Source organism: Coffea arabica, chromosome 5c (assembly GCF_036785885.1).
Source record: "Coffea arabica cultivar ET-39 chromosome 5c, Coffea Arabica ET-39 HiFi, whole genome shotgun sequence".
Taxonomy (NCBI): Eukaryota; Viridiplantae; Streptophyta; class Magnoliopsida; order Gentianales; family Rubiaceae; genus Coffea; species Coffea arabica.
Genome location: NC_092319.1, coordinates 7,661,874 through 7,720,578, shown reverse-complemented (window position 1 = coordinate 7,720,578; position 58,705 = coordinate 7,661,874). Strand labels below are relative to the sequence as shown.

The 58,705-nt window shown below is 35.6% G+C and overlaps 3 protein-coding genes and 2 long non-coding RNA genes across 5 annotated transcripts; 1 reads left to right on the top strand and 4 right to left on the bottom strand.

Moving 5' to 3' along the window:
- Positions 1–13,419: 13,419 nt before the first annotated feature.
- LOC113690066 (uncharacterized) lies at positions 13,420–16,315 on the bottom strand. Its single transcript, XR_011814734.1, has 2 exons — positions 16,044–16,315; positions 13,420–13,612 (listed from the first exon to the last, which is right to left on the bottom strand). It is a non-coding gene; the product is annotated as an uncharacterized lncRNA (long non-coding RNA).
- Positions 16,316–22,037: 5,722 nt separating this feature from the next.
- On the bottom strand, positions 22,038–24,168 carry LOC113690065 (uncharacterized). Its single transcript, XR_003448312.2, has 2 exons — positions 23,817–24,168; positions 22,038–22,209 (listed from the first exon to the last, which is right to left on the bottom strand). It is a non-coding gene; the product is annotated as an uncharacterized lncRNA (long non-coding RNA).
- A 2,502-nt stretch (positions 24,169–26,670) lies between these two features.
- LOC113689929 (anthocyanidin 3-O-glucosyltransferase 2-like) lies at positions 26,671–28,881 on the bottom strand. Its single transcript, XM_027207751.2, has 2 exons — positions 27,270–28,881; positions 26,671–27,028 (listed from the first exon to the last, which is right to left on the bottom strand). The coding sequence occupies exons 1-2, from the start codon at positions 28,692–28,694 to the stop codon at positions 27,011–27,013; spliced, it is 1,443 nt and encodes a 480-aa protein (XP_027063552.2). The 5' UTR covers positions 28,695–28,881; the 3' UTR covers positions 26,671–27,010.
- A 9,995-nt stretch (positions 28,882–38,876) lies between these two features.
- LOC113689133 (UDP-glucose flavonoid 3-O-glucosyltransferase 6-like) lies at positions 38,877–40,305 on the bottom strand. Its single transcript, XM_072049874.1, has 2 exons — positions 39,314–40,305; positions 38,877–39,198 (listed from the first exon to the last, which is right to left on the bottom strand). Exons 1-2 carry the CDS (start codon positions 40,303–40,305, stop codon positions 38,877–38,879), a joined length of 1,314 nt encoding a protein of 437 aa, XP_071905975.1.
- A 774-nt stretch (positions 40,306–41,079) lies between these two features.
- On the top strand, positions 41,080–41,520 carry LOC140007185 (anthocyanidin 3-O-glucosyltransferase 6-like). Its single transcript, XM_072049873.1, has one exon. The coding sequence runs from the start codon at positions 41,080–41,082 to the stop codon at positions 41,518–41,520; it is 441 nt and encodes a 146-aa protein (XP_071905974.1).
- The last annotated feature ends 17,185 nt before the right edge of the window (positions 41,521–58,705 follow it).

Sequence of the window (58,705 nt, the reverse complement as noted above, 5' to 3'; positions counted from 1 at the left end):
CCCTTTGGTTCGCCTTAGGGTAAGGTGGGCTGTCACATAGTTCCTTTTGGTTCCTTTATCATGAGTGGTGAAAGAAGTGATAGTCTCATTCCATCCACTTCTTTTCTAACTTTGGGTGGTGGTCCAATTTCTTTTAGTGTACCATTAGATACATCTCTTTTCTTCGCTTGAAAGGTTCTCAGTTGGGATTTTGTGTTCTCTACCCTTTGCGTTTTCTCGAGAGCATCACTAAATGTTTCAATCTGTGCTGCGGTAAGGGCATTTTGGATTTCTAAATTTAATCTTTGGATAAACTGTCTTATTCTCTTTCGTTCCGTAACCACCAATTCTAGAGCATATGTAGATAATTTCATGAATCTGTTTCGTACTCAGTCACACTCAAAGTTTCTTGTCGAAACTTTATAAAATCATCTTCTCTCTTTTCTTGAACAAGTGAAGGGAGAAATTTCTCATTAAACATTCGTACAAAGGTTATCCAAGTCCTTGGAGTTTGATCTCTTTCCCACTTGTTTCTTATAACATTCCACTAGGGGCGGGCCGCTCCTTCAAGTTGAAATACAGCAAAGGTGACTTGTCTTTTCTCCGTGTAATCCAAAACATCGAATATATTCCTTATATTCTCTATCCAATTCTCAGCCACTTCTGGGTCAGGCCTTCCAGAAAATTTGGGCGGAAAGAATTTCTAAAACCGCTCGAAAGCTCGATCCTCCCCTATCTCTTGGTTTCTACGTTGGTTTCTTTGTCCAACCCCTTGGCCCTGTTGAGCTAGTAAGAGCTCTAGTACATCCGTCATGCAAGTTAAAACTTATCCCATTTGGTCATCTCCTCTCCCAGCCCTTGGTTCGGCATTTTGATCAATATCAGACCCATTATCTACTTTTTGATTTCGAAATTGTCTAGGTTGACGTCCCTTCCATTGTCCTCTAATTTTCATGTTCACAGCTAATCTATACGCATATGCATAAACATCACACTAAACCATAATTGAACCCCACACATACCAGTAACAACTTTAAAGAAAAAAAATGAAATCACTTACACAATTAACATTTTTACCATACTAATCAAACATAAACTCGAGCTTATTAAATCATAACACAAGTTACAGTCAAATAAAGTTCATACCAAATCAAAGTCAGTAAACAAAAGTAAACAAGTGGTTATCAAAAGTACATTCATCTCCAAGGTACAAACTCTTAAGTTCTACTCCCATCGTCCCACTGCAAAAGGTCACAAGTAGCTTCACTAGATTAACTAGAACTAGATGATTTCAGTTCCCTAACACGTTCAACTTCAATCCCAACACCAGGATCTTCTAGACTACGATCTTCTCCACCTGCCGCTCTTAATTATTGAGCCATCTTAGCCAAACGATTATTGGTTTCCTGTAACTATTCACGTGAACTATCGGTACATTCGTATTCCCCCACAAATGGAGATTTCAAGTCTTTAGGATTGCCCTCAACTCTTAGATACTCGGGTACAAGAATCCAAAACAAAGTAATTCACAACTCAAGCCGACCGGTCCTAAGAGTAAATCACCACATTCGAGATTCCTACCCAACATACATATCTAATTTTCTCCAAGTATCAAGATAAAGGTCTTATACCTATCACATCTATGATCCATAGCTTCACTCTAGAAGAGCACTTAATCTTTTTCTCATTCACATCATAGGGACCATAACACCACTTGGTCCAAACTCACCCTGCGCAGATACCATGCGAAGTGGTTCTGATTTTCATCCCTACAAGCAGTCACTTAACTTTCAAACCAATCCCACAGTCCGACATTCTAAACTTTTAAACCTAAGATACACTACAAAAATTTGAAACCTAACCTCTAATACCAACTGTGACGCCCCCATTTCTCCCAAGAGCGAATCCAAGGATATCGGCGGGACAGCTCTCACCAAGACTCAGTATAATCCATAATTCAAAACTAGGAATATTTCAAATAACTTCAATATATATATTTAAAGTACTCCAAAACGCTTCATACTTACAATTAGTCAACTCTCAACCTTAATACAACCCAAAAGAATATTTACTACAGCCATCTGCTGTAATACAACTTAAAGTTTTTCCCAAAAGAAAATAATCTAGCACTATTCACAAGCACTTTTGGTCTCGAATCCTATTAAGGAAAACAAAAGCGTGGAATGAGCTACACAGCCCAGTGAGGCTCCAAGACACTCTAGCAGTTCTAATAAATCAAGTAATTTGAGCATACCCAATGTATGATTCAAGGTTGTACATTGGCACATTAACATGAGACAGTTATTATTGTACGAATAATTTGAGCATATCACAGGTATGGCTCTGGGTCGCACGTAGGCACATTTGCATGAAACAGTTATTATTATGTAAAATAAACACACATTGAAGGATATGGTTTTCCAGTGGAACCATTTCGGTCAACTGCACCTTGTGACTTCAGAATTCCCTCGATTTGTCTGACCATCACCTTATCCCTCTAGTGGTACTATTCGAGTATACCGAAATGGTATCCCAGGGTTCCAACCTACCCGATCGAATCCAGTCCTGGCTCGAGTAGGTTAGTAATCAAGGACAGGGCCCAATTCAGTTTAAAGCTTACAACATGCACAAGTAATTAAGTAAATCGGTAAACGATAAAAATTTATCAATTTTGTAGGCCGAGTGAGATAAAATACACACTCGCCGTAAAACTGTGGAAAAGTTCATGTGAACACATAATTTACGATAATCACATAATCAAGTAGTCAAGTAATCAAGTAAACAGGTAATCAAGTAAATTGGTAAATAGTGAACGGTAAACGGTAAATGGTAGACAGTAAATAATCTCGGTTAACGGTAAGATTTATCATCTTAGTAGGTCGAGTGAGATAAAGTATACACTCGCCTTAAAATAGTGGAAAAGTTCATAGGACACTTAACAGTTAAACACATAATGACCATGGAATAAACATGTCGTAAAACTATTCAAGTAACGTACTCCTATATGGAACACTCACCAATTCGAAACAAGTGATTAAGTGCTCAAACAAGTGTTTAGGCGTCCACTTCGAGTTCCTCTTGAAGGTCCCCTTGAACGCCTGAGCAAATAACAATCAACTATTACACACTATCGCTTAAAATCCCTACTTATCAAGAAAGATTGCACCCGTGTACAATCTAAGAAAATATCACGAAAATGAGACTCAATTACTTGTAAATCGAGGTTCCAAGGTGGGGTTTAAAACTCAAGTAAAAATCTGATTTTTATCTTTAAAATCATTGGATGGAAACAAGTAGGTATGAAACCATGTAAATAAATTTCCAAACAAACGATCGAAATCGGACGTGAAGATGCCACATCACAATCCGGCCAAGAACTGGCCGGATTCGAGGTAATAAAGAAACCCAATTTTTTTTCAAATCTCATTCGAGGCATTGAAGAAACCCAATTTTTTTTCAAATCTCACCATCAATCCGGCCAAGAACTGGCTGGATATACGGCTGGATTCTATGAAATTATTCCGGCGTGGATTCTTTTCAAAATAGCCAAAATTTATCAAGTTTAGGGTATTTTTTGAAAAATCATAACTCACTCCCTAAAAATCTAAAATTGGAAAATTTGGTACCGTTGGAAACTACTTCCAAAATACTAAAAGTTCCAAGAAAACATATTTCCATGATTCCAATTGGAAGATATTCAAATTTTGGGTTCAAGATGTTGTCTTGGAATACCAAGACAGATTTGGTTGATTTTTGGCAAAATTTGAAAATTCAGTAAAATTCACACAATGTGAACTAATCTCTGAAATTTGGAACTCAATTAGAGTTACAATCAGTGTTTAAAACACAACAAGCGGAACAAGATTCAGAGTTTTGAGCACCAAGATATAGCGGGTCAAAGTTGCTGAAATGTGAGACTGTTAGGCTAATTTTCATGTTTAAATTACGAAATTTGGGACATTGGTTGGACATCGAAATGGACTCAGAATGGCACCAAATTTGGTAGTATTATAATACCATATAAGGGCTATTCCTATGTCAATTTTCATAGAAAAATCCATTCGGAAAGTGGGTTAACAAAGTCACTAAATTTCCAATTTTCCAAGGCAAAACTGCCTTGTACTTCCATTTCCTTTTTTAAAACATTTGGCCAACGAATCTTTTCAAACATGGTCCATTTATGAATACAAATGTCTAAGAAATATCCAAGATACATTTGGTAGGTGATTAACACCAAGAATTTCAAGATCACAAGTCCCAATTCAAAAAGAGTCATTCAACTAGCCAAAAAGAGGGTTTTTTATCATTGAGTCAGTTTCAAAATTCAGCCACAACTCACTCAATTCAACTTGGAATTGAGCGTGGTTAGTGGCATTGAAGACTACATTCATAAGGCTACAATTTCTCAAAAAAATTGTTTTAAAATTCTATCCACAACTAACTCATAATTGAGCATCAAGTCACAGCTCAAAACAGGGTTTCCAGTATAGACGAGAAACAGAACAGACAACTTTACAAGGTTGGTACGGCTCACTCAGGTGGAATCAAGGCATGCATTTTATACATTGAAAAACTGGAAGTGTCTAGTTTCTAATGCCCTGATGACACTCGATTTTGACATCGGAGTAAAAAGTTATGACCGAAACAAAAACACTGCCAGAGTAATACGAGACTCATTTCCAGTTTTGACAAATTTTCGAAAACTCAACATTTAATCATCCAAATCAGGTCATTTTTTGTGGAAACCTTCCACACAACCCACACAACATGTATACATCATAAACAAGTCAATTGAACCACAAAAAATGCACTAAGGGTCACGGCAATAACAATGGCAGATTTGTCACTTTTGCTCAACTCTCTCCTTTTGAGTTTTCCTTCACAACCCAATGTATTTCCACTAGATTAAGCACTAATCCAACATAAATAGCATCATATATGATCAAATCAGTCCACCAAACCATTGTGGGATTTCATAGAGTCCACACACCAAATTTCCAACATAAATAAAGCTACCCACATAAATATATGAGCTTATAAGTCCAATATAACTTCCATAAGTCTAGATTTGAGAGGTTGATCATCACTTACTTTCTTAGATGATCAAGGCAGAAATTTCGGTCCTTTTAGCTCAAGAAAAACTGTGAGAGCAAGTCCCTTTTCCTAGCTTGAGGTGATCTCCAAGTGGTTAACAAAGTGTATGTGAAATTTGAGGTGATTTGGTGAATATTTGAAGCAAGGATTGATGAAGGAAAATGAAGAACTTTGGTTGTTTTTCTCCTTGGATGGCCGGCTGTCTTAAAGCAAGAGAGAGAGAGGTTTTGGCTGCAAATGAAGCTTCCAAGAGAAGCTAAAATGTGTGGCTCTAAATTGGTTCAAAATTCAACTCTCTCTCCCGCGCGTACGCGCGCGTTTCATACTCAATTCCTCTCGAGTTTTTTTCACTTGTGCACTAAACCTCTAATGCACTTGTATTCTTACTATTATTATTCACTTTTAATGGTCTAAAAATAAGGGTCTAAAGTCCCTCGATTAATCACGCGCGCAAAAATGCGTACTCCCGATTTGTGCGCGATAAAGTGAAATTTTCAAGAAATTCTTATGACGATAGTATCACTAACTAATAATTGAACACTTAAACATAAAAATACCTATTTCAAGACTAATGTACAAGTCTCCAATTTTCCAAGGTTATTGTATTCTCAAATCGATTATTGTCTCCAAACGGGCATCCACTATTCACTCTAAACGAGTTTTCAAAAATAAATTTTCGAATCAAGGCACTTTTAAAATACTTGTAGGTCATAGTCCAATGTAATTGAGTATAAAGAGATTGGAATAAAATATTCAGAGAAAACGGGTGAGTAAATAATTAATTAAACCAGTAAAATAAAAATAAAATAAGAAAAATTCGAGTCCTCACAGAAATGCACTTGCTTAAAATTTAAGACAATGCCTTAAAAGAGATTTTCTCATCGAAAATCGGGATTCAAAAATGAGGATTTAAAGTTACAAGGGAAACTTGTATCATCCATAAATCAAGTTTATAACGGACTATCAATCTCAAAAGGAAGTTGGAAGTTCTTAAAAGTTCATTCCTTAAGAAATCAGAAATTTTCTGCTTTACGCGACCATACTTGGAAAATCAAATCTTGAGTTTGGTATATCCAAAATTTGAAAACTTTATACCGTTGGAAACTAGATTCATAGTACTAAAACTTTCCAGAAGACACTTTTCCCTGGTTCCAACTACAAATCATTCAAATCTCAGCTCAAATTTGCTACTTCATGAAATCAGGGCAGAACCAGTCTTGATTTTTCAGCAATGTTTGGAAATTCGGCGAAATTCACAAGAATTGAATTAGCCTCTGAAATTTATAACATAGAAAGAGTTTCAAGTCAAGTTTCAAACGCAACAAGAAGAACTAAATTTGGATTTTTGAACAGCAAGATACAACAGTTTGAAGATGGCTGGATTTCACAACCTGTTCAACAATTTTCCAGTTACCAGTTTTGACATAGTTTTGAAATCAGACCATATCTAACTCTACACAAGTCCAAATTGAGAATGGTTTATGGCGTTAGAAACTAGATTCAAAATTTAATAATTCATCAGAAGACATCATTTTCAGACTCTTTTCACAAGTAAGACGAAATTGAGCCACAAAATACAGTTTCACAGTTTCTCTCGGATAAACAGGTAAAACAGTTCAGTCCAATTTGCTGGTTTGCTACGGCTCGTTCAAAACGAATTAGTAGGGTAATTTTATACCATTGGAAAAGTTTTGGTGTCTAGTTTCAAATGCCATAAATGGAACTTGATTTCGACTTTTGTACAAAGATTTATGCTCAGACAAAGTACCCTTAGTCGGCTGCCCTGGCCGCTGTTTTCCAGATTGCTACCTTTCCGCAAAACCCAAGTTTTATGTAACCAATTGAAATGATTTTTTAAAACCAATTTCCACACACATAATACAACATATAACAAGCAATTTAGCAGCCATATAAGCAACAAAATTCGAAATCCAAGCAAAGCAACAAGGCAGAAATTTTCGGCCAGCTCTTCCCATGAGTTTCTTCCAACTTTCTCTCCTCTTACCAAGCCAATATCAAGTCACTCATCACACAAACAACAACAATCAAGCAAGAACCTCAAGTCAGCTACCTAAAAGGCCACCTCAAGACCACTAGCCTAGATGTAAAGCAAGAAATAAAAGTTTTCCTCAAGTCCACTAGCCTAGATTCTTGATTAGGGTTTCAAATCCATGAAATACAACCTCTACTCTTGGAAAAATTTGAAAGATTAAAGAATGATGAAATGGTTACCGCTTCAAGCTCCTAAACCCTAGTTGTAAGCAAGACTTTCCACCAATACTTCACCAAGAAACACCACAAGCTTGCACCTTCCTTCAAGCTATAGCAAAATTCCAAGAGATTTGTGGGTTGGATGAAAAGTATCAAGCAAGATTGGAGCAAAAGGAGAAGCTTTTCTCTTCCCCCATTTCTTCTCCTTGTTCGGCCGAGAGAGAGTGTGTGTGAGACAGTGAAGTGTTTAATTTGTTTGTGGTGGAAAAATAAAGGAAAGGCTAACCATAAGTTTGTATAAAAAGTCAACTTTCAATAGTGGCTCAATAGTGCCTTGCACTACCAATTTCTCTCTTGTTTGCTACACTTATACACTAATCTTTCAGGGTAATTCCTCTAGCACTACAATTACTCATACTTACTAGTCTAGTATTAAATCCTCAAATCTCCAATTAGTCGCGCCGGTGTGACCTTCGAGAAACTTTCGACGCACACGAGATAAAAGCTTAATTAAGAAAAATTCATGCAAAAATAGTAAAATTAAATAACACTAGGGCAAAATAATTATAAAATAGACTAAATTAAGAATAAAAACATGAGTCCTCACACTTGCATATGTCTTTAAGTACATATCTCTTGAGAACCAATGGTCACAATAGGACTCCAGCTTCTGTCTCTTGTAAATAATCCCCAATGCAGCATGTTTACAAGGAAGTCCTAAAATTTGAAAAGCTCCACAATTACAACTTTTAGCTGGCAAATTGACTATGTAAGACCTGTTCATATCCCCCACTTCAAATATGTCATCACCTGCCATAATAAGTTGACATTGTCTTGATGCTTGTCCTATTTTTTGCAGTTTATCCATCATCTTTGGGGTGACAGTAGTGGTTAGTGTGCACCCTTTTTGATATCTCTTGTGCGTTTTCTTCATGAACTTCTTCCTCAACCCCTCAACCAACGTTGAGATAGGTTTCCCTCTTAACTCACCTACCCAAGCATTAAAGGACTCAATATAGTTATTTGTGACATGATCACACTTAATTCCAGTATTAAAGGTATATCTACACCAACTTGTTTTGGGAATTTTCTCCAAATATCTCCAAGCTTCTATGTTTAGCTTCTTTATGTTGGTCATGGCTTCATTATGCCCTGCAATGTCAAAGCTTTTTGCTGCTCTACAGAACAGGTTACTGAGCAAAATACTAGGAAATTGAGCTTTAAAATTGCTACAGATATGCCTACAGCAATGCCTTCCATGAGCAATAGGCACTATCTCTTCTTCATAAGCAAGATTCAAGCCCTGAAATGAAAACCAAAAAAAATTATATTGTTACACTGATGACTAACAGAATCAGAACTGAACAAAGCTATTGCAGAATTTGTGAGAACCCTGAAAATAGATATATAAGCCAGTGCATATTTCATTTACATTTCTTTTATTCCTTAATAATTTCTAGCATTACTTTTACTTGTTCGCAATTAAGTACGTAAAAATAGGTTTATGTGAAAAATAATATAATTTTCCTAAGTTATAAAATTTCTTGATTTTGCTAGATTAAATTAATATCTTTAGAGTTAGATTAAAATTTTTGCCTTAACATAAAAGGTTAGAATATTTAAATTCCATTATGCTAAATTAATGACACTTGAGTCGATAACCTTACTATCTTAAAACAAATTATTTAAATTCCAATGATTAATTCCATTTAGTTGCTAATGTTGAATGTTAATAGGAAATTCCGCGTTAAGATGAAAACCAATGAATTTTAGATAAACATGATACTAATATACTAAACCTACTTAAGGCGTGAAAATTTCGATAAATATAGTCTTATCCTTCTTTGTTTTCACAATAAGTGCGTAAAAATAATTTTTTATGTGCAAACTGACACCCTTGTATTAAATTATTATTTTACTTGATTTTATATTACTAAATCGATAAATTTCGAATTAGACTAACTCAATTTTCTTGAGTATAAATAATTGAAAATTTTGATAACTAATTTAATCGCTAAATAATGTAGGAATTACTAGGAACCTTAATATTAAAGTTTAATCGATTAAAATGGTTTAGGTATACTAGTGTATAATTAGGCGTTCAAATCACGCTTGGGGATAATTTTTGGAATTAAGTTAGAATTGAGAAATAAATTTGAGGTTAGGGAGCAAAGTGAAAAGACTAAAATGCCCTTGCAACCACAACATTTCCATGCAAACCAAACAAACCCTCTGACAGCATTTTAAATCACCGCAACCATCGACCAATTACATTTTCACCAATTCTATACGCAACCATCGACCAATTACATTTTCACCAATTCTATACGCAACCATCTCGTACACTCAAACTCTTCTCCAAAACCGCAAACCATTTCCTCTTCCTTCTTAATACCGAGATACCGCCACTCTTCACCATTCCATTTCCTCTGCACAACTTCCCCGCAGCCACAACACTTCCTCTCCACAACCACATCTCATCTCTTCCTCTGCCTTAGACCGAGAGTAAATGAGAGAGACAACCTTGTGAGCTGCCATCTTGTAATCATCGACCAAGAAGAGCTGTCCGCAAGCTGCAATTTCTTTCTTTCTGTTCTGTCCGTAAGCTGAGGGAAGAGACCAGGAGACCATCGCACCTTTTCCTCTCCTAGCTGTGGCCATTTCCAACTCCAACCAACCGAAATCAACCCCACCACAACACCACTCCAGCCGCAACTCAGGAACCAGGACCAACCGACCTGCGCTTGAAGCCGAGAGGGAGGAAAGAAAGATTCTAGATTTTCGTGTGTGAGCTTAGCTTGTATCTGAGGTAATTTCTGGACTAATTAAGTTAATTACTAGTAGATGAAGCCATATCAGAGCTTGCATGTGTGGCTTGTGCAGTCGGTTGATGAATCAAGTCATTAGAAAAAAATTCTGTTTTGGCTAAATGTTTCTGCCGAGGAGCTGATTTGGAAATGTAGCTTTATTTCTGATTCCCTGCGACAATCTGAGCTCAGTTAAGTGTCTATCTAATCAAAAACAAGAAGATTAAACCATCTAAGAACATGCATGTTGATATTAGGCATCCGGATGAGTGGTTTAGGAAAAAAAAATTCTGTTATGCGCATGTTATGGAAACTGCCGAGAGCTTAAGTTGATTAATGCAGCTTGATTTGGTTTAATTTTGTTGTTTGAGCTTATAACCATAATTAGCTAGTCAATAACAAGTTAATTAGGCACTGCATGTAGTTAATTAATTAGTTTAAACCAGAAAAATAAAATCAAAATGCAACCTGCCACATGCATGTTCATCCGAGCCAAGCTGGAATAAATTTTAGAAATTTTGATGTTGATGGCTGTTATTTGAACTCGATTTCTAAACTGGGAATGTAAATCAGTGGTTAAGCATCTGCATATTGAATTTGAGCTCCTAACACCTCGACTTAACCAAGGAAAATCTGTTTTTAGAACCATTGTTATTGCTGGAAATTTTGAGAACAGCCGTGAGGTTTAAACCTGGAAATTTTGGGGTTTGTAACCATGGTTTAAACTCAACTCTTGAACTGGAAATGTTCATTGTTTAGCTAAGTAATTGCATGAGGAAGTTGAGAGTTTAATAGCATGTTTTAACCAAGAAAATAAAATGAAAACTGAAAGTTTCTTCATGCATGTTCATCCGTAGCTAGCTGGACAGATTTCTGGACTTTTGGGACGTTTAAGAGCCTCGAATGGCTATTTTAAATCACTGTTATCTCTGAAGTTAATGTGGTTTTAGTGAGGGTCTGCTTTGGAAAAATTATTTTGTAATAAATCAGGTTATTCTTCGAAAGGATTTGGGTTAGAATGCTTGCGTGAGTTCTGGCGAGAGTTGGGCAGACGGCCCGCCAACCCTTTGGTTCGCCTTAGGGGGAAGTGGGGTCGCCACAGAATTAATATACCTTTTGCCTGTCACTCATGAAGGTTAAAGGACCATTCTCTCCAAATAGCCCAAAGAACTCCTCAAAGTGATGGAAAAACCAACTCCATGTTTCTTTATTTTCACACTCAGTCACAGCAAATGCAATAGGAAAGATGCTATCGTTAGCATCTAAAGTAACTGCTGTGAGAAGTACGCCACCAAAGGGACCTTTCAAAATACATCCATCAAAATCAACAAAAGGTCTACAGCCTTCAAGAAATCCACTTCTTTGAGCTTTGAAACTAATAAATATTCTCAGAAATCTAGCCTTAACAAGGAGAGTAGGCCTATCATAATGTATTTTGCAGATGTTGTGCAGGTTGTATTTCCTGAGAAGTTCTGCATACTTTGGCAATTTGGTGTAGGATTCACTGTGATTGCCTTCAATCTCATTTCTTGCTTTTGAAAGTGCTCTATAAATTTGCCATTTGCTTGGATGCATACCATATTTAATCATCTCTGCTTCTACTCCTTTGGAAGACATGTTAGGGTGAATTCTCATGACTGGTACTAGTTTTTTTGCAATCTAGTCAGCTGTAGCTTCTATGTTCTTCCTATCCATCACATATGTGTGTTCACCTTGGTAAGACTTAATCATAAAGATGATGGAATCTGCTACTGGTGATGCATGAATTCTCCATTTGCATCCTTCAACACCACAAATAGCTGTTACTCTACCCTTTTCATTCTTCACTCTCACAATAGGAAATCCTTTCTGAATGCATCAACATTAGTGAATAGCTGACCTTTCTTAAACTTTATGTTTCCTATTAGGTTATACGTCCACATTTTTTATTTCAAAGCTTGCTGAATGGGGTCACATTCTTCCTCATTTTCAGAATCAGAAACAATATCACCCTCCTCATTATCATCAAAATCAAAAAAGGACATGTCAGTATTCTCACTACCTGCCAGAGACATACTATCAACATCTATGTCATCCTCATTGTCATTATCCATGTTGTGTAGCTAGCTTGAATCAGAGCTAAAGTCATTATATTCATCCTCAGAATCATCAATCTCAACAGCAAATACACTGTCATTTCCTTTTTTTCCGAAGTTTAGATAGGTGTTATGACCATTTTCAACCTCAACATTAGTTTGATCATTGGGAATAACATCCATATCCAGCACATGCACATTAATCACCATTACAGACTTATGCATTTTGAACATTTCACTAACACTATTATCATCATCTGTAATATCAAACATGCGACTTGTCTTAAGAATTAGGCACCTCATGTGTATTAACTTATTCAGATGCCCAGGGACTTGACTGAATACTTTCTTGGCAACATCAAACAGCAAGTTAATATAATAGTAACCAATTGGATCGACATTTGAAATTCTCACTTGTTTCCCCTCATAGTGGACAGATATGTCATAAACAGGAAGAAGAGCCATCCTAAGTTTCAAACGTGACAGTTATTGAGCAAGGATGAATCACAACACCTTGCAATTGTACTAAAATCTTCTATATTTGTATTATAGACCAGTTATGAACTCAAACAATGACTAATACACCATGTTTATACAAGAGCTGTGAAGATCAAAAACAGATCATGATACATCATCCATTGATAAACATGTCTTAAACAACTGGAATAGCATAGCAACAAGTCCTAAACAACTGAAATAGTACAGCAGCAAGTCTTAAACAACTAGAATAACATCACATTCATATGCCATTGATCATTACTGACATATTCAAATCATGATGCAAGAGCTAACATACATTCACTATAGTCAGGTTTTGCCTTATTATCATATAAGAGCTAACATGCAAATTCTGTGCCTTCAAGTGACAATATCAGAAATAATTTACCTATACAACTGTAATTCTTGCAAGTTAACTGGAGTAGATGCTCAGATTTTGGTTCCTTTCTATTGCATATTGTGCTTCCTCTCTCACACATATTAAACCTCTCATGAACTAAGCAAAAGCTCCAGCGTCTTCCCTTTTGTTTCCTTCCCTCAATGATCACAATTTTATCAGTCATTTACCTCCCTTATGGAGCAAGTACATAGCTTGTCACCTCAAGAGCCATCAAAGCTGTGACGCCCCCACTTCTCCTTAAGGCGAACCAAAGGGTATCCGCGGAACGCCTGCCTAACTCTCGCCAGGACTCAAGCAATTCCATTCAACTTATAGCCGGACCACACAATACAAACCGAAACTTAGATACAATAAATGAGGAAACGTTCAAACTTAATAATAGTCAACCATTCTCCAAACCACACGTCAGTACACAAAATACAATTCGTCCAAAGGTTACATTTCCATACCAAAAGTACAATCCAAAGCCGAAGGCATAAACAAAAGTATTAGCAACCCTAAAACAAAAGTACATCAAGAGGCTGCTCCATTTTACCTCCGAATTCAACCTGTTAAGGAAAACAAATCTACAGGGTGAGCAAAACGCTCGTGAGGCCAAGAACACACATGCAGACACATAGTTCAAATAACAAGCCCAAATAACAATTCAGGTAATAACTTGCAAGTAATTAATAAGGCCAACAAAATGTAACCAGAAACAATTCAAGAATATGGAAGCTCTCAGGAGCTAAGTTCCACATTTGCCGATGTCATTTGTATATCTCCCCGTGATGACTCTCCGTCAACCGGGTTGATATTTTCATATCCGTAGTTCACCACTTACTTCTCATCCGTCCACCATACACCACTTCGGACCCGCACTACATTTATAAGGCGATACTATACGAGTATGCCAAGCGAGATCTCTCAATAGATCAAGCTTATCATTTGAGTCTCATGGCTCACCGAGGTTCCCGACCAAACCCATGCCGGCTCGAGTTCCAAGGTCGGTCTATGAGTTTGGGCGTCCCCCATTTGTCATGTAAATGTCGAGGAGATTCACTCCATCGACGTATGCAATCATAGCATACCATTTCATGTATTCAAGCATTTGATAGGTTTAAGCAGACATTTCAAGTCATGTAAACCAAGCAAATCATGTTAAGCATGAGTCATTCGTTTCGAATGAGAACGAGTGCGATCAAGTACACACTCGACTCCATTTTGTCAAAATCAGTTAAGCTAAGCATGAAATCAGGTGAATCAAGCATGAATCAAGACTTTAGGGTTCAAGTAGACATACACTTGACACTCACCAAGTTATGCAAGCAAGTAAATTGGAGGAAGAGTTCAAACTTCCACAATAGTGTCCTCTTGGAGGTCCTCGTGCATGCCTGAGCAAATAATAGTGAGTTATCACCCATATCCCAAATATCGAGGAATAATTCGTTCACTAGTATTACTCTAGGAAATTCCGTGAAAATGAACCTCAATTACTCGTAAATCGAGATTCGAGAGAGGTTTGATAACATTCAACAATATTTAAGTCTTTATCTACGAAATCGGGGATAAAACGTTTAGACAATATCAAAAGAATAAAGAGTTCTTGAAAAACTCTATTTCCTTGAAAGTTGGAAAAATTTCAGTTTTGTTATGAATCTTTGAAAAATCGTAACTCATTCGGCATAATTCAAGAATTGGAAAACTTTATACCGTTGAAAACCTCTTACAAATTACTGCAAGTTCCTGGAAGACACTTTTCCATGAATCGAAGTGGAAAGTGCTCAAAAATGAGCCTAAAGTTGCTGTTCCAAATCACCCAGGATTGAGCCGGGGTTGGTTTTTCGCTAACTTTGAAAATTCGGCAGAATTCACTCGTTGCAAACCAGCCCTTGACATTTATAGCTCAATTAGAGGTGCAAGTAAGGTTTAGGTCAGAACAAACGGATCGAGAATCGGAGTTTCGAGCACCAAGATATGGTAGCTCAAAGTTGGGAAAAATTCAAGACTGTTACAAAATTTCCAGATTTGGTTCCAACTTTGGACCTTTAGTTAAGTGCCGAAACGGACTTGGATTGACACCAAATTTTGCAGTATAAAACTTCCATATGAAGGTTATCTCTCTATCAAATTCACGGAAAAATACCCTCGGGAGGGGGGTCATTCAATCAACCAAAGTTTGGAAAAATCCTTAAGGCAATCTGTCCAAATCTAAGATTTTCAAAACGAGCAGTCGCCGTATTTTGATCATAACTCTCTCAATTTAACTCGGAATTGGGAATGGTTGATAGTGTTAGAAAATAAATTCATAGGGCTACAACTTCACAGAAGAAATCGTTACAAGTTTCGGCATGCAACTGGTTCAAAATCAAGCCTCAAGTTGCAGCATCATCAAATCATTTCGGCAGAACGGAGAAACGGGACAGTCAACTTCAGATGAATGGTGTGGCTCACACACATGAAACCAGAATGTGCATTATACACCGTTGGAAACATGGGAACGTCTAGTTTCAAATTCCACTGACGGCACTTGATTTCGACGTCGGAGTACGGAGTTATGGACAAAATACAACCACTGGTCTGGATTACGGCGAAACCGTTTTCCAGATTACCAGTTTTTGAAATAAATTCGTTTGAGCAACCAAAACTCAATATTTTTCAACAAAATTTTGTACACAACTTCTACAACCTGTAAACAACATAATCAAGCCTTTAAATCCTCAATTACCTGCAGTAAAGTGATCGAACAGAGCAGGGGTAAAATGGGAACTTTTTGTTTCAAGAGTTAAACAACGTTTCTGTCAAGAATGCACCTTTAATCTACTTCCTTAAGCTCTAATTCAGCAAATAAACCATCATCAAACATCATCACAGCCATCAATCCAAAGTGGGAGTTCATAGAGCCCACATTTCCAACAATCCAAGCTACTAAAGTAAAGATTCCAACTCAAATGCGTAAATCAACTTCCATAAGACAAGTTGAAGGTGTTAGATTGTTACCTACTTTGATGGCTGCTCAGATCAGAAAATTTCGGTCCCTATGAAGCCTGAAGACAGCCGTGAAACTCCTCCCTTTTCCAGCCTAAGATGTTGTCCAAGTAAAAAGCTAAACGAATGTGAAGTTTGGTGAGAATCTATGGAAGTTTTGGTAGGAATTTGGTTGAGTTTTGGAAGAAAAGAAATGGTGAAGCTTGGTTGTTCCTTTGCTGCAGTCTAGCCGGCCATTGTAGCAGAGAAAAGGAAATGAATTTCGGCTCTGTAGCCTTTGCGTACAAAAGACGCTTGACGTCAAATCCTTTGATACGTCAAATCAATTTTAACTAATACCCTACGCGCGCGTTTTGTATCCGATTTCTCTTACGTTTGTTGCACTAGTGCATTAAACCTCTAGGGCCCTCATATTCATATAAATATTATTCATTCTTAATTGTCCCAAAATAATGGTCCAAAGTCCCTCAATTAAGCGCGCACGTGAAAACACGTATTTCTAATTTAAGCGCAATAAAAATTAAAACCTTTGAGAAATTCTTATAACGATCGTATCACTAGTTATTACTTGTGTGTTTAAACCTAAAATTGTCTATTTTAGGACCATTGTATATGTCTTAAATTTTTAGCTTATTGTACTCCCAAATGGCTAAAGTTTTTAGACACGTTTCCATTTTTCGCTAAATAGGCTTATAAGAAAATATTTGTTTATTCATCTATATTTTTATTTTTTTTTATTTATCTTTAAAATGAGACACTTTAGAAATATAACGAAACTATAAAACCATGTACTTAGGCCTGAAAAGGCTAGAAAATATTATTCGGAATAAATGGGCAATTAAATATACAATGAGCTCGAAATAGGAATTTAAAATAATAAATTTTGCGAGTCCTCACAGGAGTTTAGTATTAATTCCTCAATTAACCTTTCTTAATCTACTATTGATCATTTTTAATTCTCCAATATTAATACACTCCTGATTCAAGTATAGCCTCGAAAACGTGTACTTGTTATTTCGAACTAAACGAATTTTTGAAAAGTGAATTTTTCAACAAAATGTTTTAAAATATAAAAGAGGCGTTGTTCCATATCAATGAATTTGTAAATGGTCGAAATGAATAATTCGGAGAAAATGAGTAAATAAATGCTTAAGTAAACTTGTAATATCCGATAAATAAGAAAATTTTTGGGTCTTCACATCCTTCCCTCCTTAAAAGGAATTTCGTTCTCGAAATTCATACCTAGGACATTATCATTCTCTTAATAGTTAAGTCTACTAGACTAATCACTAACTTATATTTTTCAACTTATACTTCACAATTTCTATTCATTCAACTAATAATCAAAACTTGATTTTAAAAGTTTTTTTTTCCAAGGCATTTTAACTTCCGATTCATAGGGCAACTTAATCGGCCTCATGTCTACCTTACATAGGTAATGTCCTCACTTCTTTAATGCTATTATTACAGCCACTAACTCCAAATCATGAGTTGGTTACTTTCTCTCGTAATATCTTAACTTTCCAGAGGCATGCACAATCACCTCGTCAGGTATCAGTAGTATACATTGTAAACCATCATTTGAAACATTTATATAAATCACAAAACTGCCTCCTCAGCTTGGTAGGGCTAACACAAGTGCATCGATTAAACATTTTTCACTTTCAAAATTCTTCCTCACATTTAAAATCCCAAATAACTTGCCAAGTCTTACACTCTTAGAAAATTCCTTGATCAAACCAAAGGAAAGGTTCGACTACCATCAAGAACTCCAAATTTCGGTAGAATTTCTAGTTGTTTCCTCTTAACAACTTCCACTGTAGTTGAGTCGACAACAATTCCTTCCTTAGATATTGTATAACCTAGAAAGGCTATTTCTTCCAATCGTACTCACAGTTATTGAACTTAACAAAAGTTTGCGTTCTCTCGAGATTCGTAAAACTACCATCAAGTGTCTTTCATGACATTCTCAAACACTAGAGTATATCGATATATCATCAATAAATGCCTCCACCGATTTGTCCAAATACGGTTTAACTCCGATACCTTGGGTCCATAAATGCTTCTAGTGCATCTGTCAACTCGAAGGGTGTATCGAAAATTTTAGAGTATCCATGTCTTAATTTGAAAGCGGTATTAACCATATTAGTTCCTAGGGTTCCCAAATGGTAGTATCTCTACTTTAAATCCAACTTAAATAGGATCATGGCTCCTTACAAATTATCAAATTCTTATCTATGTAAGACAAAAGGATAGTTGTTCTTAATGGTCACATCGCTCCAGACTTCATAATCTATAAATACATAGCTTCTAGCTTTCATTCCAAATACGATATCTAGTCTTTAATCGTTAGGCACATTGAATCCATTAATTATTTCCTTTCACTAACTCAAATCCATCGATTTTTTTTTTATCTTAAATTGGCATTTCAAACATTGAATCCCATTTCAACGCTAAGTCCTCACTTCGGTCCCGATCTCTAGTCACTATCAAGACCTCAGGTGGTCTATATTCTCCAGCAAAATCTCGATCACATCCAATACTATTCGCGTCTTATTAAAATTCTAAGGGCGTGGGGCAGGATTTAAACATACGTGTAAGTCCTAAAAATAATTAAAAGTGAAGTAAATTTTCATGAGTCATAAAGATCATAATAATTACATCCAGTTGGAAGAGGTTTATCAAATCCTCTCAAAAGGAAAAGGAGAAACGACAAGATTGTAGCAAAACATGTCAAGTTGCCAGGATACAAAACAACAAAAGACTTTTCTCTTTTCAAAGGATCACAACCTCCAAAGTGCTAGCCTAGTCTAGGGTAAAACTACAACCTCTATTCCTCGAGTGAAGTCAAACCATCTCAATCTGTGAAACCTTCACTACTAGGACCCCGTTCATAACCTTTAGTACTAATTACTCCCATTTGGCACGTGATCGCTTTGCGGTGGATCTAGTTGGCTATTGAGTACTTCCTTTTTTTTTTTTTTAAAGCTCTAGGGCAATCCGAAATCTTATGCTTGGTACTACCGCACCCCAGACACTTTCCTTGCTTTATCCAGCACTCGGCTTCAACGTGGTTAACCTTGCCGCAGTATCCACAATTGTATGAGAAGTGGCGGCTTGGCCAGTTCGAGGATTTTCTTTGCATTTCTTCTCTAATTCTACATTCTGGCGTAGTAATTCAATTTTCTCTGTATATTCTTGTTTCCACCATCCTTCCCAGTACTCAGCCAGTTTTCTTTGAAATTCTACCTCATTTCGAAGAATATCCATTTCCTTACGCATTTCTTCCAAGATTGTCATCTTACCAGTTGGCTTAAGTCAAATGCTAGCCTGCCAGGTAGATCAGAGGATCAAAATAAGTAACTATTCATAATGGAAGCTTGAATCATAGTACTCGTTCATTCTTTTGCTTATAGGTTACCCCAGAATACAAATCTTAATTATTCTCTGCTTAATACAGCGAGTTCTTAAGTCTCCGAGAGATTATTATCATTACTTGCAAACATAATCAGATGCAGGGACCCTATTCCTTAATATAAAATTTTCAAGTCTTAGCTCACTCTCCAATACTTACTTATAAGTTACTCGAGAAGAAACTCTAATATCTTGTTTTCACTAGTACCTTATTTGATTCCCTTAAATCGGTCCTACTATTTCGAGATTAGATTCTCTGTGAAACTTAGATGGAGCGTACTTCAAGAATCATTTCATTTTCACATCACGCTGGATCCCCAGGTGGGTTGATTGGTTTAGAGCTTTAGTGCTCCACTAATCGTGCTAGAGTATCAATCGTCTGGTTAATAGCAATAACTACACGATTATTTCCCTTCATTTCTAGGGTTTTGGTTCAGTCCAGCAGTCGTCCTATAATCACCTCCTTGAGCTTGGAGTTGCTTAACCCCTCGCCCTAAATGCTTTTTCACTCCTTTGGCCACCCATAATTTTAACATGTTTAAAGGCATGACATAAGTGAGTGCACATAAACGGAGTACACATACCTTTATCACGCCAAATAAATACAAGAATAAAAGGAAAAATACCGAAATAATCGTAAATGTGTACGACTCAATCATGGATTTAAAATCGTAAAGCAGTAAAGTCAAGCATGTCATGAGTAACGTTTTAATTGCCTCAAAATATAGGAAACATGGTAAAACAAGATACAAAATGCAATGGCCTTTAAGCGAGTGCCACCCCGTCTATCTCTGGCGAAACTATTAAAATAGTTTAAATCACTAACTTAGTGATTGGCGGAGTCAAAAATCTTACTACCTCTGTAGAATCATTTTCATTTCCAGCACTAGGAGTTTTAGATCTCATGTCCCTTAGCGAATATCTTATCATTCTCCACTTGCTCAACCAAGGTAACACATCCAACCACCGACTCATCCATCCTGTCTTTAATTTCGACACTACCCTAACAAGTCGGTTCTTAGCTTTTGAAGCTTCTCACTAGGAGTCTTTGTCTCCCTTGCTCCTTAAGTATTTCAATTTCAATTCCAGGAATTCTAGTAGTCTAGGCATCCGCAATTGTCCTCAGTTCTCAATCATCCCTTCGAATCACTTTAGTTTCTTCGGATAGACACTTCCAATGATCGATCACTATTAACACCCCACTATTTGGGCTCGAACAAGTCCTTTGAAATTCATATGAAGTCCTAGTCCAGCAAATCGAACCATTTCTCCAATGCTCTCTTAGGTCACTCTCTCGATAGTGGACCACCGGAAGGCGCCCCCGAGACAATTTAATATCACCATTACTTTCTATAGTTTACACTTAAGAGTAAAAGTTCAGGTAGGTCCAGATACACTAAATAAACAAGATTTGATCCCTTCATACTATCCCACATGTATCCCCCACCATATCAAAACTCCTTATCATCCACTAATTCGAACCTAGGTTCTAATTTCCATTTTCACAAGCAGTCACTTAACTTCCAATCCAATTCCACAGTCCGGCATCCCAAACGTTTAAACCTAGGATACACTACAGAAACCTAAAGCCTAGGCTCTGATACCAACTGTGACGCCCCCACTTCTCCCTAAGGCGAACCAAAGGGTATCCGCGGAACGCCTGCCTAACTCTCGCCAGGACTCAAGCAATTCCATTCAACTTATAGCCGGACCACACAATACAAACCGAAACTTAGATACAATAAATGAGGAAACGTTCAAACTTAATAATAGTCAACCATTCTCCAAACCACACGTCAGTACACAAAATACAATTCGTCCAAAGGTTACATTTCCATACCAAAAGTACAATCCAAAGCCGAATGCATAAACAAAAGTATTAGCAACCCTAAAACAAAAGTACATCAAGAGGCTGCTCCATTTTACCTCCGAATTCAACCTGTTAAGGAAAACAAATCTACAGGGTGAGCAAAACGCTCGTGAGGCCAAGAACACACATGCAGACACATAGTTCAGATAACAAGCCCAAATAACAATTCAGGTAATAACTTGCAAGTAATTAATAAGGCCAACAAAATGTAACCAGAAACAATTCAAGGATATGGAAGCTCTCAGGAGCTAAGTTCCACATTTGCCGATGTCATTTGTATATCTCCCCGTGATGACTCTCCGTCAACCGGGTTGATATTTTCATATCCGTAGTTCACCACTTACTTCTCATCCGTCCACCATACACCACTTCGGACCCGCACTACATTTATAAGGCGATACTATACGAGTATGCCAAGCGAGATCTCTCAATAGATCAAGATTATCATTTGAGTCTCATGGCTCACCGAGGTTCCCGACCAAGCCCATGCCGGCTCGAGTTCCAAGGTCGGCCTATGAGTTTGGGCGTCCCCCATTTGTCATGTAAATGTCGAGGAGATTCACTCCATCGACGTATGCAATCATAGCATACCATTTCATGTATTCAAGCATTTGATAGGTTTAAGCAGACATTTCAAGTCATGTAAACCAAGCAAATCATGTTAAGCATGAGTCATTCGTTTCGAATGAGAACGAGTGCGATCAAGTACACACTCGACTCCATTTTGTCAAAATCAGTTAAGCTAAGCATGAAATCAGGTGAATCAAGCATGAATCAAGACTTTAGGGTTCAAGTAGGCATACACTTGACACTCACCAAGTTATGCAAGCAAGTAAATTGGAGGAAGAGTTCAAACTTCCACAGTAGGGTCCTCTTGGAGGTCCTCGTGCGTGCCTGAGCAAATAATAGTGAATTATCACCCATATCCCAAATATCGAGGAATAATTCGTTCACTAGTATTACTCTAGGAAATTCCGTGAAAATGAACCTCAATTACTCGTAAATCGAGGTTCGAGAGAGGTTTGATAACATTCAACAATATTTAAGTCTTTATCTAGGAAATCGGGGATAAAACGTTTAGATAACATCAAAAGAATAAAGAGTTCTTGAAAAACTCTATTTCCTTGAAAGTTGGAAAAATTTCAGTTTTGTTATGAATTTTTGAAAAATCGTAACTCACTCGTCATAAGTCAAGAATTGGAAAACTTTATACCGTTGAAAACCTCTTAGAAATTACTGCAAGTTCCTGGAAGACACTTTTCCATGAATCGAAGTGGAAAGTGCTCAAAAATGAGCCTAAAGTTGCTGTTCCAAATCACCCAGGATTGAGCCGGGGTTGGTTTTTCGCTAACTTTGAAAATTCGGCAGAATTCACTCGTTGCAAACCAGCCCTTGACATTTATAGCTCAATTAGAGGTGCAAGTAAGGTTTAGGTCAGAACAAACGGATCGAGAATCGGAGTTTCGAGCACCAATATATGGTAGCTCAAAGTTGGGAAAAATTCAAGACTGTTACAAAATTTCCAGATTTGGTTCCAACTTTGGACCTTTAGTTAAGTACCGAAACGGACTTGGATTGACACCAAATTTTGCAGTATAATACTTCCATATGAAGGTTATCTCTCTATCAAATTTCACGGAAAAATACCCTCGGGAGGGGGGTCATTCAATCAACCAAAGTTTGGAAAAATCCTTAAGGCAATCTGTCCAAATCTAAGATTTTCAAAACGAGCAGTCGCCGTATTTTGATCATAACTCTCTGAATTTAACTCGGAATTGGGAATGGTTGATAGTGTTAGCAAATAAATTCATAGGGCTACAACTTCACAGAAGAAATCGTTACAAGTTTCGGCATGCAACTGGTTCAAAATCAGGCCTCAAGTTGCAGCATCATCAAATCATTTCGGCAGAACGGAGAAACAGGACAGTCGACTTCAGATGAATGGTGTGGCTCACACACATGAAACCAGAATGTACATTATACACCGTTGGAAACATGGGAACGTCTAGTTTCAAATGCCACTGACGGCACTTGATTTCGACGTCGGAGTACGGAGTTATGGACAAAATACAACCACTGGTCTGGATTACGGCGAAACCGTTTTCCAGATTACCAGTTTTTGAAATAAATTCGTTTGAGCAACGAAAACTCAATATTTTTCAACAAAATTTTGTACACAACTTCTACAACCTGTAAACAACATAATCAAGCCTTTAAATCCTCAATTATCTGCAGTAAAGTGACCGAACAGAGCAGGGGTAAAATGGGAACTTTTTGTTTCAAGAGTTAAACAACGTTTCTGTCAAGAATGCACCTTTAATCTACTTCCTTAAGCTCTAATTCAGCAAATAAACTATCATCAAACATCATCACCGCCATCAATCCAAAGTGGGAGTTCATAGAGCCCACATTTCCAACAATCCATGCTACTAAAGTAAAGATTCCAACTCAAATGCGTAAATCAACTTCCATAAGACAAGTTGAAGGTGTTAGATTGTTACCTACTTTGATGGCTGCTCAGATCAGAAAATTTCGGTCCCTATGAAGCCTGAAGACAGCCGTGAAACTCCTCCCTTTTCCAGCCTAAGATGTTGTCCAAGTAAAAAGCTAAACGAATGTGAAGTTTGGTGAGAATCTATGGAAGTTTTGGTAGGAATTTGGTTGAGTTTTGGAAGAAAAGAAATGGTGAAGCTTGGTTGTTCCTTTGCTGCAGTCTAGCCGGCCATTGTAGCAGAGAAAAGGAAATGAATTTCGGCTCTGTAGCCTTTGCGTACAAAAGACGCTTGACGTCAAATCCTTTGATACGTCAAATCAATTTTAACTAGTACCCTACGCGCGCGTTTTGTATCCGATTTCTCTTACGTTTGTTGCACTAGTGCACTAAACCTCTAGGGCCCTCACATTCATATAAATATTATTCATTCTTAATTGTCCCAAAATAATGGTCCAAAGTCCCTCAATTAAGCGCGCACGTGAAAACACGTATTTCTAATTTAGGCGCAATAAAAATTAAAACCTTTGAGAAATTCTTATAACGATCGTACCACTAGTTATTACTTGTGTGTTTAAACCTAAAATTATCTATTTTAGGACCATTGTATATGTCTTAAATTTTTAGCTTATTGTACTCCCAAATGGCTAAAGTTTTTAGACACGTTTCCATTTTTCGCTAAATAGGCTTATAAGAAAATATTTGTTTATTCATCTATATTTTTATTTTTTTTTATTTATCTTTAAAATGAGACACTTTAGAAATATAACGAAACTATAAAACCATGTACTTAGGTCTGAAAAGGATAGAAAATATTATTCGGAATAAATGGGCAATTAAATATACAATGAGCTCGAAATAGGAATTTAAAATAATAAATTTTGCGAGTCCTCACAGGAGTCTAGTATTAATTCCTCAATTAACCTTTCTTAATCTACTATTGATCATTTTTAATTCTCCAATATTAATACACTCCTGATTCAAGTATAGCCTCGAAAACGTATACTTGTTATTTCGAACTAAACGAATTTTTGAAAAGTGAATTTTTCAACAAAATGTTTTAAAATATAAAAGAGGCGTTGTTCCATATCAATGGATTTGTAAATGGTCGAAATGAATAATTCGGAGAAAATGAGTAAATAAATGCTTAAGTAAACTTGTAATATCCGATAAATAAGAAAATTTTTGGGTCCTCACAAAAGCACAAATTGGCGTCAATTCATGGTGCCATCTTCCTCCTCCATTGCCGCCTTGTGGTTGCCTCTACAAATAATTCTTAAACATGCTCCCAAGTCTGATCAGACAAGGACGGACTGTCAAGTACTTTAGTTAGTTAGCTAATTAGTTTAATTAGTTTAACATGCAAATAGTTTAATTAGTTTAATTATTTTAACAAAGGATTTGTTGGTTTTGATGAAAATAATAAAACCTTTCATCTGATAACATGAAAATAATTGGGATAGCCAAGTAAATTCACACACTTTTACCTCAACAATAGGCCCCAATTTTTTTTAGGGGAGGTCAGTGCTATTTCAAAAATTATATGGGAGGTAAGTGTTAGTGTCAGAAACCTCAGGGGAGGTTTCTGCAATTATCCCTTTATCTTGATTGTTTGGCCATTCCAAGTTTATGAAGTAGTCAACTTTCCCCGCTTTAATGGTCCCGGTAAATATGATCAATGATGAGTGTTGAGGAATAGTTGGATCATTTACCCAAACTAATTACAATTGTGCAAAACGTACTTATTACTCCCTTTGTCACAATAAGTTTGACACTTTTCGGGAACTGTGTTTTTTTTATCAACAGTCACCTAATTTTGCTTGATTTCCTTTTGTATCCCTTTTGTATCCCAAACTAATTACAATTGTGCAAAACGTACTTATTACTCCCTTTGTCACAATAAGTTTGACACTTTTCGGGAACTGTGTTTTTTTATCAACAGTCACCTAATTTTGCTTGATTTCCTTTTGTATCCCTATTTGTAGCCAGTTTACGATGAAAGAATGAATGCAATTGTGGGCCCTTAATTACTTTGGTAATCTATTAATAACCATTTGAAGTATACATAGGTTCACACTCTAGAGTTATCATAGTTTCATGCAAAGTAGCTCCGCTATTTTAGCAATCTTGGAAAAGATGAGATATATTATTTGGGACCCACAATAATTCTTGAAACCTCTCATGACCATGTGAATAAAGGGCAATGCTTGGAACGACACTAAATTTATTTATCTATTTTTAGTAAGATGACATAATTTTGGGACGAACCAAAAAGAAAAGTACGACACTTTTAATGGGACGAAGGAAGTATCAAATAATTTAATTGTTACTTCTCTAATGCAAGCCACTTTATTCCAAACTTTTTGTGTTTTCCGTGGAGACATGGACTTTTCCTTGGCTCAATTTATTTTTCATCCTTCTACAATTGTTAGATTAATTTCTGTTTGCTGGAAGAGACCCCCGGTGAATTTTTGCAAATTAAACACAGATGCGAGTGCAGTACATGGTAGGGTGGCGGGTGGTGGTTTGGTGTGTGATCACAGAGGTAACTTGGTTTTTGCGTTCTATGAAGAGTTTGGGGGAAGCTGAGGTGTTGGAGGCAGAGATTCAGGCATTATTATTTGGTCTTCAATTGTGTAGTGAAAGAAATGTTTCCTATTATATGGTCGTAAATCAATTTAATTCCAATGAAGTTTTGAACATGTTGCCTACAAAGTTTAAAGTTGCATACGAGAATTTGCCTTATTTTAGTCAATTTTGAGGATTTTCCGTGTTCATTGAGTTCAAATTTCACAAAATGCAAAAAAAAAAAAAAAAAAAAAAGACGCAAGGAAAAAGAAAACTTACCAGGTAAGAGCCGGTAAGAGCCTGCAATGATACACTACATTAGAAGAAAAACAGTACCACCTTCTCAGCATTATAAGAGTAAACTAGGCTTTAATTGCAGTCCAAAAAATGTAAGGCAGCATGCATTTTGTACCAATTATTGCAAGTAGAACAGCGCGCACCACACTAAATGCTATAAAAGACATACTCTGCTCTCAATGCCGCAGTAAAGTTGTCACAATTTAGTTCCATCATTTTTGGTTTAGCACTACAATACTCCATAAACTTGCCAACTCCGAAGTTTAACAAGTTTAGCTATTCACTGTTAGTATTAACTCAATTGTAAGTGTACATTGTCCTTGCTAGTCCATTTCAAAGTCACGGATTGTATTTGACCTACAAAGTACCACGTAGAAGATTAGAATAGCAAAAGAAAGTGTGAAAGGGAAAACATAAGAAAGCCTAACAAGCAAAAACAGAAAAAAGGACTGATTTTCAGAGTAATATTGGTTATAGCAGAGTTAATGGATATTAGTAATGGTTGACCTTCAGCTCTGGATTTAAGAAAAAGAAGCAATTATGCAATACATTATAACAATTCAGATCTGACAAACAATTATGGAATACTATTTATTACATCTTCGAGAAAGCACTTCAAGGAAGCATAGGATGATCCTCCTCCATTTAGAGTCAATCTGCTCTTTTCTTTGATTTCCTTTACCTTCTCTCTGATTTCATTCTCAGGATCCATCAGATGTTTAATCCCTCTTTCAATCACATTTGCAGTCAAAGTCTCACTACTCACACCCAGTAGCAGATCTTTTCTGAAATCTATTTTGATCTCCACTGCCGTTGCCAAGTCCTTCACCATTAAGAACGCATTCGTCTGCTGCTCTGCATAAAGCGGCCAAGTTGCCACTGGCACACCGCACCAAACGCTTTCCAATATTGAGTTCCAACCACAGTGAGAAACAAAGCCCCCCACAGCAGGATGGGATAGAACTGCCGCCTGTGGTGCCCATCCAATAACTTTTCCAACCGCAGCAGTTCGCGGCAAGAACCCTTCTGGCAAGACTTCATCCAGGTTCTCATACTCACCGGGAAACTCAAATGTTTCTTTAGGTGGAGGCCTTCTCAATGACCAGAGGAATCGATATCCACTGCACTCGAGTGCATGGGCAATTTCCTTCACTTGGTCACCATCAAAACTACCTCCACTACCAAAGCAAAGGAACACAACAGAACATTCTGGCTGAAGATCGAGCCATTTCATAATCATCTCAGTTTCTTGATTTTGACTATTGCTTCCCTTCAGATTCAATACAGGCCCTACTGCATATACTGGTGGGACGGTTTTATCATTGCTCAAGGCGTGAATCGCATGGGATTCTAGCTCAAAGAAAGTGTTAACTATGATTCCCTTGGTCTCCTTGAATCTTCTGACCTGATTGAGGATTATGTCGCCAATTCCTTCCTTGTCAAAGAGTCCCGGAGGCAAAACTTTAGCTGGAACAGGATTGATGTAAGTAGGCACAGCTAAATGAACGTCCGAATTCTCATAACGTCTCAAATCTTGTTTGAGATCATCTCTCAGACTTTGCAAATGGAATACAAGGCCAAGCATCGCAGCACCAGATGTGTAGAATATATAGCAAGGAACTCCAAATTCATTGGCTACATCAATGAAGGAGGTGCAAAACATATCTATGACAATTCCACTGAGATCAGACGAAACAGAATTGGATATTTCAGCAAGAACCTCCTTCACACAACTTTTATGGCTGTCGATAAATTGAAACAGAAATGAATGAGAAAATGTCAATTGTGAAGAAGGCTCTTCTTTGATGAGCTCAAGGAACCTTATGCGCGAACTCAAAGACGCTGACAATGAATTTCTGTAGCTAATGATGTTTGTATCAAAGGGCAGCTTCATAATTAGAACAGAAATAGACAATTGTTCCTCACGTTCAATGAGAAGCTTTGCTAGTTCGACACTTGATACTAAATGACCCATCCCTGGTGAAGGAATGAACACGAGCTCTGCTTTCTTCATTTCATTCATCTTCTCCGTTAACCTCACTCTGTGGACTAGATTGAAGATGAAGTTCCAAAAAATTTATTCGCCTTTCTAGTTTCTCCCTAGCTTGTGAGTTGTGATACAAGAATATGGATGTGTATTCTATCCAGTTTACTTCAAAAGCAGATGTGATGTTAATACAAATTGCAGTAACTATGTAGACACTAAAACAAGAAATACAGATAATAAAATCGTAGATGAAGATAAGGTTTGTAAATGTAGACAACCTAAACTACCAATGCCCGTGATGCGGTATTTTTGACGTGCGAGTCCCTCCATAATTTCAAAATTTTCCTTTATCTTCAATCCCCACCATTATTTTTAAAGGATTTACTACAATTCCTTTTGATATCATAACGTTAGAGTCATTTGAATTGCTATTTTCTGGAATTTTTCCATAAAAAAATATACTGTAACAATTCGATATATGTGAAGTAAAAAGACAAATTAAAAAATGTGTTTATGAAAAACATAAAATTTTTTTGGAGAAAATTGCAATCCAAACAAGACCTAGATTAGATTTTTCCGTTGAAAGTGTGTTTGGATTGAAGATTATTTCACTTTATTTACATTTTATTTACACACACTAATTTGCTTACATCATCAACACATTTTCCAATTACTTTTTTATCTCACATACATTATATAAAAAAAGGTGCTACAGTACTTTTTCGCAAATTTATCTCAAATAATTAACAATCCAAAATTATCTCAAATAAGAGATCATTATTGAGGATACAAATCTCAAAACAAGTTTCCATAATAGATCATAAAATTTTCCTTTTAAATGATAGAATCACGTCCAACAATTGCCGCAAACCTCTGGTGATCCAATGCATCAATCATTGTTAGTCTGAGAGTTATTGGTGATTATATAAACGCCAACTATATATATATATATATATACATTATTACAATTTTTGGTTATAATAAGTGCTGTTTACCTAAATATCTGTTTATATTTTTTTTAACTATTTCCAAATTTTAAGGCATACTTTTAGAAATCTCCTGTAAAGTTTTTGACGACTTTGAAAAATGTCATTGGCCTCTTTTATTTTCAATTAAGTTACAACAATTTCAACTATTTAAAATATAAGTTAATATCATCATTAAGGATACAATCTAAGCAACAGTTTCAGAGAAGAGACCGTAAAATTTTCCTGTTTTCAGTATAGTAGAATCACATTTAACAATTGCTGAAAACCTCCGGTGATCCAATGCATCAGTCATTTTTAATATCAGTTATAGGTGATTGTATACACACCAACTATGAATATAAACATTATAACAACCTTTGGTTATAAGAAATACTATTTACCTAAGTGTCTCTTTATATTTTCTAAAGTATTGCCAAATTTTGAGGGATAACTTTAGAAACTTTCCCTGAGATTTTTGACAAAATCATTTAGCACCCTTGAATTTTGAGAGATGTCATTGACCTCCTTTATTTTCAACATTTTCAATATATTTCACGACATATGAGTAAAAATATATTAATTCAAGGCAAAAAAACAAAGACAAAAAATGCATGAAGGCATAAGTTTGATGTGATAAAATATACCAACAATGACTATCAGCAATATGTTTTTTTGAGGCCCAAAAAAATTAAAAATTTATTTGAAATGCTTTTAAGGTTTGGTGCCCTGAGGGCACTAGATGAGGAATGAGCCCGGTACTATTTTTTAGAAGAAGGTAAAATTCTCGTGTGAAAGTGTTGCAATTCAAGAGGTGGGTACTAATTTAAAAACTTTAATATTGGATCCAATTTCATTTTTTATGTGCTTATCAAATAACTTTCTTAAATGTATTGGCATTTTGGGTTAACCGAAGGAGTTTTATAATTGTTTAGAATCTTAAAATTCTTGTTATCCAAATCAATGGCTTGAGTATTAAAAGAAAAAAGAAAAGTTCTGAAAATTATACCAAAAAACTTATTTGAGATTTTTCTTAAGGTACAAACAGCTACTTTCTTAATCTTTAAAGCTTTTCAGGTCATATTTATGAAATTTGTAATTTTTGTAGAAGTTTGAATTTTTTTGTCCAAATTATAACACAAAAACTATTAAAGAATCACTCAACCCAGTTAAAAACTTATAATTTCGCTTAACAAATTACATTGGTCAGGTTTTGAAATATTGAGGGATTAAATTTGTATGTTTTGATAATTAAAGAACCACAAGAAAAGGGCAATTTTCTGAAACAAGTTATCTTCTCTCTTAAAATAAATATTCTAATGATATATTTTAAAATGGGTTGAGAATGTTACAAAAAAGTTTAAAATAGGGGAATTCAATGATATTTTTTAAATTTTAAGGGTGCTAAGTAATCTTGTTAGAAACCATAAGGATGGTTTATGAAATTATCCCAAATTTTATTCCTGATCCTTTTGCGTTGCTGGCAGCCACCGTAATGTCCATTGTAATGTCTAATTCTCTACAACTTGTGGATGTCTCAACTCAGGCCAAGTCTACATCTTATCCAAATTCCAAAGAATACCCACTCCAAGTCTGCATCATATCCATAGAAATGCGGGGTTCCAAGATTTTTGGTATATTGGGGCACAATAATATAAGGAAAGGGAACATATTGACTCAAGATGGAGAGGGGTAGGAAAAGTTATCGATGTAAGTATTTCTAAATGATGTAAGAGTACTTTAACAAGTTGTAATTCATTAATAAATAACTTGTACATCTTTATAATAGAAATGTTAGGGGAAAACACCTCGATAGAGTCCACTAAAGAGCCCAATATATAAGTCAGGAACTCAACTCTGACCCAAAAGTTTAAGCTATTAGGTCTTAGTCCCTTACTTACATATTAACCACTCTTCTCTATCTCTCGGATCAATGTGAGGCACAATCCTTTAGTCATGAACCTAACAAATCTCCCCCTTCATGAGTAACCCCCACATTAAATCCAAATTTACAAGCCCTTTTTTTGAACCCATTTTAATACTTAATGCAAGTCCACCTTTATCACCAAGGTCACATCTTCTCTCAAATATGGACCCACTTTTCTTCAACATCTAAACTGCATTTTGGACTCCTGCCAACCCTTTGGCTTCTTGGTCTAACATCAACCGGACCCCCTGCCAAACTCATGGCACACCTAATCCAACACCAACCAAACTTCTTGGCACTTCGATCCACCATCAAGAAGAGAATTTTCACCTGATCCAACTCCGAGAAGAATCCACTTGCCCATGAGTAGCCCAGTCTCACAACCTGAAACTCTTATAGCAATTTGTTAGGAGAAAACACCTCAAGAGAGTCCACCAAAGATCCCAATATTTAAGTCAGAAACCCAACTCTGACCCAAAAGTTTAAATTATTAGATCTTGGGCCCTTACTTATATATTAACCGCTCTTTCTCCATCTCTCGGATCAATGAAGGATACAATCCTTTACTCATGAACCTATCAGAGTTTCAGGTTGCGAGATTTGGCAATGAGCAAAATTCGTGGTCGGATCCTAATTAACTATTAAGATCAAGAGGATTGGTAACTGTTACTAATTGAACAATTTAATAAGTGGTATCTTTGTTTCAATGACTTGATAGAAAACATTGATGGTGAAAGATGAGAAGTCGAAAAGCGTGGAGATACTTGACGGTGAATCTAGACAAGTAATTCAAGGGTCAAAGAAAAGGTGGAGTCCAATGTTGATTTTGGACGTGAATCGGTGGAGACTTTCTCACACCTCCAATGGTCGATACTTCATTCCGGTGAATTTTAGATTTCGATTATGTTTTTTGGGTGATGTGGCACTTGTCCCAAAAAAATAAAAAGATCAAATTTTCATGCGCCAGAAAACTCTGATAGTTACGAGTTTTTTGTTTTAGGTAGAGTCTTGGAAACCATACATGGCGAGACAATTCTGAAGATGGGAAGAAGTATGGTGATTTTACCACTTGGTTGCCTCAATGATCAGGGTTAGAGTTCATAGAAGGGGATCTCAAATTGCAAGTGGTGGTGAGAAAAAATCATGCAAAGGGAGATGCTGAATTGAGGCACTTTCTCACGAGTCAACTAGAGGTTGGACTCGAAGTAATTACACATGTTCATTTACCGATTAAATCAATTTGGTGTCAGGACTATATTGATTCAGATGTGTAGTTCGGTACCATATTATTTGGTAGTTGAAGACAAATGATTGCTAAAAGAAATTTTCGCCAAGGTGGAGATTTGTTAGGAAATTGGATTAATTTCTTTTAGATAGAATTCTTGTTTTGTGTGAAAATAATTAGTTTCTTAATTGGTTTTAGTTACTCAAAATAGTAGTCAAGGAATATTCTATTTAGTTTAGAATTAGAAGTTACTTCCTTTTCTATACAACTCTAGGAATTAGAATTGGTTTTCTATTATTATTTGGGTTTTGACCAAATAATGTTCTCTATAAATGGATGGGTTGGTATACTACAAAAAGACACGCAAAGGCATACAGGAGGCAATATGTAGCCTTATATATGGGGTGGTGAGAGAGGGTTCTTGGGAGATGATAAATGCTATACAAGAGTTGGGTTTGGATTCAAGTTGTATTCTTGTATAGGATTTTCCTCTCATAATAAAGAACGAGTTTCTCTCCATGGATGTAGACTCAATGGTGGAGCCGAACCACGTTAAATATTGTGTGTTGTCTATCTCTCATGCTTGTAGTTTGTTCATCATTAAATTGTTGTGCACTTGATGTCTCAATAGTTGCTTGTTCCGTGTTTGGATCCTAACAAGAAATTTTTAAAATATAACAAAGAAATTACATTTTACTACTATTCATATCAGTCCGCACGTGATAGTTATATTAGACTTACGTGGCATTTTTTGATTCTTACAACTCAAATTATTTTGCCTTGTTAACAAATTTGGATCGATGAATTATTAGGGTTCACAATCGTCCCTACACTCTGTCCAACCTAAGATATCCCGCTTGAAGTCATAGTACTTGATTCACAATCAAATCAATATAGTTGTGTCACTGTCCAGTAATTAAGTCATGCAATTATTTCAACTTTGAGGAGGATTGGCTTAGCTCAACCTTCTGCAATTTGATGGACAAACTGACATTAATTTACACTTTGCCCCTCTAAATTGGGTCTTAGAAACAATATGCCTTTCAAATATTTTGAGTATATACAGTTAAGCTCCTACAATGACCAATCAAAGAACACAGATAATGTTTTAGCCAAAAATTCAATGATAATGACATTAACGGCCAAGTATAATAGTTGTATGGTCAAAGAATCAGAAATATTCTAGGAATCTTTAAAATATGCAACGCTCCACTCTCTGTTTCTAAATTATCAAGTTAAGGTGGATCCAACAATATTCATTCATCAGAAAAAGTTGAGAGAAAACATTTGAGTGTTCTCATTTCTCACACAAGAAAACCAAAGCTAAAGCTATGTTTTTCTTTATTTATGTTTTTTTCAATATTTGTGTTTGGATAGGAGGTTGTTTGAAATGTTATCTAGAATAATTATTGTAGCATTTTTTAAATGATCTAATGTATGTGAAATAAAAGATAGTTTAAAAAATAAAAAAATTAAATTTTATGATGCAAACAAATAATTTTTTTGTAAATAATGCCTATTCAAATGCGCTTGTTTTGATACTCAAAACAACCTTTATAATGAGAAAAATGTCCATGCATGTAAAAAATTGATGTATAGATTTAAGGGTTTCTTGTATTGTGTTCTGAATAAATTCCAAGTCTTCGGTTGTTAGGGAGAAACATCTTAGAGAGAGGCCATCAAAGAGCCTAAAATCTAAGTCAAGAATTCAATTCTGAGCTAAAAGTTTAACCTTTTAGATTTTGGACCCTTATTTATATGTTAAATACTCTTTCTCTATCTCTCAACTAATGTGGGATACAATTCCTTACACATAACCTAACAATATTTCCTTTCATAAGCAATCTCTCACATTGAATCCAAGTTTACAAACTCTTCTCTGAGTTCACTTTAATACTTAACACAAAATCATTTTAACACATAAGGTCACCTCATTTTTCAATCATGGACCAACTCTTTTCAATATCTAAACTGGATTTTGGACCCCTGCCAACCCTTGACTCTTTGGTCTAACGCCAACTGGACCCTCTGCCAAATCCATAGCGCACTTGATCCAATACCAGTCAAACTCCATGATACTTTGGTCCACCATCCAGAAGAGAATTTTAATCAGTTCAATTCTGAGAAAAATTCACTTGTCCATGAGTAATTTATATTCATAACCAGAAAATTTGATATCATTTGTTAGGCAGAAACACTTTTAAGAGAGATCCCTTGGGATTGAGACACGGAACAAACGACCATTAAAAAATAAAAAACACAACAATTTAATTAGAAACAAGCCACAAACATGAATGATAAATGACACACAAGATTTAACATGATTTGTTAAGAAATTGGTTTAATTTCTTTTAGACAGATTTTTTATTTTGTGTGGAAGTAACTAATTACCTAATTGGTTTTAGTTACTTGAAATAGTAGTTAAGAAATTTCCTATTTTGATTAAGATTAGAAGTCATTTTCTATTCTGTACAAGTTTAGGAATTAGTACTAGTTTCCTATTGTTATTTGGATTTTTTGCCAAATAATGTTATCTATAAATAGGTGGGTTGACATATTATACAAGAGACACACAAGGGCACACAAGAGGTAACATATAGCCTTATACATGGGTGATGATATAGGGTTCTTGGGAGATGAAAGATGGTATACAAGGGTTGGGATTGAGTTCAAATTGTATTCTTGTATAGGATTTTCCTCTCATAATAAAGAATAGATTTCTCTTCATGGACGTTGGTTCAATGATGAAGGCGAATCATGTTAAATATTATATGTCATTTATCTTTTATACTTGTGGCTTATTTATCATTAAATTGTTATGTATTTGATACCTCAATAGTTGTGTGTTTCGCACTTAGATCCTAACAAGTGGTATCAGAGTTTGATTGCGAGATTGGGTTACTCACAAGTACTTGGATCCTAACAAACTGAATGGTTGGATCAAGAGTTTGGTGGTTCAAGGTTGGATCCTGGTTAACTATTGAGATCAAATGGATTAAGAGTTGTCACTAATTAAATAATTTAATGAGTGATATCCTTGTTTCAATAGTTTGACAAAAAGCATTGATGGTGAAAAATGGAAGACCGAAAAGCATGGAGACACTTGACGGTGAATCTAGGCAGGTGATTCAAGTGTTAAGAAAAATGTGGAGTCCAATGTTGATTTTGGATGTGAATCGGTGAAGACTTTCTCACACCTCCAACGGTTGATATTTCATGCCGGTGGCTTTTAGATCTCGGTTATGTTCTTTAGGTGGTGTGGCATGTGCTCTAGAAAAACAAAGAGATTTAATTTCCAAGCGCCAGAAGATTTTGACAGTTACAAGTTTTTTGTTTTGGGTGGAGTTTTAAAAATCACACATGGCGAGACAGTCTTGAGAATGGAAAGAAATATGGTGATTTTATACTTGATTGCCTTAATGATTAGGGATAGAACTCACAGAAGGGGATCTCGAATTGCAAGTGGTGGTGAGAAGAAATCTTATAAAGGGATATGGTAAATTGAAGCACCTTCTCATGAGTCAACTGGAAGTTGGATTTGGGGTAACTACACATGTTCATTTGTGTCAGGACTGTATTGATCCGGGTGTATAATTCAGTAACATATTATTTGATAGTTGAAAGCAAATTGTTGTTAAAAGAAATTTTCGTGAAGGTGGAGATTTGATAGGAAATTGGTTCAATTTCTTTTAGACATGTTTCTTATTTTGTATGAAAGTAAATAGTTTTCTAATTGATTTTAGTTACTTAAAGTAGTAGTCAAAGAATTTCTTATTTTCTTTAAAATTAGAAGTTATTTACTATTCTGTATAAGTCTAGGAATTAGCACTAGTTTTCTGTTGTTATTTGGATTTTTATCCAAATAATATTATCTGTAAATAGGTGGGCTGACATACTATACAAGAAACACATAAGAGCACACAAGAGGCGACATATAGCCTTATACATGGGTGGTGAGAATGGGTTATTGGGAGATGAGAGATGGTATACGAAAATTGGGTTTGAATTCAATGTGTATTCTTGTATAGGATTTTCCTCTTATAATAAAGAGCGGATTTCTCTCTGTAGATGTAGCTTCAATGGTGGAGTCGAACTATCTTAAATATTGTGTGTTGTTTATCTTTCATACTTGTGACTTATTTTTCATTAAATTATTGTGTGTTCCGCGCTTGAATCCTAACATGATTCGATGCCATCATTGAATTTATGTTCACGGAGAGAAATCTATTTTTCATTATGAAAGAAAAACCCTACATAAGAATATAACTTGAATTCAATACCAACCATTATATACCATCTCTTATCTTCTAAAAATCCTCTCTCATTCTTTGTATAAGGCTACATATCGCTACTTCTAAGATTTATTTTACAAAAAATAGAAAAAGCAAGTGAAGGTGACAATAGTACAAGATAAAACAAAGATTAAAAAAATTAGAGAAGGAAAGATTGAGAAAAAAAAAAAGAAAAGAAAAATAAGAATAAAGAAACTAAGTACTAGTGGTCAAACCACTACTTTTAGAGTAGTTGGTCACGGGGAAGAGTTTTAAAACTCTCCTTAGATGTAGGATCAAATCCCCCCTTTGGGTCCCCACTTCCCTCACCCCCTTCTTTTGACCCCTTTGGATCCTCCAATTCCCCCACTCCCCCTTCCCAACAAATTTCACCAGTTGGGTCCCCCTTTCCCCTCTCCCTAGCAGTCTCCTCCCCTCTTCCTCCTTCCCCTCCCTTTGATTTCTTTGGATCCCCCTTTCCTTAACATAGAGTAAGAGCAAATATAGAATAAAATATATAACATGCCAAAAAAAAAAAGAATACTAGTGATCAAAACCATAGATTGGGTCTCTCCTTATTTCCCTTACCCCAGGTCAAAACCAAAGATTCAACAAAAATTTATTTAAACAACCACACAAATTTGGAGAACAAGCTCATATATGAATCAATCTAGTAATTATCCAAGAACAAGTTATGTCTCCATACCATTGCCGCCGCCAACTCTGTTGTCAATCGCCACTGCCTCCATTGCATTTTTCATATTTCATCGCTATCCCTTTTTCTCTGTTTCAAACACACACTGACAATGACGAACAGGCCTTGTCACAATTTGTTTTTGGGATTTAATAGCCCAGGAAATTACCCTTCTATTAATTAGAATATGATTTTCTATCCAGAATCTGATCTACCCATATTTGTTAATGGGTGATTTTCGTTGAGTCCATTTATGATTGAATATGAGCTATTGCATCAGTGTGTGTTTCTAATATTTCTAGGAGTTTTCTGAAGACTTTGGAAGAATTTTCGATTTAAGCACGTTTTTACCCACATTTTGTGTTTTTTTTTTCATATCAAGTTTATTGAAATATTCAAACTTTAAAGCTCAAACCTTGACAAAAAAAAAATTTTTTAACTGACATTGGCAATTGGAGCGGAATGCTTCAACTCTGGCGTCTTGTTAGGACAAATCACGGTTTTAGTATCTGACCGTATACTGTATACGGGGAAGGATGAAGAAAGATAAGTTGTAAAGTACAAATTATGGTTTTAGTAATTGATTGCATAAGGGGAACGAAGAAGAAAGATAACTGGTAACAGATTTTTGATGGGAATTCTCGGAGTTTTGTCATATATTTGCCGTGACATCACTTCGTTAGTTGACTGACACGGATGTTTTTGTTATGGAGCTTTGAGTTTGAGGGACCTTTTCATAGTTTTGTTAAAAATGAGGGGCTGATTTGTTATTTGATCAAACCATAGGAGAGATAAATGTAATTAATCCTAAAATTTCAGGAAAAAGGGGATAGAAGGGTACAAGGAAAAAGAAAATCGTATCAGGCAAGAGCCAGCAAGGAACACAGAGCACATCACAAGAAACGAAGAACCATGTGCAATTATAGATGATCAGAATAGCCAAAAAGGAAGAAGAAAAGGAAAAACAGATGGATAAAGGAACGAGACTCCATTAATTGATTAATTCTCACTGACTCCCAAAACAGAATTGATAATAGCAGAGTTCATGAATGTAGTAGTAGTTGATCTTCAGCTATGAATTTATGAAAAATAAGCGATCCTGTAATCCATTATCACTATTCAATTCTGGCATACAGTCATGGAATGTTATCTGCAACATCTTCAAGAAAAAGCCTCAAGGAAGAAAAGGACGATCCTCCTTCATTGGGAGCCAACCTGCTCTTCTCTTTCATTTGCTTCACCTTCTCTCTGATCTCATTCTCAGGATCCATTAGATGTTTAATCCCTCTTTCAATCACATCTGCACTCAAAATCTCACTACTCACACCCATTACGAAATCCCTTTTGAAATCTATTTTGATCTCCACTGCCATTGCCAAGTCTTTCACCATTAGGAATGCATTCTCCTGCTGCTCTCCATAAAGCGGCCAAGTTGCCACTGGCACACCGCACCAAACGCTTTCCAATATTGAGTTCCAACCACAGTGAGAAACAAAGCCCCCCACAGTAGGATGGGATAGAACTGCCGCCTGTGGTGCCCATCCAATAACTTTTCCAACGGCTGCAGTTCTACCCTTCTGGCAAGACTTCATCCAGGTTCTCATACTCACTTGGAAACTCAAAATTTTCTTTAGGTGAAGGCCTTCTCAATGACCAGAGGAATCGATATCCACTGCGCTCGAGTGCATAGGCAATTTCCTCCACTTGGTCACCATCAAAACTACCTGCACTACCAAAGCAAAGGAACACAACAGAACATTTTGGCTGAAGATCTAGCCATTTCATAATCATCTCAGTTTCTTGATTTTGACTATTGCTTCCCTTCAGATTCAATACAGGCCCTACTGCATATACTGGTGGGATGGTTTTATCATTGCTCAAGGCGTGAATCGCATGGGATTCTAACTCAAGGAAAGTGTTAATTATGATTCCCTTGGTCTTCCTGTATCTTTGTGCCTGATCCAGGACCATGTCGACACCTCCATCCTTCTCAAACAATGCAGATGACAAAAGTTTAGCTGGAACAGGATTGATGTAAGTAGGCAAAGCTAATTCAACGTCTGAATTCTCGTAATAGCTCACTTCTTCATTGAGATCATCCCTCAGACTTTGCAACTGGAATAAAACGCCAAGCGTTGCAGCACCACCTGGGTAAAATATATAGGAAGGAACCCCAAATTCATTGGCTACATCAATCAAAGAGGTGCAAAACATGTCTATGACGATCCCACCAAGATGCGACGAAACAGAATTGGATATTTCAGCAAGAACGTCCCTCACACAACTTTTATGGTTGTCGATAAATCGAAAGAAAATCGAAAGAAAAGACGACAATTGAGAAGAAGGCTCTTCTTTCATGAGCTCAAGGTACCTTATGTGCAAATTCGGAGTTTCTAACAACGAATTTGTGTAGCTACTGACTTTTGGATCAAAGGGCAGCTTCATAATCAGGACGGTGATCGATAATCGTTCATCACATTCAATGAGAAGCTTTGCTAGTTCAACACATGACACTAAGTGGCCAATCGCTGGCATAGTAACGAAAACCAGCTCTGCTTTTTTCATTTCTTTCGTTTTCTCTGCTAACTTTAGCCAGTTGATTGAAGATGGAAATCCAACCTTTATCTTTCTAGTTTCTACTCAGCTTGCAAACGCATGCCACATGTATCTTATCCGTTTACATGAAGAGCAGATGTGATGCCTTTCTCTAGTGAATCGAGTAGAAATAAAAAACTACCATGTTTTCAGGATTTTTACTCGATAAATGTAAATGTACTATCAATAAATTGCTTTGTCATGTTGAATCGTGAAATTTTATTATCATTAATCAAGGGGTAAAAAACAAAAAAGCCCGTGGTTTCATATCATACGCGTCGGTATCCCGTGGTTTGAATTATTCTGAAAAGTCGACAGAAAGCATCAAATGTAAGGCTTTTGTATTAAATGCACTGAAAAGGCGCATGTTTCTTGCAAAAAATAAGTTTTTATCACAAACTTTCACCAGATATACCTATTGTACCCTTCACACTTTCCTGCAATTTTGGCTGAAGACCCACAACATAGAACTTTCGAGATTGATGAGAATGGACGGACCTTATGGTTCAAATCCCACTTTGTTTTCTATGATAAAATCATGATGGTGCGAGCCATGACTTCACTTGCTTATTACCAGGTCAAAATACAGTTTTTCCTCGGACTATTATGAACTGATGGAACTATAAAACCCAGAGCCTTGGAGTTCATCAAAATCAAGGTAGTAATTGAAAGCCTATATACAGTTTTGATCTCCATCTTTAATTAAATAATTTACTGAAGTCGGTAACAGAAAAGAGGGGAGAAATGAAGAAAGCAGACCATTCCTTCAGCAGGGATGGGCCACTTAGCATCAACTATAGTGACCAAGTGAAGGAAATTGCCTATGCACTCGAGCACACCGAATACCAGTTTCTCTGGTCATTGAGAACGCCTCCACCTAAAGGAAAGTTCGAGTATCCAGGTGAGTATGAGAACCTGGAAGAAGTCTTGCCAGAAGGATTCTTGCAACGAGCTGCTGGGGTCGGAAAAGTTATTGGATGGGCACCACAGGCGGCAGTTCTATCTCATCCTGCTGTTGGAGGCTTTGTCTCTCACTATGGCTGGAACTCAACATTGGAAAGCGTTTGGTATGGCGTTCCAATGGCAACTTGGCCACTTTATGCTAAGCAGCAGGTGAATGCCTTCCTGATGCTGAAAGAGTTAGGGATGCTAAATTACTTCGGCTATTTTTGCTTATATTACTAGGGTATTTTTATCTTTTCACTCAGCTCCGTCTATTTTAACGATTTCTGTCGACTTTTCAGAATAATTCAAATCATGGGGTACCGACGCACATGATATGAAATCACAGGGGACTTTTCTGTATGATAACTATACCACAGGGGGCTTTTCTGTTTTTAACCCTTAATCAAGCTAATCATTAAACTCAATATAAAGTAGTTTCTTTGTTTTGACATTTAATTATCTTTATTTAGGGTGAAATGCACTTAACTCTCCTCAATTTAATCTGCAGTTGCACTTTGTGCATTTAAACTCATTATATAGGCATTTTGTCCCCCCTACTTGATGTTTTAGAACAAAACTACTCTTACTATAGGGTTAATCACATTTTATCCCTTTAAAGAATACCCCATTTCTCAGTTTACCCCATAACCTTTAATTTTGTTCACTTAACCCCCTTTAGGACAAAATTGCCCTTGCATTATTTTGACTTTTCATTTGCCTTGTTTTCCTTTCTTTTATTTCTTTTTCTCTTTCTTCTTTATTTAATTCTTCATCTTTCCTATAAAAATCTTCACTTAATGATTAAAATTAAAAAAGAGGAATTGCAGAGATCTATCTTCTCCTCAAATGATTTAAAAAAATATTCAAATCACTTTCCTAAAATACAATTTTTTTAGCATTTCAATTCTTTTAGTTTTGGGTTTTCCTCTTTCCTTTTTAGTTTCTAATTTTATTCCCAAGAAAATACCTTAAGATGAAATTGTGACCTGATTAATAATTATCAATTGAAATTTGTGACACGTGGCATCATACAAAAAATCAAAATTAGTTTTTGATGCCTTTTAAACTGCCTAAAAAAATTGTATTTTAGGAATGGGATTTGAATATTTTTTAAATCATTTAAGGAGAAGATAGATCTCTGCAATTCCTCTTTTTTAATTTCTATCATTAAGATGAAGATTTTTGTGGGAAAGAGGGAGAATTAAATAAAAAAGAAAGAGAAAAAGAAATAAAAAAAAGGAAAACAAGGTAAATGAAAAGTCAAAATAATGCAAGGGCAATTTTATCCTAAAGGGGGTTAAGTGAGCAAAATTAAAGGTTAGGGGGTAAAGTGAGAAATGGGGTATTCTTACTATATGATGAGTTAAGGGGATAAAGTGCGATGCGAAGTAACATTGTGAGAGTTTTATATGTGTTTATAACTTTCAAAGTTACTGTGTCCTTTCATGGGGTGGATTTGGAATGGGAGAAGTACCATGCACTGATCCGTTCTCCAAAAAGTCCCATCCGCTTTCCCGTCTCCACTATCTCTACCCCCTGCACCTTACTACCTCTGGGGCTGCCCCCAATCTACACCTCTAGCATTTTTATTTTTTTTGCTTGATTTTAATTTTTTATATATGTGATGCACTAACAATGAACTTGCAAATAATTGTTGTACATTTATCCAACGTGAAATAAAAGTTTAAAATTATTTTGATCTTGTGAATTTATTTCTGTACATATGATTTTATATAAAAAAAAATCAATTATCATACTTTTTTTATGTATCTATAAACAACATCAAAATAGAAAAAATAAACTAACTTAACAAAATGATTGGTTAATCACAATAAATTAACAAGAAATATTACATTAATTTATTACAAGAAAATATCATGTTATTAATTTTAATATTACACACATATAGTTTTATTGTATTGTTTATTTTTACGTTGTACATAAATAAATATATAATATTAAATTATTAGCGGCAAACGGGATAGGGGTATTTTTCCCGCCCTCCCACCCCATTTAAAGTGGCTGGAAAAAGATCTCCCTCGACCCTGTTGATCATGAATATCCGCCCTGTTGTCATCGTGAATCCTATTTTTAAATTTTTAAAATCACAATTAACAATTGCTGAGAACCTCTAGTGATGCACTGCATCAGTAGTTGTTAGTGTCAATTATTGGAGACTAGTTATAGGTTAAAGAGGGATAATGTAATTATTATCTTCATTACATCTGAGGCTGAAGTAGTTAACCAGCACATGTGACAGTAGGAAACATTCGAAGATGTTCTGGTACTATAGTTTTCTCTTTGATGTTTAAATATATTTGAACTTTACATTGAAAATTTTTATTAATTTTTTAGACTTGAAATATCTATTATTATTCATATTTGTTTTATATGCATATGTTTGTCAGATGTGATTTCTGTTATTAGTGCAGATTTTAATATTTAATGAAATTTTGAATTGTTTTATAAAAAACTTATAAATCTAATCGTTAGAACAATTTTTGCTATCCTGTTTACAAAAATGTCCTTTCTTAAAAGCATTGCAAAAATTTTATTGTGATTTTTTACTTTTAAAACAGTAAAATCACCGCAATGAGTTGTTTCCACTTTCCAGCCATTGCAATTGTGGACTTCGGGAAAATTCAACCCACTCATATCCGGAGAAAACCCACTCCAAAATGCGGGGATCCAAGATTTTGGAATATTAATTTCACATTCCTCACTTGAGGCTTTTAACAATTTTTATTGTCCTCCCCTAAAGTTTTGAAAATATTATTAACCTCCCTGAAACTAATTTTCTTGTAACAATTCAGCTCAATTCAGAAAAAGGCACAACAAAAAAATTGATTCCAGCAGAGAGAAGATTTTGTACTTTCACAAGTACCCCTTAATATTGCTCACCATAAACAAGATAAAATATGCTAAATTACATTTTTATTTTTTGATTATATGCATGATCCAACTTATTCTTTTCACTTTCTAGTCCATTATTAGATATGAGATCAACAAGAAATTTCCATCATCTGCAACTACTCCCTCCGTTCCAAAATATTTGTCGCATTTCAGGTCTCATACTTATTTTCAACAGCGCCAAGATTTCAAATGTTTTGGTCTAATTTCCAGCAATACCTTTATTCAGTTTCTATGCATTATAACTTGTCAAATGGCAGAAAGATAATGGAGTGGTGACAAGACGTGCGGGACCCATGCCTCAAGAATGTTTCATGCTATTTTTTGGAAAATTATCTTGCACGACCATTGTTTGCACTTGCTATGGGACTCATGCGTATCAAGTGCAATTCCTGTAGAATTTTGGAGTCCATCAAAAGATTAAAAGAATCTGGTATATTTAAGGGCATGAGATAGAAATGAGGGAAAGTTTTCATTGCCAATTGTGGTAATTGACATTAATTTTGGGACAAACCAAAAAGTAAAGTATGAAACTTTCAATGGGATGGAGGGAGTAACAAATAACAGCTTTCGAAGTTTAACAAAAGAGATCTCTTTTCTCTTACCTTAATATGCTGTTATTACCACAATTTTGAGAGGAATTAGACCCTGCCTTCAAGCCTATTCCACCCTTAGTTTTGGTGAAATTTGATAAATGTGCATTTTACATATTTTAAGTGTGTTTTATTATTTATATTTTGGTGTGTTTTAGTCATTTTAATAGTTAAATAACTAGGTTTCTAGTGGGAGTGTTCAACACATTTATAGGGAAGTGAATATACTTGCAGATGCTTTGGCAGGTCTCCCAAATACGACGCAATATCTCTTTGATTCCATGTGTTAGCTGCCAAAACATACTCAAATACTGGCTTCACTAGATATTTTGATTTATACAGGGATTAGATGCATCCATGTAAGGGAGTAGTACTCGTTATTTAATGCTTTTTTTATGTATGAGACGCTATTTCTTTAACAGATTTTTTAACTAAAATTAGGGGTGGTGTCCCTCCCCCATGTACGGGGTTTTGCCGGTAAAAAAAAACTAGATTTCTAGTGAAAGTTGCATTTTGTGGTCCAATTGTGAAAAATTGCATTTCTATGGATTAAAGTGGTAAAAATCATATTTTGTAGGTCTAATGGCTCAATCATCAAATGGGGTGAATTGAGAATATATTTGGATGATTATTGATTATTAGAAGTGATTTAAAGTGAACATGAATTGTAAAATGTTCATAGGATGAGATGCAACCAAGTACAAAAGAAGAAAAGTTTGATAAGTTTGACACCTTTGGTTTTTGACTATATCTTAAGTTACAAGTATTGGATTGAGATGATTTTTAAACCATTTGAATCTAAAGATATTGACCTACAGTTCTTATGAAGATATCAAAATTCAATTCATACATTTTCTTGGCCAAAAGATTGAAATACCATCATGCATTTTTTGCTTTCAAAAGCTGAACAAGGGATTGACTAGTTAGTGATTTTTTGGTCATTTCTCCACCTACAGACATCTAAGTGGGATGATTCCTAATGCATTTGAAAGTTAAGTCAAAGAACTACAATTTTTATGTTTTGCGAAAAGGCTAATTTGGCTTTTATCGTTGAAAAAATTGCAGTTGAATTTGGTCAAAAAATAGAGCAATATTGTAGATTGAGCAAAACAATGCAAACCCGCCGCAACTTGCAAAAGCAAGTTGTAGAATTTCACACAAGTTTTTTCTATCAATTTTTCTGCAAGAGAAAACTATTGGATCTAGAAAGATTTGTCTTGTAAAAGTTAAGGACAACTTTATGACTGCATTATGAGCACATTTTCTCCTCCAAATACATCTATAAATACCCCTTGTATCTCATTAATTAAAAAAGGAGAGAAAGGTAGAGAGAACTAAATAGTTGTAGCTTAGAATGTCACACCTCGAGCCCGCACCTTGTCTGGAATGTGACAGTTGTCGTACCCCAAAGAGTATAATTCTCCAAGATACAAGGCATCAATAATCATTACATTTTATTTGCGGAAGCAATAGAAAATCTAGTGCGGAACTTATTTCTATTAATACATAAATAAAAATAAAATGCTTAAGTAATCATTCTATTGAGCCATATATGATCATTATTAACATAACGGATCCAAATATAACATTTATTATTCTACTAGCAATCCTAGTCACCATCAGCCTCAACAAACTCGTATACGTACTCATCCTCTACAAAAAATGTTAAAATATTGGGATGTGCATCAACTTGCTCAGTGGATAAAACATACCGCCCTTGTTGGACTGAGTATGTTACATATATATATATATATATATATATATATATATATATATATACAGTTATACATTTCCAAAAGTTATACACGTAAACACACAATTTCATGAAGAGTAAACACTCTTTGCACATTAGTATCATCTATAAACATTGATTAAACAGTTAACGACTCTTAATAGTTACACGTCTTCATCGGCATTGAGTACTCAGTCTAGTGATTGACCCCACTAGAACGGGCAATCAAAGGGACCTTTGGAGTATCCTTTAACCAACATTGCACTTTACTTTACTTTACTTTGACATTGGCAAGACTATAACCCCTATCGATTATGTCGTGACCATTAGAGCTATTACATTAACATTCACACTTAATCAAGTAAAATCAAATAATTTTATATAAGTATGGACATCTCATATACATATAGATTTCATGACAAGAAGCATTTAGGTTTAATGCATATAGCCATACAAGGTCCATTTTCATATAGAGAAAGTAACACTTTGCTAAACATTGCCAAAAAGATTTTAGAAAATACAAAGGGTTAAATCCCACTCACCTCAATTAGCTTGGAAGAATGTCTTGCTAGAGTTCTTGATCCTTGCCTTCAATCCCTAGAGAGATAACATGTACGTCTATTACTTTACACATATTGATTGTTCATCACTTATTTCTTTAATACATCCCCTAGAGATGTTCAACCCTAGGACACTTAACATTGCTAAACGAGTAAAGTTTCTATATCTAATATTTCTCTTTTAAGTAAGCTTCCTATTTTAGAAAGTTTCTTTCTTGGAAAGTTACTATTTTTGGTAAGTCTATACAACTTTGGAAGGAATCCTAGTTTAGGTCAATATTCTTGGAAAAATCAATCATTAAGGAAATTTTAGTTAATTTAGCTAAGACTTTATTTTAGAGAGGTCATGAATTAACTAAGGAAAGTTCATAACTTTGGAAGTCATTTATTTTAGGAAAAAAGCTTTTAAAATGTCAATGACAATTTCAATTGTTGTTGTATTCTAGTAGTAACTTTAGTACATCAAAGTTTTAAACTTTAACCTTAATGTTAAATGAGGCAGTTGCAAAGAAATACATAAATTACAACACTAAACTGTTGAGTACTTGTCACTATTAATGTCGTTAATAAAAACTCATAGTCAGTTGGTGTTATCATCTTAGTAGTCTTCTCTTTTTAGATAGAAGTTTGTGTTTTCAAGCATTAAGGTTTACTTTTCCATAAGATACTATCACTGTCATTTAGCTATGGATAATTAATAACAGTTATTAGATAATCTTGGAGCTGTTATGATAACAAAAGTAATGTTAGGGCATTAAGGGCTAAAAATTCAATCTTACACTTGAATATTCTAAATGTGACGGTACTAAAATCAGTGTTTTGAAAATTGGACCGGACCGGCCGGTTCGATCGGTTGAATCGCAAACCGACCATGCCTCCGGTCCGATTCAATTAAAAACCCAAAGAATTAATTGAACCAGTTGAACCGGTAAAAATCAGGAGGTTCAACCGATTTTATTAAGTATTTATTTTTTAAAATAAATATTTTAGTTTTATTCAAAATGTTTAATACTAAAATGAATAAAAAATTATTAAACCTTTGAACTAAGATCGAACCGGTTGAACCGATCGAACCGTGAAACGGAAGGTTTTCCGGTTCACTCCCCCGTCCGGGTTTAAAAGCATTGACTAAAATAATTTACAAGTTGTTGGTCAGGTGCCACTGATTGCGCCAGATTTGCATAACTTTTAATAGTCTAAAACACTGAGACTAAGAACTAGATTTGAATCATACTTGTCATATCAAATGTAAACAATTTGCATTGCTATGTGAACAATAGTCTAAACAAAAAGAAACCTTCATAAGGCATTGAAGCTACTACGCTTATACTAGTAAACATAATCCATAATGATTCCAAATCCATGTAATGACATGTGCATGATAATAAGAAAACTAATATGCATAGGATCTAACTACTTATACGTGAGTTGCATTCTTAATAGATCCTCAGGCCAACAAGATCTTTTAAAGAGTAAGTACTATTGTTAGATTAAACAAGGCACATTCAAATGGATTGATTATAACACGATCCTTTAGGAGTTACTCAATAGATTCTAATAGAACTTAACCAACAATTTTCAGAGTTTTGAGATCTAGTTAATTCTACTAAAATTCATAAACTAAGGTAGGTACAATAAATCTTAAAATCCAGATTGACTTTTCAAAACAATGAAAAATAAAAAACTTAGAGTCTTACTTGCGTTGCAATCACGAGTTGTTATTTGACTTAGAAGTTCCTACTCCTCCCTCTTTTCCTCTTCCAAAAGCTTGCTCACCCTCTCCCTCAAACTCACCTTTGTATTTGTCAATTTGCTAGAGAAAGGAAAAGATGATTTAATTTTTTGTACAGGGTATGTATAAGCCTCAGATTAGTAGTGTTATGTCAAAACTCAATTAAAAAGTCAACGTCCTAATTATTAGTTGATAATATTTTCTAAATGGATTGATTGAGATTTGATTTATAATTAGACATAAATGTTATTAATTGTATTTTAAATCTTACCATAGGAAATATCCTAATTAGTAATGGAAATAGGCTTGATTAATGGTTGACTGGCAATTACATATTAATGATACTAAATGTAATTGGAAACCTTACCATGAAAATTAAAGAAAAGAACTAACTACATTTATTGATCTTATTACTAGTGTTTAGTAGTATGACTAGGTCTCTTTGCCTAAGTAATATGGAAAAGGTGTGATTTTAGGATATTACATTAGACTCCCCTTAAAATAAGTTTCGTCCTTGAAACTGACATACCTTGTGTAAACAATTGCGGATACTTTGCTCTCATTTTTTCTTCCAACTCCCATGTTGCTTCTTTTTCTATATGGTTTGTTCGTTGGAATTTGACATACGAAATCATCCTTCGTCTAAGCACCTGATCCTTTTGATTAACAATCTTCACTAAATGCTCTCTGTAGGATGTGTCTTCCCTCACCTCCAGTGGTTGTGCCTTCAGTACGTAACTTGGATCAAAGACATACTTCCTCAATTGGGACATATGAAAGACATTATGGACTTTAGATAGAGCAAGTAGCAGTGCCAAACGATATGCCAAATTTCCTACTCTTTCAATATCTCAAAAAGGCCTATGTATCTAGGTCTTAACTTTCCACTCTTTCCAAACCTCATAATACCTTTCAAAGGGGAAATTTTCAAATATACCTTATCCCCTTGATTAAACTCTAGCGGTCTCCTTTTAGTGTCTATGTGACGCCCCTACTTCTCCCTAGGGCGAATCCCAGGGTATCAGTGGGACACCTGCCCAATTCTCATCAGAACTCACTCACTCGTTTAAGTTTAATAAAGGATTACAATTAACCATCGATTTAATTAAGAAGTACTTCGAATATACAAGCTCAAAACTCCCAAGTATACCATTTACAATTACAATCCACAATTCCCAAGTATAACAAAATTTACATTTTAATGGTCCCCAATAATATACAAAAGTATACTAGTTTCAACCAAAAGTAGCTAGTCTAGAATCTCCAACTTCCGCCTCCAAAGCCTGTTAAGGAAAACAAACTTAAAGGGATGAGCTAACGTTTAGTGAGGCCAAAAAACAAGTAAGCAAGCAAGCACGTATGACCAATTAATTGAATAGCATGTTTGAAAGTATCTTTAACATGAACTTTCATTTAAATACACAAGTAGGAAATAAACACACAACGAAGGATACAAGAGCTCGCAGGAGCTATTTTCACGTCTCGACCGCTTCAAGCTATCTGGAGTTGACTCTCCGTCAACTCAAGTAGTAACATGACCGTAGTACTCCACTTACTTCCTCCATCCAACATAACAGCCTCTCGAATCCGGAACCAAACATGCATGAGGTGGCAATACTAATCGAGTATGCTAAGCAAGATCTCAAAAAATCAAACTATAAAATTTCCCATGGTTCATCAAGCTTCTCAACCAAGCCCTTACTGGCTCGAGTTACGAGGTTAGCCAATGGGTTGGGGTGTCTTCAGAAGTATAAGTGGTCGATGAGATTTCGCTCCAATTGACTTTGAATTGTTTAGGGCTCTGAGTCGGTATGAGAGGCACCTCCACCTGATTAGGGTGTGGTACATGTTGCCGCTCAGAGAATCGATCATAGCACTGAGTCGGTATGAGAGGCACTTCCTACCCGAATAGGATGTGGTACATGCTTCCGCTCAGTGCTCACGAGTTAAACATGTTCATGTACAAATGCAAGTTATATATATTCATTTAACAAGTATCATGTAATCAGGAGAGAGAGAGAGGACGAGGGCGGTAAAGTACACTCTCGCCTCGACAAGTTCATGTATCATATAGCACTTGTACAAATAGCAATTCAATCATAGTAGCATTGAACATGCACTTGACACTCACCAAAAGTCAAGGCAAAACAAGAGCAAAGCGAGAAGTCAGATGAGCTCTTCGGCGTCCTCGTGACCACCTAAGACAAGTACAATCATGATTACCTAGATACTCGACCAAGGTTATAAAGAAAACATTTTCTTGCTAGCCACTCTCAAGGTCACAAGTCGAATCAAGTTAAAGGAGATTTTCTCGCTAAATCATTGAAATAATATTCAAAGAGAACTTAAAGGCCGTTTTTGAGTTAAGTCGTGGTAGGTAATCTCAATTTCAAAAGAAAGTACTATATTTACTTTCAACACGAAAATCGAGAAAAAGGGGTAGATGGTTTCCATCTCTCAAAACTTTTAATCTCATGTCCAAAAGTTAGAATATAAAAAACGTTCACATTTTCCAAACTAATGGAGCCAAAACTCATCAAAACTCCACTCATTTTCATAGTAAATGTCAAAGTTAAAGGCTCTAAGTTTCGAGTATAAAACTAGTGAAATTTTCCAAGAATTACTGTAGTCAAAACACTCCCTTTTAAAGTTCCAATCTCAGGAAATCAAGGGCATAAGACTAGGATTTGAAATCCATTTCTCAAGTATAAGGTGAGGTGCAATTATCCAAGAAAGTTAAGCAACCAAGAAAACACATTAAGGGAAGTTTGATCTTTGGAAACTAAGATTCAAAATGAAGGTCTAATATTCAAAGAGTTCTTGTATCAAACCATGAAATCAAACTTAAAACGGACCGATAATCTCAAAGGAAGGTTGAAAGTGCTTAAAAGAGTCCTTTGTTTGAAACCAGAAAATTTTCAGTTTGGTACGACAGTATTTGGAAAAATCATATCTTGAGTTCCATAAGTCTAAAAATTGGAAAATTTATACCATTGGAAACTAGATTCAAAGTAATAAGATTTTCCAGAAGACACTTTTCCTGGATTCAAATCAGAAAGCATTCAAATCTCAGCTCAAAACTTACTATTTTATTAAAACAGGGCAGAAACAGTCTTGATTTTTCAGTAAAGTTTGAAAATGCGAAATGCGGCAAAATTCACAGGAATTGAATTAGCCTCTAAAATTTATAACACAGAAAGATATTCTAGTCAAGTTTCAAACACAATAAGCGAAAGTCAATTCGGATTTTCCAACACCAAGATACAATAGCTTTAAGAAAACTGGTTTTCGAAACCTGTTCCGCGGATTCTCGGTCATAAAGCTTTGGCACAGTTTCAAAATCAGGCTATAACTAACGCCACACAAGTCAAAATTGGAAATGGTTTATGGCATTAAAAACTAGATTCAAAATTCCATAAATCATCAGAAGAGACCGTGTTCAAACTCTTTTCACAAGAGGGACGAAATTGAGTCACAAGATGTAGTTGTATAATTTTCTCAGGTAAACAGGTGAAGCAAATCAGTCCACATTGTCGGTTCGCTATGGCTCAAAACAAATTACAGGGAAATTTTATACCGTTAGAAAGCTCTTGGTGTCTAGTTTCAAATGGCACAAACGGCACTTGATTTTGACTTTTGTACAAAGATTTATGAACAGTCAAAGAGCTCCTAGTCGGTTGGCCTGGGCAACTTTTCCAATCAGTTTTCTTTTTTTTCTCAAAACTCAAGTTTTACCCAACAAATTGAAACAATTTTTGAGAGATCATTTTTACCCACATAATAAAACATATAAAAAGAATTTTTTCATCCATTTGAGCAACAAAATTCGAAATTAAAGCAAGGAAACAAGATAGCCAAATCCGGTCAGCCCCTTCCCCTTCATTTTCAAGTTTCTCTCACCTTTTGGCATTTTAATCACAACTGAAGCTACACTTATCGGATTGAGATGCATCTTATGGCGTTTCGAAGCTAAGACAGAGACCTACATTTATTATGAAGACCTACAAAGCCAAATCATGCATTTTCATAGTCAAAAATTGAAATCTCAGAGAAAAAAAAGCTATCGGTTAAACAGGGCATTTGGGCAGTTAGGGGTATTTTAGTCATTTTACAAGATACAGTGCTCCGATTTAGTTGAAATTTTCTGGGTAGAAAGCTAACTCAAATTTCAACAACTTTCATGTTTTGAGTAAAAACAGATTTGGCCTTTATCATGGACGAATATGCAGTTAAGGTGGTGAGTGCAAATCTGGAATAAAGCTGGCAACAAAGAAATAATTGGAAAACAAGAGACGTCTTCAACAAAACCTAACTTCCATGGCTCAAATCCAACTTTCAAGCCAACAACCAAGCTATAATCCACAAGAATACAATAAAACAAGCAAGAATCCTCAAATCCTCTACCTATAAGTTCACCTCAAGGCCACTACCTAGGATATAAAGCAAGAAACAAGGGTTTCCTCAAGTCCTCTAGTTTAGGTTTTGGTTAGGGTTTCCAAATCCAAGCAACAACCACTAACCATTACTAATGTTTGAAAAATTAAAGATCAAAGGGAGTAAAATTTGTTACCACTTGAAGGTTTCTTGAATCCTAGTTGAAGGTAAGATTTTTCACCAACACTCCACCAAAAACCACCACAAGATAGCACCTTTCCTCTAGCTAAAGTAATATCCAAAGGTCTTGAGGGTTGGGTGTGGATCTTTGAGCCAGATTAAGGCCAAAGGTTGTAGCTTTTCCTTCCTCCTTTTGAGCTCCCAATTTCGGCCAAGGTAGAGAGAGTGTGTGAGGGATCTAAAGTTTTTGATTTGTGGTGAAAAGGCAAGAAGAAAGGTAGTTTTTTCTTAGGTGAGAAAGTCAACTTTGACTAGTGGAGTAATAGAGTCATGCACTACCAATTTCCTTATTGTTTGCTACACTTAAATATTAATCCTCCAAGGTAGTTCCTCTAACACTACAATTACTCATTCTTACTAGTCTAAAATTAATTCTCCAAATCTCCGATTAGTCGTGCCGGCGCGACTTTTGAAAAATTTTTGAGGCGTAAACTATAAAAGTATAATTTTAAAAAAATTCATACTAAAATAATAAAATTAAATAACACCAATACAAATAATTTTAAAATAAGTAAAAATAAAAAATAAAAATACGAGTCCTCACAGTCTACCCAACTTTTATTACGATCCTGAGCGTCTTTAATTTCTCCTTGATAATTCTAACCTTTTCTAAAGTCTTCTCAACCAAATCTGGTCCAGAAATTAATTTCTCTCCGACTTTATCCCAATATAATGGGAATCTACACTTCCTTCCATATAATGGTTCAAATGGGATCATTCCAATTCAACTATGGTAGCTATTATTGTAGGAGAATCCATTAGCTTAACCATTCCATCCCAACTTCCTTTAAATTTGAGTGCACATGCTCGCAGTGTGTCCTCCAAAGTCTGAATTGTTCATTCATATTGGCCATCCATTTGTGGATGGAAAGTAGTACTCAATCTAAAATCTGTTCCTATCATTCTTTGGTATGTAGACCAACTTGATGTAAACCTAGGGTCTCTATCAGACACAATACCTACCGGCACTCCATGTAAACAAATTATGTCTGAAATGTACATCTTCACCAATTTTTCCATGCAAATTCCATTTGCAATAGGTAGGAAATATGCACTTTTGGTCAAACAGTCCACAATGACCCAAATGGTATCATGGCCTTCTTTAGTCCTTGGTAGGGCTATCACAAAATCCATTGTGATATGCTCCCATTTCCATTGTGGGATCTCCAATGGCTGCCATAATCCAGCAGCTCTTTGATGCTCAGTTTTAACCTGTTGGCATACTAAGCATCTCACAACATATTCAATAATTTTCCTTTTCATCCCATTCCACCAATACATCTATTTTAGGTCTCGATACATTTCAGTTCCTCCTGGATGTATAGAAAATTTTGTACTGTGGACCTCCTTTAAAATTTCCTTCTTTATTTGTTCATTCTTAGGTACACATAACCTTCCCTTCATCTATAGGCTACCATGAGTTTTTGCTTAAAATTTTTCGGATGTTTCAACCTTAAGCTTCTCCTTTACCTTCGCAAGTTCAGGATCTACCCTTTATGTGTCTTTAATTCTATCAACCAAAGTTGGTGCTAACACCAATGCACCTAAAACTCCATCAATAGAATCTACCACATCTAAGTTCAAATATGCCATTTGCTTCCTCAAATTAGGGGTGCTAGTGGTAATTGTTTTTCTACTAAGGGCATCGTCTACTCAATTTGCCTTTCCAAGATGGTAGCTAATGGTCAAATCATAATCCTTTATCAATTCTAACCATCTCCGTTGTCTCATATTCAACTCCTTCTTAGTAAATAAATATTTCAAACTCTTGTGATCAGTGAACATCTTGCAATGTTCTCCATACAAATAATGCCTCCATAGTTTTAGTGCAAAAACAACTACAGTTAATTCTAAATCATGAGTCGGGTAATTTTATTCATACAGTTTCAATTGCTAAGATGCATAAGCAATCACTCGACCATTCTACATCAACACATAGCCTAACCCATGCTTGGATGCATCACCCTAAATCATAAAACCATCCGAGTCAGATCACAATGTCAATACAGGAGCCGAGACCAATTTTTGTTTCAACTTTTGAAAACTTGCCTCATATTTAGGTGGACCATAAAAACTTAGTTTGCTTTTGCTTATGAGTTAACTTGCTTAAAGGCATGGCTGTTGATGAAAATTCTTCAACAAATTTTAGATAATATCCCGCCAATCCTAAAAAACTCCATACTTTTGTCACATTAGTTAGCCTTGGCCAATCCACAATAGTTTCTATCTTCTCAGGATCTACTGCCACACCTTGATCCAAAATTACATGTCCTAAAAAGGTTACACTCCTTAGCCAAAATTTGCATTTGCTAAATTTTGTGTATAACTTTTCCTTCCTTAATATCCTCAATACTTCTCTAAGATGCTGAGCATGTCCTTCCTCAGTTGAGAAATATATTAAGATGTCATCTATGAACACTATCACAAACTTATCTATTGGGATTTAAATACCCAATTCATTAAATCCATGAATGCAACAGGTACATTGGTTAATCGAAATGGCATACCTTGTCTTAAATGCACTCTTACGAATATCCCCTTTGATTTTCAATTGATGATATTCAGACCTCAAATGAATTTTAAAAAATAACTTAGTACCTTTCATTTGATCAAATAAATCATCAATTCTTGGGAGTGGGTGCTTATTCTTGACTGTGATTTTGTTTAATTCTCGATAATCTATACACAGTCTCACAGTCCCATCCTTCTTTTTAACAAAAGGCACAGGTGCTCCCCAAGGTGACATACTTAGCTGAATAAATTTCTTATCAAGTGATTATTGAGTTTGGTCTTTTAACTCTTTTAATTCTACTAGGGCCATTCGATTGGGTGGCTTAGAAATGGGTACCTTTTTTAGGTACCAAACTAATCTCAAACTCTATTTCCCTATCGGGGGTATCCTAGGAAATTCATCAGGGAAAACGTCTGAAAACTCTTTAACTACTAGTTTATTTTCTAAGAAAATACCATTCTCTTTAGTGTCTACCACATAGGCAAGATAACTCTCTGCACCTTTTCTTAATGCCCTAGATGCTTGTGATGCAGTCAATAATAACTGCCTATGTATTTTTTTCTTATTTTCTAAATTTCCTTGAAAAGAAAACTCGTCTTTAGTAGGATCATTAAAAATCACTTTTTTTCTCCTACAATCAACCTATGCATGGTTTCTAGCTAATCAATCAATCCCTAAAATGACATCAAAGTCACTCATATTGATTTCGACTAAATTGGCTTGCAATGTTCTATTCTCAATTTCAACCAAACAATTGTTATATTTTAGGTGAGATACAAGAACCCTATCACCAGGAGCATATGCACAATATGGGTTATCTAACCATTCAGGTTGCACGTTCAAGGTTTTAGCAAACTTTCTAGCCACAAAAGAATGGGTAGCACCACAATCAAAGAGCATATAGGCAAGCGTAGAGTTTACAAGAAGTGTGCCTGTGACTATGTCATTAGATCCTTCTACCTCAAAGTTAGTCATCGCATGTACCCTTGCATTGATTCTTGGCCTATTTTCAGGGGGCTTAGTACACTTATCACCTTTTTCTTAGAATTTGGATAGTCCTTCGCTCGATGATCCATTTATCCACACCCAAAACAGGCACCAATTTTCAGATGCCATTCTCCCAAATGCATCCTATGACAAGTTGGGCATTCCTTCTTAGGAGGAATTTTTTCTTTAGATTAAGATGTAACCATCTGAGGAAGGGCAGTCAGGTTTCTCCTTACCAACCTAAAAACCCCGCTTGGTCTCTTTGGACTGACCATACTACCTTCACCCTCAAGTTAAGGCCTTTTGCCTTTTTCTTCTGCTTGAAGTCTTTTGATATTTGCCTCAATTTTTACACTTGTATTGAACAATGTATTATAGTCGGAGATCAAAGTGTTTGACAGCATTGATTACATTTTGCTTGACAATCCCCTTGTGAACTTTAACATTTGTAACTGTTCATTTGCCATAATAGAAGGGACAAACCTTCCCAAAGTGCAAAACTTATTTGTAAACTCGACAACTGATAGGCCTGGTGTTTGCTTAAGTGATTCAAATTCCTCCATTTTCTGAAGATGGACAGCAGGTGGAAAAAAGTAGTTAAGGAAAACTTCCTTATATTTCTCCCAATTCATTGGCTGTGCAATGGTAGGTTCAACAGTTGACTACCATTTCTTTGCATCTTCAACTAAAAAGGGTGTGATTATCTCATGTTTCACTTCCTCTGGAACTTTCAATAACTTAAAGTTAGTCTCAACCTCTCCCAACCATTTCTCTACTTTATCCGGATTTGGAGAACCATCAAAGGTTAGGACTTGCACTTTCTTCATTCTCTCGTAGTGTACATGAATACCAGTCTATCTTTGTGCATTTGCCTATACCGCTTAAGCTTGCAACTGCACATGACCTTGCATATCCTGTGCCACAACAGTTAATGCTGTGATAAATTTTGGTGGCACCATTATTACAAGTCCATTGCCACCTTGACCATTGATAGTTTGATTGTTATTTCCATTGCCACATTGACAATTTGTATACTGGTTGTTATTACTCTCACCTTGACCATTACTCCTAGTTTGTACCATTTTCCTAAAGTGATAAAATCTATCAACTCATCTATATTGCACCAAAGATCTATATACATTGAACAACCTAAGTTCAAGTCATAATGAGAGTCTTTTTAAAGTTGTTGTCATTTTTTTTGCCTCAAAATGTAAAGCAAGAGAAGAGTTATCTAGTGCAAGCAACTAATGAATGTAATAATCAATGATAAGCATGAATTTTGTGAATTATTTAATCAAAAGTTATACAAGCAGATATCAAAACTAGAATATTAATAATAATGATAATAATAATGTTGCTGATAAAATTGTCAAACATTAGGGAATAACCCTTAACTTATTACAACTTGTTATAGAGATTTGATTTCAAATAAGTGGAATCATATTACTTTTCTATCGTGTCAAGGTATTAAGGATCCACTATATCCCTAACACTTAAATCTTCTTCATCTGCTTGAGCATCCCTAAGAGTATCGTCATCACCTATTTCCTCCTCTATGGGTCCTCTTGTTCTTCCTCCTCTATAGGATTCTCTTCTTATTCTTCATTCATAGCATTTTCATTCTCATTGTTAGTCTTGACAAGGGCATTCTCGCCCTTATTATTACCTTCATCATTAGCATCAGCCCAAAAATTTTTGAACTTGGGGACTAGTGCAAACGTGGCTATGATACTGCGAAACTCATTTCTCTTTTGCTCATACTTGGCCCTTAGACCATGGTAGGCC

Excerpts from the sequence above, each read along its gene's own strand:
- LOC113689133 (XM_072049874.1), bottom strand. The coding sequence starts at position 40,305 with ATGAAAAAAGCAGAGCTGGTTTTCGTTACTATGCCAGCGATTGGCCAC. Across the intron at positions 39,199-39,313 it reads GATGAAGTCTTGCCAGAAGG|CGTTTGGTGCGGTGTGCCAG; the intron begins GTAGAACTGCAG and ends AATATTGGAAAG.
- LOC140007185 (XM_072049873.1), top strand. The coding sequence starts at position 41,080 with ATGAAGAAAGCAGACCATTCCTTCAGCAGGGATGGGCCACTTAGCATC.
- LOC113689929 (XM_027207751.2), bottom strand. The coding sequence starts at position 28,694 with ATGAATGAAATGAAGAAAGCAGAGCTCGTGTTCATTCCTTCACCAGGG.